The sequence below is a fragment of the Copidosoma floridanum genome, unplaced genomic scaffold (assembly GCF_036245765.1).
Source record: "Copidosoma floridanum isolate Cflo_tuat_1 unplaced genomic scaffold, Cflo_Japanese_pri ptg000001l, whole genome shotgun sequence".
Taxonomy (NCBI): Eukaryota; Metazoa; Arthropoda; class Insecta; order Hymenoptera; family Encyrtidae; genus Copidosoma; species Copidosoma floridanum.
In genome coordinates this window covers 17101099-17173187 of record NW_028321878.1, presented here as the reverse complement: position 1 = coordinate 17173187, position 72089 = coordinate 17101099, and the positions used below count along the sequence as shown (strand labels likewise).

At 33.6% G+C, this 72089-nt stretch overlaps 1 protein-coding gene across 1 annotated transcript; it reads left to right on the top strand.

Moving 5' to 3' along the window:
- Window positions 1–20321: 20321 nt before the first annotated feature.
- Window positions 20322–54643, top strand: LOC106645578 (fatty acyl-CoA reductase 1-like). Its single transcript, XM_089593065.1, has 6 exons — window positions 20322–20509; window positions 21464–21685; window positions 22594–22857; window positions 29121–29348; window positions 30428–30662; window positions 54569–54643. Exons 1-6 carry the CDS (start codon window positions 20322–20324, stop codon window positions 54641–54643), a joined length of 1212 nt encoding a protein of 403 aa, XP_089449191.1.
- Window positions 54644–72089: the final 17446 nt, after the last annotated feature.

The following is a 72089-nucleotide window of genomic DNA, read 5'->3' as shown; positions in this document are numbered from 1 at the left end:
CACAACGCTCCCCTGATTCACGGCGACCTTTTGTTTCTCGCAGTGTTGCATTCCATTACTCGACCGACCTTGGTGTCCAATAGTTTTGAACTTTTTGAAAAACCCTTACAAAGTCCTTTGTTACTATTTATAACAGATATTAGTATACATTGGTATTTTTTTGAGAAAAACACGTAGCTGGACTAATTCCTTTTTTAGACCAGCTTTTTTAAAATAAATAGTAAATATATATGCATAGGAATGTTTACCATGATTTATGTGTCTCAGATTTACAAAAAAAACATCTCAAATCTTTTTGTCATAAAAAACTTTAATCCAATAGTAATTATACCAGCAACAACTATATATGTTTGTTGATCACGTTGAGACTGTGTATGTTTAAAAATAGCTCAAGATCGTATTTAACCACAACAAAACAAATAGAAGAACCATTTGGCTTACGTAAATCGGTAGCTCATCAGCGATCGTCCATAGAATGATTACTGAAAAATCAAAATAATATGGAGATAACCGGATAATCATAAAATCAATACTTGCTCATTCAAGGCATAATTTTTCCATGGCCCTTACTAGCCTATTCTCTGGTCAATTAGCGCTGAAGATCCCGCAGCAAGTATAAGAGACACGCTACTACATTGCACCCCCCCTGTTCATTTTCATCTCTCAGGGTACTCGTGAGCACTGACAATCAATTCTGTGCCAACGTTACAAAGCATATGCCCTTTCTCCTTAGTCAGTGGTGGTCCTCGTGTTGAGATCACCGAATAGAGCCGTCCTGCTCCTTTTGGAAGAGGACGTGTCGGGGATATTGAGAGACTCCTACTTCAGGGAGGTCCTTGAGAACTTTCAGGGGAGAGGGTGAGCGTTCAATGAGATAGACCATGCGTCAACATCCTCGAGAAACTTTGTTTAAAAAGGGCCTTTCCTGTCTGTGACATTTTTGGGGGATGGGAACTATTTGAGATCAGATTGTCTGCATGGATGATGCAAATGTACTTATTTAAAAAGACATTTGTGCTTATCTTTCGATTGATCTATCTAAGAAATGTGGATATTTTGTTATCCATTACACACATGTTTTGCACATTTTCTTACTTTTTAAGGATGTTAAAAAAATCTTTTACAGTTAAACTTGTACGTCTATTGTGTGTCGAGAAATTTCTCAGTTGATGATCATCCTAAGGATTTATTAGAGTAAGAAAATATCTTTGTTTCAAATATGGACGATAAGCTACATAAGCTGATGTCGTGATCATACAGAACGTAAAACGTGTATATTAGACGTCGCATAATACGCACAGTTGAATCGAAAAAATTGGAAAGATCCCTACGACCAATGCACCAAGCTACAAGGTTCTTCCATCATCATAGGAAAAAATGAAAAGCCCGCACGATCTTACGGCGCTATACCACAGCCACGGACGCCAGTACGCATTCCTCGTGAAAATACGAGCAGTAGATAGCAACCGCGCGTGAATATCAAAATGCAGCCTACACCCTGATATTAGTGGTCGCTGCATGGACAAAAGTCGTTCTGGCGGCCAAGCACGAACAATTGCAGAATATCACTTTCCACGTGAACACTCAGGTATTCCGAAGACGCGCGTCGCCCGGCAAAACTCGTTATGGAAAAACTCCCGGGCACACTCGATAAGAAGAAGAATAACCGTACGTAGAGAACGCTAGCTTCATTTTCACCGTGTGGGATAAATCTTTGGGCGAGAAAATAATTTATACTTTGCAATGTAGCAGTGCCAGCAACGCCTGCCCTCGTTTTTTATCCACTACTACTTCACTGCCGCTTTTTTATTATTTGGTGTGCGCCCGTGGAAAAAATTTCCTTTTCTCTCACTTTTATGCACGGGCATACTTGCATGGACCACATGACGCGAGCCTTCTTCCTCGCCGTCGCGTATGATGTCGTTATTTTCTTTTACGACTCGCACGTTTCTGGATCTACTTCTTCTCTGCCCAGTTGTACGAGCGAAAAACAGCACCAGTCGAGTGTTCTTTTTCTTTTTCGATGGTAGCTCTCGTGCATTTTCGAGATGAGTAACGGATGTTTAGGTTTTTTCTTCAATTTTGGATGAGAAACAACTTGAGTATACCACGCGATCCTTTGTTTTGTTTCCAGGGGCTGTAGGAAAACGAACGTTTCTAAAAAATGAAGATTCTTCAAGTTTATTGACATCTTTGCTATGTTCATCTTGTTCATTTATGCAAGTGCTTTTTGCTGGATTGAACAAATAACGCATATTTCGCAGATACACTCAACTTATTCATAGACTTGCGACAAAGCTCTTTGAAATCATTTTTATGCTTACATTGGTCGTGGTTTGACGATTTGTAAGCCATGTGAAATAACAGTCGCCGTTGCTGTGCAAGTGATTGACTGGTAATGAAACGAATTCAATTCTTGACATTAATGACAACAACAAACAAACGCAGAATTTCGAAGATACGCAGCACTATGAAGATGATATAAAAAGATCTTGACCTAAAGCTAAAACAATTACGTAACAAAAACAAACTATGTTTCAATTTATCTCTAATCAAATTCACTTCTATCAATTATTTGGGGTAAGAATTATTATTTAAAAATTTGTTGTACTGTATTTAATTATTCATATGACTTGGGTACTTCTTACGAAATACAATTACCATGAATAATTTTACCAAAAGCCAGATAACTACTCTTCTATGAAACCATTCACAATCTGCTGCTAAACCTCGACAATAAACATGAATTTCCACTCACATAGACGGCTAATATGAAATCCCGATGGAAATTTCGTGATGTTAAAGAACAGCTTGACATTAAAGTAAACGGCCAAGATAATAGCTTCCTGATCTCCTGACAAGTTGATCTTGCACGATAGTGCTGCTCTAACTTATCTGTCCAATGGCTTGGATCCTCGAGGCATTAATTATCAATGTAGGGCAGAGATATAGAAGCTGCGAGGTCAAGGAAGACGAAACTTTCAACTCAGAAATACACGGTTTTCCTAGGAAATACAGTTCGTATTTTTTTTTAGCATACATACGTATGAACTGGAGGAACGGCTGTGACAAAATAGAAAACAAGAGTCACCGACAAAGGGTCAAGGGAGCATGTGGCTGTACATACAATGGACGAGCTCAGCATTGGACTAGTTCTATTGACCAAACTATCCAAACTTAACACGTTTTTAGTCAAGACGTGTATATTTTGACGTCCACCAGTCCTTCCGTCTCTGGCTTCCTTACGTTACTATATCCGACTGACCGATTTCCCACTTAAGTCAATGCTCACTTTCAAAATTATAGTTTGACCTCATTCAAACTGTACAATAACTATCATAGAATCATATAATTTTTTTTCTATTGTATTCTATAGAAAAAGTTTGATAAATTTCTCACTTCCTTGAGTAATATGGTCTTAGTATGTGCAGTATAAAATAACTTTAAAGTTATCGTTAGTTTAAAAAATTTTGTAATTATGTGACTTTATTACAGACATTTTTCAGTATTTGCCGTAAATACACATGTAGTATATAATGTATTTTTGATATTAAGCAGATGATAGTAGGATCATGTTGAATCCTCAAAGCTTTCGCTACCTCTCTAATCAAGGGAAGCTCAGATGCAAGAGTAAACAGTAATTTCCAACGACATTCGATTAATCTCTCTTAGACAATGTTCAGATAAATGTTTGACGTTTGTACATAATAACACCTGTGTTAATACAACTCGAAGCACTCGCACTTTTTTGCTGATAACTTGAACTCGTTCTGATGTATAAATGAGCTGTCTTGAAGAATATTGTTGATGTGCATGTAGTTTACACTTTGTTATACATTCAGACGTATCATATAAGATAATTGCGGTGCAAAATTTATCTTTGAACCGATTTTAAAGTAAAAGTCCTTGAATCTTAGGCCACGATGTATTAAAAGGAGGAAAATTAAGATATGTAACTATGTACGTAAATTACATACGACTACTTCAGCATTGTAGGGCTGATTGTAGTAATATATATGCATCTTAAATAGTTTTATGCTACGCTACACATAAAGCTCCATCAACTAATAGATTGCACTGGCTAGTCATACAAAAAAAAGTGGTTTTTGAGCCATTTAAGTCTCAAGGCTAAGGTAATAACCATCTAGTACCACACAACCCCTTACGGATTACTAAAGCTAATTCATCAATGTCGCTGTATCTAATTTTTTACCAAACAGTTAAAATAAGACAAATACTTTTATATGCACCTCAACTTTAATTTAACTCCCGTATTGCCTAACATTAGTTTTTTGTTTCCATATCATTGTAATTCTGAGAAAAAAATGCGTATCGCGCTTTCCGAAGTACTTTGGGATTTAAAAATCGCTAATTAGCACCTCACCATCTCGGCCTCTCATTAAATTTGCAATTAATTAAGACTGTCTTGGTTGTACTACAAAAATACTGAAAAAAGGAATAAGAAACAGAAATTACACTGCACGCAAAGGAAGAACAACACTTCTTTTCCAGCGCTTTAATTTGAATTTCGCGTAATAAAAGCAGACAGCAATAATGACTTTTCTAAAAAATTTTATGCGTTTTGGTAATTGAAAAACGCCGGCTACTCGCACCATAGGGTCTCTCACTCTAATTAATTCTCTGTTGGCTGGACTTTATGCCGATATAAAGGTGACGTGGACAGTTCAAGCGGATGAAATTAAATTCTGTCCCACATGAAACTCTGGGGACTGAAACTCTCTTTTCCTGTCTCGCTCGGGGCTCGGATCATTCGCCTTTAATATAGAAGTTGTTAACTCAGTCACGCGCGTTGCCACGCGATACCGGGGGACGAGCTCTGAGGAGCTGGAAGGGTCGGGTGGTGAAGGTGATGAAGTAAGAGACGGGGGAGCCGGGAGAGAAATGTCAAGCAGCGCGCCCGAGGAATCATGAATATGAATGAAACGACGTGCCGTTTTTTGATACGTTTCAGATGTTTGGAATGATAGGACATGCCGTGATAGGGTACCTCCTCGTCATCTTTGTGGTGTAAGGTTTTGCAATATGATTTGTTCCATCGATGCGCTGTGAGTGGCTAATGCAATACTTTCGGATTTTACAGAGTTATGTGATCTTCTACAAGAACTCAAAGGATTTCTTCCAGTACTAAATAGCCTATTTTTCCCATCTATTTGCAAAATACTTTTAAGATATTATCTCTTTGATTCCCTGATATCTCATACGTAAAAAACTTACAGTATCACTGTGTAATACAATGGTCTTTTCTATCTGTATGACATGTGGTTGAAACATTATTTCTGACAAGTTTCATTAAAAACTCCAATGAAAACGAAATAGAAATTTGAATTTGTAATCAAAGAATCAAAGTCAACTTTGCTAGTATTAGTATTAAAATTATTAAACATGGAAAGCCGTACTAGCGAACGGTAAACCATGAGAAGGTATCACATTCTGGTAGTGAGCGTGATACATTGCATCCACGTACATTTGTACCTGTGTAAACACGTACACAGAGTCAACAGCTAATGAAGACTTGCTGAACCAGAAGGGAGATAATTAGGAGAGAGACGGGACGAGGAGAGGCTTAAGGGATGAATACATAGCTCCGAACTTTGTGGGTAAACTGGATGCCCATATCGACAACTGCATGCATGGTAAACACAACGTACAACCGTAATAGTGGGAATTATTATACACAATTAACGTATACACATATGGGACTGTTCGGTCAGTGTAGCAAAGACCATCCGCTAAGAGTCGAGAAGAGGCTACGACTGTACGGAGAGAAATCAGCGTCAAAAGCACGAGTGACCCTTTTTATTGGCCCACTTAAGTGATCCTTTGACGCTCGTGAAGGCAGGGTGTTTGCATGGCAGTTTCTGTGCCAGGGGTACAAGGGGCATTGCAACTCTAATCCAAATCGAATTTCATTTTGTTTTCTTTTCGTTTGCTGATCAAGGAAAATTAAGTTAGTCAGCCTGTCGGCCTACAGTCTGGTGGTGAAAGTTTTGCCGCTGGAGAACGGGCAACGTAGAAGGAGAGAGAGAGAGAGAGAGAGAAGAAAACAGGGTGAGCTAGGGGAGGAGAATGAAATTTAATGACTCGGGTTATGGAATTTCGGTGGGGTTTAGGATCGTTTTTTAATTGTAACAAATTGTTTTGACACTTTGACAGCTTTGCCGAGAAAGATAGTGTTATTTGGTTTCTGGGGAAAAGGGCAAGATTAAATTTTTTCACTGAAAGCAAAGCTCGTTGACGCATAGAATAACTAATTTCAAACGATTGCCATAAAGTTTTTAGCTGATACTTGGGCCGTCTATTTTTTAAAGTTTTTCCTTTTTTTTCTGTAGTTCATAATATTTAAAGCATTAGAGAAACACATTAATCGTACTTTGCTGTTCAGCTCACTTTACTCTACTTAATGATAAATATGATAATGCTACTATTCAATGTTGGGTTAACGAAAACTATTAAAAAAAAAAATTTTCACGAAGACTTTCTATAAATTTATTTCATCGAAACGAAATTTATTGATTATTATGGTGCTGCAAGAAGTCAACAGAGGGCGTATAAATCCAAAATTCAAAGCAAAAGCGGGAGACGTCAGACAAAAACATGAAGTTCCTCAGGCCTGTTGCTTTGCACTAAAGATAGGTGGTATCAGTAAAATACCATTTCTGTCTACCTAGTTTTTCTAGAATTCTGGATTTGGTTTTTTTTTTTTAAAGGCTAAAATAGATCTAAGAGCGCTAATAGTTGTAAGTAAAATAATGATGATTATTATTATATTTCTGATTATTTTCAGTTGAACCATAAAACTTTAAATAGTGTTTAACTATAAATTCTCTTTGTAGTTCAGAGCGAAAAAAAAAACTAGATGGAGTATAAGTCACTGAAATGACGATTTCTTGTCACGTAGAGTTTTCAAACAGAACTAGTGTCTGATTTGGTACGGCGTTAAGCCTTCCACTAACGCAACTTTATAAGTTATGCTTGAAGTTTGTCGAGTAATAGCTTGAAAGAGTGTTTTCTTTCTGTGTCATACGAAATCATCTCTATTGTCTGTTAGATCGCTACTTTTTAAAATTCTGTGAATTTTCAGACCTAATAAAAAGTTCATTCTGATACATTTTCAGTGTATAACTTTCATTTTGAATAACAGTTTTAAATTTATGTAACAGAAAACCATACATTTAAAAAAATTTTTAATCATTGAATTCGAATTTTACTAAAAAAAAAAAAAAAATTGTGACAATAGTTATTTAAAAATATTCAGAAAATATTATACAATTTTTCATGGCTAAATTGGAAGTTTCAAAACAAAAAAGATTGATTATTTATTCGATTTACTGTCAGGTTATGAGAAAATATTCGACACGTTATCTTTTTTTATACACGTAAATAAAATTTCACGAAGGTACAAGTGTGTTGAAATTTTGCATAATATCATGAAGGTAGATAAAATATTCTTTACTCTCAAATATTTGACACGCTTTACCTTTGACAGTTTTTTATAAAAAAAAAAAAGTTACATATTTTTTGATGTTCCACATAACGAACGAAATATGATTTTTTTATAAAAGAACCTAATTTTATGGTTCTTAGATATTTACTACATAAAGTATCAAAAGTCCCATAAATGGCATGTAATTTGACCGTGAAAAATTTTTTTTATGGGCATCAAATATAATTATTGCTATAATATATCTTTATTTGTTAGACAAAAAAATGAATTATTTTGAGAGCAAAAAATAATACGAGCAACTAAATTTGGAGCACTGTAAACTTTATCATAATTTTTTAATATATCCTAATGTATTTATAGAATAACTTTTTTTACGATTTTACTTTGAAAATGTACGTCATGAGCTAAAATAATCGTCATCTATATGTCAAAAATATGTTGAAAAATATAAATACATATCTTTTAAAATATAATTTACAGGAATATATATTTCCTAAAATTATTTTACACTTGATACAATTGGTACAGAAAAAGTAATTGGAGCCACCATCAATGTTTCTTATGTACATATTATTATGTGACCGAGTCTTAAAATGTACCTATTATAAAGGGAAAATTTAATTAAAGTGTATTTCAAGGTATTCGCAATACAAATCGTTTGCTTTGACATTTAATAGTTATTGGATTTATACATACCTCCAGAGCTGTAAGGGTACCTGCTATTTCAAATGTTGCTTAGAATTAATGCCAAAATAATTTTTGACTGGAGATTCGAGTCATTCTTTGTTGACATGGCTTTTGGATCTCTTACGAAATAGTCACAACTAAGTAATTAGTGATCAACTATGCAATAAAGTGTTGGTGACGTAGGTTAATCCAAACTAAACTAGTTATTTAAATATATTTTGGGTATTTAGAAATATAATTAAAATTATTGTTTTTACGTTGGCCAATTATAAAGGAACACGTGAAAGCTATGACAAATTATAACATAAAGATCTGACGTACATTTTATAATATTTTTAATATGTTCACGTAAAAACTACACAAGCGATGGTATTAGAAGGTTTATGTGTTACAGTTAACTGAAACTTCCACGTAGAAAAAACACGTTTTGTTTCTCATGTGTACCTAGCGATTGATAAATAAATTAAATCAAGTTTTCCAATTACTCATTACTAATAATTAGCATCAAACTCGATCATCTGTTAATTTAAGATTTATCAGTATAGAATTTAGTTCTATTTGATTGCTCACTGCGTACATTTTTGTCAGATCGCCTTACTTTTCCCGTTTATTTGTTAATCAATGTCAATTTTTATCTACCTTTGAAAATTATTACACATATCTCTAGCAATAATTTAAATCCATCCCCAGTTCCAACGATGTTCCATTAAAAAGCATAAATTTATGAATAAAAAAATTTTCTTATTATATTACTGTAAACTGTCTGCCTGAATAATGCTGGCATCATTATTTTTTTATTATATTGGTTCTCATTTAACATCTCGAGTGCATTAAGCTGATTCACATACTAAGGTACGAATATGAACTACACTAAGAAAAAAAGAAAGTGAAAATTACTGTGCTAGATTGGTAATCTGGTGTCATTCTGCCGTCTACGGACTTTTCATTTTTGCCAACCTAATTTTTACCATTCCAGACGGTAATTTTTATTGTACAAACAGTAAAAATCACTTACTCACGACGAAAATTACTATTCTAAGCATTAAAAATTACTGTTCAAATAGTAAAAAGTCTCTAGACAACCGAACAGTACCAGATTACCATTATATCACAGTAATTTTTTAAATTTTTTTCTCTCAGTGTACCAATGAACGTCACTAATCGGAAATTCTTATATTATCTGTTGAACTTGATAACGACAAAATGTATGATGGTTAACAGAGAAAAAAAGATATTGTATGCCAAAAATAATATAGCACTTAGTAAACTTATAAACGCTCGGAACTATTATCATCCGTATTCTTTACAACAAATTTTCAAACATTTTTCTCAGCTGTACTGAGTAGCATTTCTTTCAAGGAAAAAATAATTTTTTGAATAACTTTGTATCCCCCTAAGGCTCCATCATAAAAGTGCTTAAGGACTTGCTCCAGTATCCACTTCAACCATGATTCTCTGTGACAAAGCGTGAAGGAAAAAAATAAAACAAGAGGGTTACGAAAAAGAGCAAAAAATAGCTCCAAGGAAGAAAGAGTATAGGTACACGGTGACCACATAAGTCAAGTGTTACCTTGGGCTAGTGCAGGGGTATACATAGATAGAGGAAAATAAGCGAGAGTGACCGAACAGCGTTTTTGTGATTTATAATGCCAACTTCGTTCCGCTGCGGGCTTATGTTTGCGTTGGCGTCTTTTGCTCCTTCCTCTTTCTACGGAGCAGGGTACCTTGGTACCTTCCTCCAACTGAAATTCGTTTTTAGACATGAAAATCTACACCGTATAAGCTACGTCTCAAAATAAATGTCCGTTTTTATTTCCAATAAATGCTGTTTAGACAAGTTGAGATGAATTATTCTTTATTTTTTGTTTATTTTTTTTTTTTCATAAATTTTTAGAGAGATACAAAATCATCTGAATAAATGAGAACTATCCCTGTAGAATCTTTAAAACCTATAGATGCAGGCACCACAAGGGACTCCGTGAATAGAGCGAGGAAATGCGATTTTCCAACGTCAAGCAAGGAATGGGAGGTAAGGAAAGGATCCAAGTGTCCCGTTAATCAACGAGTCAATGTAAGTACATGTAGTATGTGCGGGCGCAGGAGGACGTGAAGCTCAGATAGTTCTTTGTACGTAAACGGGGGAGACATTTCCGTGCTCGTTAGGTTGACTCTTACGTGGGGTCCTTACCTTGCTGTTATGTAGATACGTGTGTGCGAGAGGATGCTTAATCGCACCCTTGGACATCACCATTTTAAATGTGTAGATAGAGCTCGTTTTTCGCGGAAATACTCGTTCTGCGAAAAAAAGGACCTTCGGGCTTTCATGTTCTTCATTCTTTTCATGTACGATCTTACTGCTGATCGCCAATTTTAAATCATACTAGTACCCACACTAGAAGTTGATAATAAAGTGTGACTTTTTCTGAGGTTTGAAAAATTTGAATACAATCCATTATCAAAAAAACATGGTTTTATAATTTAGTGTATACGTAGCAAGATATCTTTATTCCTGCAGTAAAATTATATTCTAAATAATCGTCAAAATAACTGTCAATCGGTTAATCAGATAACAAGAAGGACAATCAGTCGATGATGGCTTTGGTCAGATTCTTCAAAGTCTTATATTCAAAGAGCATAGCATAAAATACAGTGCTTGAAAGAAGAGGAGCCATTATATTTTTATTCAGAGCTAAAAAGAAGGAATAAGAGAAAAACAATAGGGCCATAACGTCTTAATCGAAGATCAATATTGTTTCAGTACTTTCCAAAGTCTGTGGAGGAGAAGACACTCTGTGACTTGGATTACATGCAAATATCTTGTACTTCTTGAGCTTTTTTTCAATCCATCGTTTTTTGAAATATCACCTTCTTATTTAGGTTATTGTTTTTATCAGTTGTTACATTTTTTAACTAACCAGATAGTCGACAACTTACGTATACCAGTGATTTCCCTAAAAAACTTTAAGAAAAAAAAATCATGGCATGATTAATAATTTGTGTCTCTCAATCAAGCTCTGATTATTAGAGCTTGCAATAAGCTCATGCGTTTTAATTCCACCTTTAATTATCAATTTTCAAACTATTCGCACACATAAAAAAGCTCAAACACCCAGGCGTCGCTCGTCGGGGGACTAATAATCAAGTTTGAGCTCGTAATCATGAACATTAATTCAAACTCCAATTAATATCAGGATCGGCGGGGGTCGCTTAATGACTTGAAAGATAAGACTTCCAGTGTGTAGGGCCTAGACTGCCGATGTGTCAAAGCTGTGATGTTGATCAAGTGCTCACCGATCTCTCAGCTCTTATTACGATTCAAAGTTATCCCTGATTAGGAATGGGGATAAATTTTGAGGATACAGTTCAATGTGTTTTCATTGCAGATGAGATGGTTCACATTTATTATGGGGTCAGTCATTAGTAGAGGGATCAGAGGATCAATTTCACTCTGAGTTGTAAAATACTGAACATGTAATACGTTTCGTCGAAAAAGTACTTTTATATGGAACAGTGGATTCGTGATTATAATTTTTCTTGATTATTTCCGTGTTTTATTTTTATCAAAATTAAAAGTCTAAGGTTTCTTGACAGATGATTTATGAGCATCCAGTTAACGGAGTGTTGATATTTCAGGAATTATAATAGTCAGAGAAAGATACATTTTCAGCTAAGTAAACTCAGGACAATCTGAAGGTGGTTTCTTACCTTACTACAAAAAATAGTTGTCAGAGATTTTTTACCTTTATGAAGATAAATTAGGTCTAAATTGGCAAAATTAATTAAGAATACAAAGAGAAAAACTAAAAATTATATTACACAAATATAGAGATCTTATATCGATTACTTTTTCTATTGTACATAAATTGATTGATTTCTTTGAAAAGTCAAGAACGATTGACAAATCTTATTTTATTGAAAAGTAGTGTTTAAGAGTTCATCACCAAACGTAAATATTTTTAACTAGTTTATATCTGATTTATTTTTACCGTGTTTGGTTTTCTTTCAATCAAATAAAAATTAAAAGACGTATATAAAAGATAACACATTTTAATACTACAAACTTTTTTTACAAAAATAAATAAGCCCTTAACTGCCATCATTCAATAATTATTTACTTAAGAAAGAATCTCATAATTACAATTGAATGTATTGTTTATTTAAATACCTATTTTTACACACTTTAAAAAAAAAATGTATACGTATCATGCATATCTATATGTATCACAATTTTAATAGAGATACTTTCATATAGTCGTAAACTCATTGATATAGTGATTAATAAACTTGTAGTGCAAAAGAAGCACAATTTCTTTTACAACCAACTAATTTATCCGAAATGTCAATGTCGTGTATACGATCAAATAAGATAACATTAAGTCTTTTTAATGAAAGAAAAAAAAAACACGTTACAATGTAAACTTCTTACTTTGGATGTTCCTTCTCTTTGAAAAAAAAAAAAAAAAAAAACACAAAGTGGTAAATGTAATCGCTATGTAGAGGTAAGCAAAGAAAGCACAGTAACTCGGTAAGAGGAAGATATAGTCATTTGGGGCCACATATTACCATACATAAGCAGTAGGTCCACGAGGTAGAGTCTTTTGTTTTTTGTAACCTCGTTTGCTCCCCTCACAAACGGTAAGCCGCAGAGACGATAGAAAAAAAATTTTAGAAACAAAAGACAAACGTTGTTAGCAGAAAAGAGAGAGAGAAAATAATCAAGAGGAGAGGTATATCGCTTCGAGCAACCAAACTGAGCAAAGTATGTATTTTTAATAAAAAATAAATTTGAAATTTTTCCTCGAGCAGCTTCAACCTAGTGTAGCCATACAAGTTAGATGTGTCATACTTGTATTATTAACCAATACATTATCTGAATGATTTTGTAAAAATACTTTGACTCTAATTAAAGAGATAAAAACGAAGTGATACAAAGAACCCAATAAAAATGAATAACTTTTAAACTAGATTCACGTACAGTAAAGAAAAATGCAAAACATTAAACGTTAGAGCACCAGTCACAGCCACAATGCTCCAAAAATCTTTTTAGTTACTATAGGAAAACAAGAGAAAATAAAATTAAATAACCATCCACCACAAGCTTGGCTGTCAGACAGCAGCCAAAAATCTTAATAGAATTTCACTCTCAAGTATTTTATTTTTTCTTTTCTCACGAGCTTTGGATATCTTGCTTTTTGCCTTTTAACGCCACTGTAGCACGATTCCTAACTGTAGCGTGATCATCATGTTGAACTTTATTCGCCATTTACGGTAAGGGAGGTAGAAAGAGATACGGCCTCAGCAAGCTTTCGGCGAACAGCTGCAAATGATGAGGCGCAATATAAGTAAACATAAGAGCACACGAAGCACGAACACCGGGGAGGGGAAAGTATTAAAAAAGCCCCAGCAGGCGCCAACGACTTTTGAATCCCGTACGGGGTCGTCGTTTTCTCCCCTCGGTTATCCTTACCATTGGATTTGCACAATTAAGCGGTTAAGCCGGATCTCGAGCTTTTGCCCTATCAAATGTCCCTTTGATACCCGCTCTCTCACAGCTATAGCACTTTAATTTTTCTTCTGTTTCAAGTGCAAATGGATATTAATTTTATCGTTGTGGTTTTTTCATGATAACTACTCATGGAAAAAATTGAACGATTTAAGAATATACTGTGCTACTGATAACATGGATGTTTTTTTTTTTTAGTCATTTTACGAATTTATTAAGTAAAATGTCATTTTTACTCCAAGGTAATAAGATGGAAAACAAAAAAAACGTGAAACTTGAAAATGATAAACGTACCTATGTAACATTTTCCTATCAACTTCAATATACCACAGTACCTACATTTTCTCTGAAGCACATGAAAAAAAATTTAAAACTGAGTTGTCTTTCAAGTATCACTGATGTGTACGAAAGTGGATGGCATACATTGGCATCGCAATCTGGCAATAAATTTTCAAATATCACCCATTTACAAGGTGTCACGTCTAAGCCAGCTTTGGGATTCTACTCTGGCGAAGCCCATTTTAAGCCTACAGGAGATGAGGAGCTCGTCAAAATCCCCTGGCTTAGTACAGCTGTTGCGATCCGTGATATGTTTCCACTCAGCCGATCTTGATTTCATATTATCCATGCTGGCAAAGTTGTTTGGAATAAAAAAGTTCTTGGGTACATTTTGGTTGACAAAACTGTATTTTTACTACTATTATGCTACCGAAATAATTTTGACAGTAAGATGATGGTATTAACCAATTTTTGATATAATAATGGCCAGATCGTTCAGTAAATAAAACGCTAGTGCCAGTAGTACAATAGACCCAAGATTTCCAAGCTCTGTCTGGCTGTCAGTGCATAATCCACTGAGAAGCCGCAGAGCTATTTCCGAATCGTAATACTTACAAACCTTCAGCTGGAATAAGTTTAGCGCTATATCTCAAACGTACACCACACTTTTCGTAAATCATACTCTTTCTCCATGCGATGGCACGACGAAACATATTAATGTACGAATTTTTTCACACTCCCTTCATTTCTCTATTTTCTTACATACATGTATTTTTTACTCTTCCGTAAGATTATAGGATCTTTTCAAAGTTCACTGGATAGAGAACACATAAATAAATACATTATGAATAACATACGAGCTCATATTTCTATGGAAAAATACGGGGATATGTACAACACCATACGTGAAAGAAACATGGAGCCAACCCAGAGTGAACTACAAAATTTATTCATAAAAAGGGGCTATAAAAATAAGTACGGTATTAAAATAAACCCCGTCCCTGTGAGCGAGAAAGGTGGAAACGATGTTATGTATATGGGTTCTTGTTCCTGTGCCACATAACAACTGGAAAATTCCATTGACCTCGCACTGGTAGCGGCAATGCGATCCCAGAAACGCACATTTTCAATAACACTCCTTGGCCTGAAAAAAAATTATCTCTCTGTTTCTCTCTCTCTGCTTACATTTGAATCAGGCAAAGGACCAACTCTTATTTTTTTACACATTGTATTTTTATACTTCATCTTCTTGATGGAAAGTTACAAAACCGTAACATGAAATTACATTATTCAGAGTCCTGAGTGTGTGCTTGCACGTACTCTGTGAGTATTTTTGTTTTTGAGACATTACATTTACCAATCTTGGTGCTGTTGTTGCCACATCAGCAGCAGCAAGTGCACCTTCAAAGGTAGGAGTAAACGTGAGTATACCTAGAGTAAAAGAGAAAGGTGCTCTCCTCTTTCCGATCCATGCACGGCAAAGTGTGTGCTTATCCAAGTTTTTTTTTATTGTTTGAACTTTGACTCATCACTGTACGTAGTAATTAGTGTGGTGTTTTTTAAGTGTATTATTAGTGTCTATTTATTTTGGTGACTATAAAAAAAATTTTGATTCACAATTTTAGAAATATTTATTTGTTCAGTTTGAATGATTTCACATAAGCTGATTGTACGGATATAATATTAGTCATTTGATTAAAATTGGATTCTCTTATTTTTAGTCGCAATATAAAAAAAAAACTGACAAATTTAAGTCTATAACGTCTAGTAATGTAATAGATGTTCTTATATTTAAATCATACTTACTTTTTTTAGATAAGCATAATATTCTTCTAGCTTAAGGAAATTGAATACTCAAAAATATCTTACTTTATTTAAACTTTATAACATTATTACAAAATTATGTATTTGATGTTGATTACATGTACTTTTATTATTATTATTATTATTATTATTATTATTATTATTATTACTATTATCATAATTGTTTTTATTATTACGAACAATTCAAGTTTCTGTCACGTAGTATGTCCCATACTGTATATACGTGACAGGAGCCTTTCTTACACGGTTTTTTATTTTGGTAATACTAGCTCAATTTTGTACCACACAATTTTTATAGCTATCCTTTTTAACATGTATTAATAGTTATACATAAAGATTAAAATACCAATTTCTTATTGAATTCGATCAATCAACCAGAAAGTAACGGACCAATGAGAGCAAACGTACTAAGTTCTAGAAAAACACTCTACTCCGGAAAGTGTAGTTTTTCAAAGTTTTAACAACTATCCCACGATCCTTGGAAATACATTTATCATAAGAGCATCTATCTCTGATTCCATTTAATTCTAGGAGACGAAACTTAAAAAAATTACCAAGAATAGACTATGCTTGTAACCCGGAGCCTCTCATTTGTAAGAAAAAAAAAATGTCAAATCTTGCTTGATTATTTAATAGCTTTGATGAAAATTAAAAAGTACTTTGGTTATTCTTTCTAATTTCCAATGACATCCAGCTTTTAACCAATGAATCTGTATTTCGCAGAACATACAATTTTATTTAACCACAACGTTACATCCCATGTTTCCACTACTAAATTCTCTAACAAGTTGATTGTGTACAATAAACATGACTCTAATTACTTTACCGCACTGATCAAGCAAAATGGGTGGCCAAACCACACGCCACAGGACACTACTGAATGAATAATTTTGGTGATCATGCGGTAGTGAGGCGGAGAGAGGGAAAAACTTTGACATTGAACAATGTCCCATAGTATCAGAAATCGCCCTTACTGGCTCGAACAATCTATAATCTTCCTTATCAGAATGTGCGATAATTCAATTTCGTGCTTACCAAATAAATCCCGGGCTTTCTCCAACCCCTCTCTTTCTCTCTCAGACTATCTCTACTGAACACTGTACCATCTTCAATTAGTTATCAAACAATTATCATTTATTACAATAGTATTTCTACAGAGTACAGAGCCATTTTTGCATGGCAATAAAAAAATAAATTATTGAAACGAATTATAGTAGGTGTGATTATATTACTATACTTCTAAATAAAGTCACTTGTGAGCTAAAGTTTTTGACAAGTGTTCATACTTGATAAAAATTAAAATGTCGATGACGTTGATCTGCATTTCTTGCTTACAGCGTATGGGTGAAAGTAGAATCTAAATTTATTTTTAGAACAGAGACCCAATAAAAATTTTGTATATGCTTCTTACTCTTATTTATAACTATCTTACGTGTTACTTAAAAGTTTTCCAATGTGACTTGGAACTTATCTTACTTGAAAGCTACTTACCACTAGTAATTATGGTACTGTAACTTTATATCACAAAGCCGTAAAAAGTCTTTAATTCAGTTAAATGGGTATTTAATTGATTTCATTGAACCTTTTTAGTCGTACGATGATCATAAGGAAGAACATTCAATAGAAAGTGCAACTTCTGTGTTGGCTAATACTTCATACATTGAATAATAGTGTGATCAGCTGAGGAAAAAAACAAAGTATTATTTTTATTACCATGATTTGGGACATCCAGTTATTTTTTTTTTCGTTTTTATCAATCAAGATTTCTTATGTATACATCCAAAATCTTGATAAAAGTAAACTGTAAGCTTTGGTTTTTGATGTACATATCTAAGGAAATTATATATAGCATTGAGGTTTTCCGTATAAGTGAAACGTGCACGCAGTTTGCTAATGCAGAATGCATTTTTATGACCACAGCTTTTGACATTGTGAATATTAATTTTCTTAAAAAAACCATTGCTTCAAACAAAATTCAGCAGACACTACAGCTTTTACCACAGCTATATGATGAGAAATTATTTTTACGAATTTTTTTCGAGAAAGATACTCATTAGAAGTTATCATAAAAGAACTAGTTGCTGTACTTTTTTAATTTTTAAGTGCAGTTGAATGTGATTTGTACCGAAAATTTGAAATTCCCACACAATGATCTAAGGGAAGCAGAAGAATAAAGTTTTGTTCAAAAAATATTTTATTTTCAATGATTTTTTCACAATTTTTTATAAATAAGTTATGTTTCTTCAAGACTACCGTATAGAAACTAGAGCCGACCTACATAATACATTCCTGATAAAATTAACATTCCCTAAGAATCCTCTACTCAGATGTCCGTCTCAGGAACAGCGATACGCGCGCGGCGAATCGCTACAATGACGGGACACGCTATCCCTTTGCTTCTTTTCCTTACCATCTAACGATAGCTCATGCAAATCGAAACACCTCCCACGAAAGGTACAAACAGGTGAGGTAACGTGGCTGGTGTACGCAATGGGATAGCGTTATCTAACCCTCTGCACCCTACTTCTAAGATCTCGTTTACATGCAAATGCATCCGAGGGAGAACGGAGGGATGGAGCTGGGTAAGCTTAAGATGATGTGGCAGAGGCATCGGAAAATCAAGCGTCATGCGAACACGGGGGTCGTTCGATCAATTTCGTGTTTGCTTTTTTTTAATTGCCATTTTTTTACGAATCCAGAAATGTCAGTTTGATAAACATAAACCGTTCACGACATTCACTCTTTTTGGTACATCCGATTCAAAGATTAGATTCTGCTTTCTTTGCATATTTCTGCTTATTATTTATACTTTTTTATTGATTTTAATTAAAAAACGTCAATAAATACAACTACTAATAACTTACTTGTACATCAGGTTGAATTAATTAGGCTTATAATATGCGTATGTATCATTTACGGAAGTTCTCGTATTTAACTGTAATTCTGTTGAACGATGATAAAATTACTATACGAATTTAACAATCTAAAAAGGAATCGCAAAGTTTGACTTTCTCTATTTTCTTCTCCGTTTGCTAAAATTTCTTTAATGCTTTAATTATTTCAGCTCATTACCACATCAACGTACCCATAAATTAATGATTTCACTTGTGGAAGGATAGTAAATTGGGATATCGTCATTAATATTTCTAGTTATTTTTTTTAGAGTTAAAAAATGACAAAGTGGGTAAAGAGAAAGATTTATTGCAGTAATGCATCCAAACAATTTTTTTCGGGTTTTTTGGCATTTTATCAAACAAGGTCAGTTGTACAAAAATTTAGAAATAATTTTTCTAAGTTTGTACCTAACTACTTGAGATAGATCAGGTACACTCCACACCACAAAAAAATGTTTTATTTCTTATAATGTATATACTTCGATAAATCGACGCCTCATACAAAGTCTATCCTTATTCAGATTTTCCAATATTAATTTAAATAAGAAAATGTGAATAAGGCTAAACTTCATACGAGGCGTCAAAATAGTTCTTTTAATTTAAAAACAGGATGGACTGTTTGCTTATTAAATTTTGTCTACTTCGTACATCTATTTTCATCTGGCTAAAAACGTACGGTGTTATGTATTTAACCTATGAATATTTAACCTATACATTACAGCGTTATTACGACAAAAAAATGAAAATAGCTTGATGATGAATTTTTGAAGCACCATGCAATATACTTTTAACTCTAGAACTAAAAACTATTAATACACTAATGCAATTGTAATCCAGACGATCCTGTTACTTAATAGAGCTGTCTGATATTAAAAGTTATATAGGTATTTATTTGTCATAATTAAATATATTTATACACTGAGAGAAAAAAAAGTGTTATTTTTAATAGTAAAAATTATTTTTATTTTAACAATTAAAATTATGGTTTGAAAAGTTAAAATTATGGTTAGAACAATAAAAATTTTTATACGGGAAAGTGAAGTTTATTAGGCGATCCTTATAAAGTTTACAGTTCCAGCATAATAATGTTTACTATTCTTACCATAATTTTTACTATTTAAGCCATAACTTTTACTAATAAAACAATAACCTTTGCTATTAAAAATACAAATTTTTTTTCATTGGATTTACTATTCAGAATGGTAATTTTTTCTGGAATTTCCGTACAGTTTTGATTATTTTTTTCGCTCAGAGTGAATAAAAAATATTTACTAAAAATTTACATATGTTTTGTGTCTAGATATCCTTTTATTAATTGTCCAGAGTCGTGCATTGAACAAAAAACGTTTTTTTCCAACAGCATAAGACCTAGAGGTAAATACTACCAGAGCACTAAGCAAAAAAAAGTACTCTAAAATAATAAGTAACGCAGAGGGACCTGAAGTGGCATACACGATGATCTAGACTAAAAGTACAGTACATAATACACTAGCTCGTGTGCATTATCCTTGCGTCTATAAGCCTGCAATGGCCCACTAAATATCGAGGGGAGGGGCCCACCTCTTTCCATGTTCTATACCTATTGTAGTGCATCTATCTGCAGTGCTGGGCCCACTTTCTTTCGAGCTCGTGCGCGTTTCTGATCTGCGGGGACTGTTAGTCTGCGATAATGTTGCTGCGCGAGTGGTACGGAGAGCGAGATATTCTCATAACTGGAGTGACAAGCCAATTGGGCCGTAATTTGTTGGAAAAATTATTGAGGTCCTTTCCAGGCGTCAAACTCCATCTCATCGTGAGGATTCGCGATGGCGTGAAAAAAGACGATCGCGTTCAGAAGAGCATTTGGAGTTCTCCGGGGTAGGGTGATTTCCTGTTTTTATTTTCATTTCTACCATTTTCTCTCTTTCTCTCTTTCTCTCAGTCCATACAAACAGTGGTACTAGTTTAGTGAGTTCAAAGTGTAGTCTCTGTCGAGCACCTTTTGTATTGATTTGCCAAGGACTAACTCGCACTTCTTATATTAATACGATATCAATAATGATATAAGTTAGTGAGTATATGAATCTCATGTATAATTGGCTGTAGAAATTAAGACAATGTTGCTTCAGTGATCTCTGGTCTAAAAAAAGTTTGCCACTCCAACATTTTTTATGTTGTAACTGTTGTAATGGATTTGAAACATAGAAATTACTGAACATAAATTAATATTTATTATAATCATTGTACATAATCTATGATAAAAATTATTTAAGTAAAAACTTTTTTTTGCTTAATATCATTTAGAAACCAATGCTTGAAATAGAAAGCTTTGAATAACGAGAAAATATTTTTGCTATTCAACTTACTAGAGTGAAAAGTAATATGAGAACGCAATCGTGTACTCAATATAAAATTTCTAAAAAAAAAGTTTTATTATTGAAGTAGGTATTTTTCTATATCTACTGCATCTCCAAAAAAAATGATTTTTTTGTGAAATAATAACAGAATTTTTATAAAGTATAAACTCTGTAAATAACTGTTTTACACAAAGCATAGAAATTAATTTATTTTAATGTAAACCTCTTTGGTGAATAAACTCGTTCAATAGCTCATAAATTGTACAACAAGAACCAGCACTGGGGGCGTATAATCTTGCATCATATTAATCAGCTAAACCACATCATTGCGTTTTTTAAACTTAAGCAATCAATACAAATACAAAAAATTACAAGAATTTTCAGTCACACAAGAAAGTAGCAAAAAAAAAAAAAAAATTACGAAGAACTTGAAATACGCCACTGCATGAGTAAATCTCGACTGTCTTCTTCCCAGCTTCGCACGGCTTCGTCAAGAGAGACCCGATGCTGCTTCTTGCATCAAAATCTACGAGGGTAATCTTGTCCATACTCATCTTGGCTTACAATACTACGAGCAGAAGGCATTGGCCAATGTTAGCATCGTCTTTCATGTAGGTGGCAATCCCGCATGTCTTCTCGAGTTCTGTGAACAGCTACCGAATCTACGAGCCGTCGTCGTTGTCGATGAACTGTTGAGGTAAGGACAAGTTGTAAGAAAACTGCTTTCTTGCAATGTATGATTTAAATCTGAAGGTGCGAACTTTTATAACATTGAACGAAAACGCAGGATACTATCAACAGGATCTAACCTTTAACTTTTAAAGTAATTTCTAGCAGTGGCTACTATGAACGTTTATACGCAGTAAGGACCCAAGTCATTACATAATTGAGTCATAAACCGTATGCTTTTCAACCAAATACAACAATAAACTATACTGTAAATTCAAGTTTTGTTTTAATTTTTACTCGTTAAAACATCTTTTAAGTAATAATACAGTAATTATAAATGCTCAGAATCTGCATGACATAAAATATCTTGTCACTAGTTTAACATGCTTGCAACGGTGTTGAAACTCTAACAAACATGATTGACGAACAAAGCTTTTTAAGTCAGTTGTTTGGATTGAAAACTGTATAGTATAGGGCCAAACAATGAACAAATTAAAACGAGTTTCACAAAAAACAACAATTTTAACCACACCATATTTACATATTAGCTAACAACTGAATTCTTTTCATTACGTACTTTCAGAGTTTTATGTTTCAAATACGAGTAATTTACTATATTTGGTGGAAGTTTGGGAAAGTAATGGGCAGAAAAACTTATTTCACCTAAAGAGTATCACTTATTTTTAAATACGAAGGCTTATGTGTGCTCATGGATAAGAGTGTTGATCAATAAATTGGTTGCTCATTAAACCCGTAGCCCAAACTCGTGAATTTCTTATTTTTAAGAGCCAAAAATTCTGTAGAAAAAAAAGGTCCAGAAAAGAGTGTACCTACTTACTCACTGGATTGCATAAGCTACTTAAATATTAATTTTGCTGACAGAAATGAAATATTGGAAAGCAAAAAATTTAATTTTCTTGCTTTCATACGTAATAGATGCAAGGAGGACCAGATAATAGAGAACCACATGGGCCACGACAACTTTCCAACGGACCTGCGGTTGGGCATAGTTCGGCTTCCACCAGTGGCTCCAGCCTTGCGTGAACCAATGCCTGGTTACGTCGAGCTGCTGAAAGCGCCCACGGCCGTGATGGTTGGTGCAGGATACGTGCTGGGTCGGAGTGATTTTCCAGTTGAAATTGTGCCCATCGACGTAGCGACTAATACGCTCATTGTGGCCGCCTGGGACATTGGGCAGAGGTTGGTTATGCGATTACCGCTTTATTGCAATGATTTTCTCGTCATCAAGTACACTGAATGTCAGACTATTATGTCTGTCGATGGAATACAATCGATTGTATAGTGTCCACTTTTTTGGATAAGTTAAGCAATTTTTTTAGAACGAAGTTCTTTATGTCGCGTTACTCGGGGGGCTGGAATTTAAAAACTGACAGATTTTTTTTTTTTTGAAACGAAAGTGGTTTACCCGGAGTCTCTTCCTCTCAAGTTTCCCCCCTTACCCCGTCCCCCACATCTACTGTTCTCTATACACTTCCCCTCTCCCCACTAAGTATACATGCATATTACCCAACCGTGCTATACTTTTCTGTTTCTACACACCTTTACCCACCGTTCCCCCTGACATTCGGAAGCACTGAATTTTTAAACAAATTTCAATTTTTTTCTCCCAGAATCATTTTTATTTTACTTTGAATTTTTTTCCTTTACAATTATAAAAAAAAAAAAAAAAAAAAAAAAAAAAAAAAAAAAAAAATTTAAAATAAACATGTAGAATGGAGTTGAAGAACGTATCAATTGAAAAACGTATCAATGGTTTTTAAAGGCGCTTATTTCGAATTTGAGAAACAAATCATGTTACATTATCACATATTTACATAAATGAAGTAATTCATTAAATCAGTTATAAGTGAATTATGTAAGATCATTATATAAATATATTTCGAGTTTCATGTTATTTTAATGGTTTTTATGGGTACTTATTTTTAATTTGATAATTAAATAATGGCACAATGTCATGAAGTAATTGTATAAAAATAAAACAAAAATTGTATTAATGGGCTATAAAATCGAAAAAAAAATAAGTGAAAAAAAATTGTTTTTTTTAATTGATAAAATGAAATATAAATATAACATAAAATAAAATTACAAAAGACATGAATAAATACAATAGAGTGAAAAAAAAATGTAATAAAAAAGGGAATGAAAAAAAATTAAATAAAAAAGGGAATAAAAAAAAAAGATTAAATATGAAAATAAAAAAATAAATTAAATAAAAAAAATACAAAAAAATTAAAAAAATGTTATAAAATGAAATATAAATATAAATTAAACAAGAAATGAAAAAAAAAAATACAACAAGAAATTAAGAAAAAAATAAAACAAGAAATTAAAAGAAAAAAAAACAAATGAAAAAATTATAAAGGAAATTAAAACAACAAACCAGGGGGTATTGATGGGTCATGGGACCCACGGTGAAATTAAAGTTCTTTAAACATGAGATGGGTATAGACACAATTTCTCTGGTAACAAGGGGGTCGCCAGACCCACAGGAAGAACGAAGCTCTGTAAACGTTAGTACTGCATTCATGTTGTTTACTAAAACAAAAACTTGAAAAACGAATGAAAAAAAAAAAAAAACAATTAGTAGTTTAGTTTTTCCTGTGGGTCTGGCGACCCCCTTGTTACCAGAGAAATTGTGTCTATACCCATCTCATGTTTAAAGAACTTCGTTTTTACCGTGGGTCCCATGACCCATTAATACCCCCTGGTTTGTTGTTTTAATTTCCTTTATAATTTTTTCATTTGTTTTTTTTTCTTTTAATTTCTTGTTTTATTTTTTTCCTAATTTCTTGTTGTATTCTTTTTTTTTTCATTTTTTTTTGATGGAACCACTCATTACACATAAAAATGCAGTTTAGTGTAAAGATATTGCACTAAATTAATTTTCTTTTTCGGTTCTTGTAATGAAAAAAATAACAAGTTTCCAATACTTACACTCGTCTTACTTCTCTTGTCTGTTTCTACTTTTTTTCAGACGATAAATTTTTAGGTGACATTTAACCATTTTGTACAATTTTATATGCGTTCTCTTGTGGAGAATGATTTTCAAATGAAGTCGTATGATTATTTTTCATGAATACAATAAAAATATGATGCTGCCGTCTCTCTCGCACTCGTAACAAAATTATCGCATGCGACATCTTTGCATAGTAGTGGTAGATGATTAGAAAGATACATTTTATTTTTACGAAACATGTAGTCTTTTTAATTTAACTTGAACCCCAACTTTTTTTGGCCATCAGTACTGTTTTTTTTGTTTTTTGATTTAGTGAATTTCATAATACCCGTTTAGTATCAAAAAGAGCACAACAACTCGCTTGTTCCGAATGAAAAAGAATAAAACGCAATAAGTTGAATAGAAGCTTATTTCCGTACAGTTAAAAAGCGTGACAAAGAAGAAATGGCTCGTCTTTTAATTTAACATGAGTAGGTATCTCTGATAGACAGTTTTATAACAGTGAACATTACTAACTCAGCACGACAAATTCAAAACAGACTCGATTCCCGTAATCATAACGATCAACCAGCTTCCTTCGATTGCGCTCCAGCACAGCAGTAGCGAAAAAAAAACTAAAAAACTAAAAGAGTCCGTCATTGGCTCGCATGGAGCTCTAAATTGCAAATACAGCTCCTTTCTTTCGCGCGCGGCAGGAGGATATGCAATAAACGTAAAAGCAAGCGTGCGCACGGGAACGCACTTTCAGCAGGTTGATTTTCGAGTGGCGCAACGAGTCGGTGATTTTCCACGCACGTGCAGCTCTTGATACTTTTTTTTGTTTTTGTTTTCGTCGCTCATAAGTTACGTAATTGTGTAACGCGTGTTAAAACACTGCAGTAGCGCCGTACACGATAGTTTGCCCAACCAAATAAGGGAGAGCGATAAGGTCACTTGGACCTGCGGGTCAGGTTTAGTGGAAAATTCAGCTGACCGCCGCGCAGGTGTAGAAAGTCATGTGCGGTGAAAGTCCGCGCTCGAGTCCACGTGTATGTGATGTGGCATATGCAGCACAAGGCAACACCGGAGCCCCGACGCGGAAACGATGCTTTGCTCCGGCAGAAATCTCGATTCCTGCGCAGGCAATCGAGCGAAAAGTTTAGCGACGAATTAAACGACGGCGCCGACTTTATTTCTCGTCTCTCTCTCCCTTGGGGGGGCCCTTTGCTCTGCGTTGGCTCTTTCTCTCTCTCCGTTTACAGTTGACATCATATGCACTCGGGATATTACATTCGGGGGGCAACGTAACGGCTTAAGCGAGGAGAGTTAGTACCGAACTTTGTCATTTTCGATAAATTAAATTTGCACCTGCTCGTGCGAAACGTGAATTTAGAACGAGGGCTCGGGTGGGAAAGCTGGGACAAAGTTACGATTTTACGCGCTTGTTTTGTTAACAATATGGAAAGTGTTGATCAATGACTTCATGGTGTAGGGAGTTTCGTTTCAAAAGAGCTTTGTATGTCTCGTTGCCATTAAAGTAATCAAGTCTGGCAGTTTCTGATGAAAACTTTATTGTATCGTGTGTAGGTAAGAGTAACTTTTGGAGCTCCTATACGAGTGTATATACATAGTCAGAAATATAATGTCAGCCAATGTAGTGGTAAAACATAAATTCATCTCGTTTCCCTTTTAGTTAACAAGTTAAAACTTTAACTGTTTAACGACCTGACCCACAAAAATTCAACATTTATGGTATTTTTACTACTACGATAAGTGAAACATTGATGTGTTCAAAATAATGTTATTATAATTTTTTGGCATGCTCTTGTTTCTACATGTTGTAAAAATTTTTTATAATAATTGCAATAGGAAACATAAACAATCTCTAAATTTTTATACAAAGTACAGTCTTACGGTATCGTAGTGTGCATAGGTGATCGAGATTTATTATAGTGCACACGTAAAAGACATAGGACAATGATCCTGTCAGTTTTTCAAAAAAGAAAAGAACTTTCGAAAAAATTAAATATAAAAAGAGCGTTTTTACGAAATTCTCCTACGTACCTATACACATTTTTTTTTATGATAAAGTAATAGTTTATTGGGTAATAAGTGCTTGAAGCAGGAGGTTTTAACGTAAGTGTGGCAATCACCACGTGCACATTGTACTTGTATAAGCCATTTCTGGAGACCTTATTGGTGTACAGATTTCAGCTTTTAGTGCCTTTTTGTGCATCAGTGTGCAAATGATATGGTTATTGTACGCAAACGAAAAAAAAATTTTACTTTGTATACCGTAATTACACTTTACACGACTATTGAAATAATTTTTAGGAATCCTTGTATGAGTACTAGTGTAAAAGTTATTGACATCGAAATTCCACCAATAATACTCATTGATTTTGACGTAATGATATACAAATCAATGGTGTGAGGAGTTGGGCTCAAATAAAATAATAATACGCACATTCCGAAAGTATTATCGCTGGCAAAGAATACTTAATGTAAGGCACTCAATCCAGATTTCGATACTCATTATCTATAGTCATATATTCTAACAAAGCATTTTTTTAAATTATTTTTACATGTACTTTACCAAAGTCAAATTACACGTCATACGAGTATTCATAAAAACAAAAATAACATTTTTTCTTAATCATCACACAACTCTCAACCACATTATAAAATATGCTTTGATCGTAGGCTTTATATTTTTTTAAATTAAATTTCAGTCTCCTGATTTTATGTTCTAAGAATATAACCCAGTAATTACTAGTTTCTTAATAAGTTAAAAATCGCTCGTATTATCACTTAATTGTTTTTTTTTTTTTTTCACTGTCAAATACACAAAGAATATATCCATGATATGTATGAACAGTATAATGTTTTTGCATCAGTCAAGAGATTTTTTTAGTCAAGTGTTGTGACATCGTCAACAACTGTTTGCCTATCCATTAGGCGAATCAGAAAAAATACTACTTGTTTAACAAACTAAATGGTTTTCACAACGAGGTTCCTTGTACTCCAGCGTTTACTAGGTCTACTGATTACCTTCTCAGTACCAGTAAATAGGAGTAGGATACACATACTCGACCATTCTACTATTCCCCAAAAAAAAAAACCACAAGACCTGAAATAACATTTCTTGACAAAGTGTTTGAAGAGTATCGAGTCAATTAGAGATTTATAACGAGACTCCGTTTATTATCACTCGTTCCGTTCTTCCACCCACTCTCTCTTTTTCCACCACCAAAGGTTTGACGAGTTTGCTGCTACGAGGCTTATGAAAATTCAAGCGTAGGTGTGCAGCGAATATCTTCAATATCGTAGTGGCAGTTTTCGTTGCAGCTGCGAGAGTGTTCGTACAGACAGACATTTATCCCAAAATAAAACTTTAGTAGGAGTGGCCACGAGTTTTACCCCCAACAGTGCTTCAGATAACATATTTAACACTGCGTATCGTCACTGTATGGTACAATTGGCTGCAGTGGGTAGCGAGATTGCGTAATAAAATGCTTACATTGAAGTGATTGTAACGTTTTATCGCATACTATTTCTACTGCGCGCACGTGATGTGAAACTTTCAGCATCGCATTATTTACGTGAGTACTCGTGATTTATGCCTGCCACCCCAACACATGTTAGACTCAAGACTATCCGTACGAGAGTTTTCCTATAAATTAAGTTAATTTCGGGAGGCTGGAGCATTGCGTAAATTTTTGTCTTCATAAATGGCTCCCGATGATTTTTTGCCCCTTCCGTGTGGGCAGAAAACCATACCGAGAAGAAACTTGGCCATGTGCAGGTATTGCCGGGGCACTTTCGAATCTACGCGCGGCCAAGCGATTCTTGTCCATTCACGAGGAGTTATTATGACAGGATGGATTTATCGCGAGCCGTAAAATTTCTTTCTAGCATTGTTTTCGACATCTTGACCGATACGTGTGAACGTGGCTCGTCGCTCATGCTTCTGCGAATTGCTGTTGAAACCCGAATGGAAGTAATTTTTTTCGCTTGAATTTATTGAAACAGTTTATTAATAGCAATCCAGCGAATTATTAGTATTGCTTTCTGTGATATCCTCAATTTTATACGTTTTTATGTACAGAATATATTAAAAATGAAAAACTAAAGAAAAAAAATATGTTTGATGTGGTTGGTTACACGACGGAGTTTTTTTTTTTTTTGTTGAAGAGTAAACTTTTACTTTGTTGGTCTCAAGATTGAATATCGATCTTCGAGGCAATTGCATCGAAACACTGCTGCTGTAATTTTTCACAAGTACTCCAATAAAACTACCCTTCGTGCATAATATGAATATTAATTAAAATTTAAAAAATTTCTTGATGTGCAAGAAAGGGTGATTGGGTTTTTTGCTTTGATATTTTCGATCACAAAATCAATTTACCAGTGATTTTATGAAAAAGACCTAGTATCAAGTTATTCACAAATTTATTTAAGTTTATAAAATGATTTAATAAAAATCACATGTTTTTATTTTCTTTAGGAAAACGATTTCCGAGCCTCTTTATTACAATGCATCAACAATCGAGTGTACTTGGGGAGACATTGTTCACAAGGGAAAACGAGGATGCGACAAATACAGATATCCAAGTTTTGGGCTGCAAGGCATCACTTCGTCTATTATTTTGCATTGGCTCATTGTTACGGTCTTTGAGTGGCTGCCATGTTTGATAATCGATGTAATATTTTGGTTGTTTAATCGACAAAAAACGTAAGTATTAAATATTCCATTAAAAGAAATTTTACAAAATAAATAATAAAATTTTGAAAAAAGAACTGTAAGCGAGTAAGTACTAGAAAGAGGTTGGAAAGGGTTAATAAGGCGATTAATAAAGAGCTGAAAGTATGTAATTATAAAAAAAAATCGTATTTTCCTTTACATTTAGGGTGTAGTTATAAAAGGATATGGGATGAAAAACAAATGTATGAAAGAAAATATTGTCAACTTTGTAAAAAAACTAGTTAAGTGAGAAATTACTATTTGTATAATTGAATAACACGGATACATCTTCGGTGAAAAAATCCAATGGGTACCGTTTTTGAAGTCGCGTGTAATACAGAAAATAAGAATATAATTTTGATAACTACCAAAATTATGGTGCCATTAAAATCTTTGATATTTATACATTACTATTTAACCATCATACACTCAATTGGTATCTTATACATGCTCTACGATTTGGTGAAAAATTACTACTACTACTACTGTTTCACTGATTTTTCCTATTTTATTTTGACATTTTATTTATAATACACCCTATAGTTATTTATTTCATAAAAATTAAAATCTATTATTTATCAGGACACCTCAAAGTTTTAAAAAGAAGTTACACTTTTAATCCCTATTTTGTACTTAAATAATTATCTTGACAAACCATCTTGGCGTTAAGTAGATAAGTGCAGAAAGACATACTTGGAAAGAATTCACGCAATGAAAATAGCACCATACATGAGTATAAAAAAAATTAAAAAGGGATACTTTTGCTATCCTTGAAAGTGCATACGTCACGGGTGAAATTTTCATTATATTATGTCCTCTGATAGGTTATTTATGAGGGAACCATATAAGATTTCTGACGAAATAATGTATAAATCTTGTAAGATAAAATAAGTACAGATATAGTTTTGATGTGATTTATAAGCAATCGGTGTTGCATAACTGCAGTTATTGTAAATTGTGAGCTTTATTGTCTTGCAAAAAAAGGTTAAAATTACTCGAGATAACCAACACTCTGAACTAGTTACTTAGCAGGTTGTAACTTAGTAATCTTAATGTATGTATTTTTTCAGAATGCTCCAAGAGCACAACCGAGTACGTGGTCTTCTGAAAGATTTTGAATCGGTGACCTACAGAACTGTCCAAGTAGAGCGTCACAGGATCAACGAGTTGGCCCTGAAACATTTAAGTCCAGAGGAACTGGAGATGTTCCCACTGTATTCCGAACCGATAGATCTGGAAACTTACATCCTGTGTGCAGCTGCAGCGACGCGGAAGTACCTCGTTGGTGAAAAAAATTTGACGATTGTGCAACGTTTCATGCCAACAGTTCTGTTGCTCGCGTTTATTAGTTGCTATTTAGCATTTTATTATTGTCAATCGTAGTAGAAGATGATTTTCTGACGAATTGGTGTTTTTTAACTTATGTCCATTAGAAAATTTTTATTTTTTGGGGTTTTAGTTAATTTTGATACATTCATTTATAAAGGCGGTTGTCATTCAGTTATTCAGAAGTCAGAAAAACTGACAGAAGTAATATTTCTTTTTTTAATTGTTACTTACAAATACTATAACGGTAAATGTTTGGACTTTATAATATTTGAATAATTTTTAGTAGGAAACTGCTATAAATAAAAAGATGAAAATTAGTTTTAACTTTTGAAAATTCTCAAGTTAAAAAGAGTTTGTACATATGTATATACAAGTATGGATGAAGACAAAATTTGTATCATTAGTAAATTAGTGAATCTTAATGAAATCAAGAAGCTATGAAAAAAAAAAAAAAAAAATATTAGAATAAAAACATGGAATAATTTAAAGATATATCAAAGTTTATTTTATTTTAAGACCAGTATGGTTTTTATGATTTATGTTACATCATTGGAAAAGAGAAATTCTTTATTAAAGGGGCTCAAATTATTAAAGCCGTTACTTTTTTTGTTGCATTATTAAATATAAAAATAATACAGTCTGTAAATTATAAAAAATTTTCACTTTATTCAAATGACTAGCTTAGCAAGAAAGTAAAAATTTAGATTATTTGCTCCCTACTGTATTAAGGTGGTAGTCGATCAAAAACACTTTTCTTACGATTTTTCTAAAATTTTGTGTGTACCTTAAGATTGCTATTATTTATCATGAGCCTAAATTTGAAGAGGCTTAGCGGTATAGTTTCGGAGATATTAAAGTTTCAATGTTGAACTTTTAACACAGGAGGTATAGAAAAGCGCCGGATTGGGGGTGGATTTGTAAACGAAATTGCTTATATCTCTAAAACGCTTCTTACAATGTTTCGTAAAAAATAGTATGATATAATTTATATTATAAAGCAACTGTGGTTCTAATTTCAAAGAAATCAGCGGTATAGTTTTGATGTTCGAGCTTTGCAAAGTTGATAAATTCAGTGAAATTCGCTCCGACAGCGTTTTTATTTTTCGAGATAGTTGTTGAAGCGATATATATAGTATACGCATACGCTACAGCGCATTATGGCACGCACTGTAGAGTGCTCGACTACTACCTTAATACAGCATACTATAAAAGGACTTAATAATAGTTACAGACGTAATCCTCAATTATTCTAGTTAAAAAATTTTTTCTGTTATGGTGGTTTCATAAATGTAATAAAATTTTTATAATAAACTCAAATCTCTAGCATACTATTTATTCATGGACCTTAGACAATTTCTATAAAATAGTTCTTTTTCAAATTATCTGCAAAAGTTTTTTGAAAATACAGTACATTTGTAAAATTCATAATAGCAGACATTCGCGTTGGGGACACAAACTTCTGCCTGTTTCGTAATGGTCATTATAAGTTATAACGAACTGCATTTTTGATAAAATATGGAAACTGTGAAATATTTGTAAAATTAAAATCGTAAGGCTTTTAAAAAAGTGGCTCAATTTGTTCGTATCCTTATTTACTTTTTATTTTGAAGTTATTCATGGTTATCATCATCAAAACAATGTTAATGCGAGTAGCAGTATAAGATAATATTTAATCCCACACTTATTGGACAAAACACTAGTACTGCCTTAAAATCATCACCAGGTGGTTATTAACAACACCCTAGTAGCTTATATCATTAAAATCGTCCTGGCTACGACGAAATTTCGAAAACTCATTTATGGAAAAGTGTTTCTCACCTTTTCTTTGGTCAAATCCATTCATATAAAAATTAGAAAAAATATCATATATCTAAATTTGTCAACAATAAAAACTTCTATGGTACAGTTGAATTTCTTGTGGATATCGGCAAAAATGATCGCAGATTATCTTATACGTTTTATCTACTTTCGATATGAAAAGTTGTAAGCTCCTGCAATGCCGTTTACTAGGTAGAAAGTTTTGCTTTCTTTTCTTCAAAGAAAAAAATGCAGCATACGCATATTAAACGTTATATGCATATGGACTCACGAGGCAATAGCAGCAAAAGATTTGCCACTGGATAACGGAGCACTAGTACGTGCCAAACGCGAGTATTGTACTTTAACAAATACGGAGAACGTGTACACTAAAAAGTAAAAAAAAAAAAAAAAAGAATTAAGCGAAAGAGGAAAAGAATACTTTTTTCTGGATTCTTGAGCTTATCTAGGCTGTGCTCCGTTATATTAAGTACGGAAATTAAATTTTAAGTAGTCGCGTGCAGACGTTATCCGTTGCTTAGGCTCCTGCTCTTTTTTTTCTCACTGCCCACCTTCTTTTCTCAGGCTTATACATACAGAATTAGCCTCAATTTATGCCAGTTAGCTAGGCTTCTTTATTTTTTTCTTAGTATAAAATAGATGCCAGATTTTTTTCTCAGTTCCTTTTGATTTATGGGTTTCTCGATGATTTTATTGGATACAAGAACTTAAAAATTTTTTTTTCTTTTTTCAGTAAAATATTGAAAGCTCAAAATTTTTTTGTAGTAGATGCGTTCTTTATGGTATATGTAACATATTTAGTATGATAAGTGTTAACACGCCAAAGTTGAATTACTATCAGCAAAGCCATAATCTAAATTTATATTATTTTATTAAAAAAGTATTAGCTTGAAAATGATACAATTTAATAGAAAGTATAAAAATATACCGTGACACGTATCACGCATTTAAAATAAAACACAGCAACTAATAAATATTTTGTAAAAAATAAAAATGATAAATTACTATAAATAATTTGGCAACTTTCTTAAACCTTACTATTTTAAACTATAAAATTAATACAAAACAACCGAAAGATAAAAATATTTTTGTTATTTGCAAAATATATTTGCTCTCGTGTTAAATCTGTAATATAGTTGTTTAAAATCCTACAGCCTTCTTATGCCCATCGATTCTTAGTACCATAGTAATATCCTTTAAAAATAGCATTTCTAGTTATTCGCTATTTTAGCACGATTTTTAGTAAACAGTCATCGTCAATCATATTTTTCTCGAGGTCCTTTTCAATTTGATTCTTAATTATATGGAAACCGTATGACCTCATTAGTAAGAAAAGGGTGGAGGGGGACGTGGTTTAAAACATATGAGTAACGTCATAGATGTACCTCTAAATTTATATACACGTTACTAACAGCCCTTTGATGCATGATATTTTTAGCTTTATCCTGAAACTCAGTTTAAGCAAAGGGGTAGAATGGATCCAAGGATTATTTGGGTTCCATAAATATTTTTCATATCGAGAAATTTAAAGACCTGGCAAATTTCTCACTACCAATTTTAACGCGCCGCAGGATAAAAAGTATTTTTAATTAAGTATGTTTTTCTCCAAACAAATAACTTAAACCTACATCACCCCAAAATCAAGAACCCGACCCCCGAATCCTCAAGCTCTGTACTATTGAATCAAGATGAAAAATCCATAGAATCCTAACGCTTTTATTCTCGAACTATATGGTTATGTTATAAATATTATTAATTTCTCCGAGACTTATTATAAGTAAGTTTGATAGCAAACCTAACAATGCATTATTAAGTACCTAGCTCTAAAAATCGTTCTTATTGGTGTTTTAATTTGACACAACATGATTTTACAAATTTATATCCCCACCCTCGTAGTTTTCCTTACACAAACAATATTAAGCTCAAGTACATCCTGTTATACGCACGTACAAGCTTGTTGAGCTCATCTCCTCTACTTGACTTCCCATTTCCAAACATGTAATCTAACAAAGTGTAGGGCAAAAATTTAGAACCAACCAAATATTTGTCTACTTTTTCACAGTGAAAATTAGCCAGTCGATTATATGAGCCCTCACGTCCCCGATAACGTTTCTAAGGTATTTAAAATCACAGGTGTAGGTAGCATGGGAAAGAAAAGCACCGCGCGAGTAATGACTTTCTAATGATAGGCAATCAATCTTCTTTTTTGCCACGCATCTATGTACGCGTATACACGCGCGTATCGGTTTGATATGTGCACACACATATACATTTCTTGATAAAAGCTACGGGCGAACGCTGTCCTCAACGCACGATTTTTACGGAAAATAATAAAATTTGCGTCAAAAGTATACACACATCGACACGTATACGATACAAGCACACAATAGAATGATTCATCGCAATAAAATTCATCGGGAAAAGTCGATACTTTATTCGACCCACGGTTTTCATTAACCTTAGGACCTCCAAGTACCGTACTAGTCAAATTACTGCGCGAGTTCGAGTTTGACTTCGGCAGCAGTGTCGATAATGCAGACGACGTGTGTACCCGCATCAGTGCGTAAACACGTACGTCTGCTTATGTGACAAAGTAGTTATTTTTTAGTAGTAATTTTACTGCTCGTTATTTTTGTTAATAAAGTATTTTTAAAATAATGAATGAAGATTAAAAAACAAAAAAAAAAAATTTACACCACAAGCATTTTTGTTACTTCTCACTTTTTAAAAACCGCGCGCTAACATGTACCAGTATGGCGGCTTCCCCGACTTCCTCTTGTAATCACAAAACCATTATTTACGTTCATTTTTGTTAAATATCTCGAGAAATTGGCCATCAACCCATATTGTGCTTAACACGATCCGAAAGAAGAGGATTTTCTCTACAAGTTCCATATACTCACTTATCTCAGATTTTTGTTTTTTATTCGTAATATGTGATTACGTCACTTTTTTCTCGTTTTTTTGTATGTGCCTGTATAAAACATTCGAACTTTGAGCTTTAATATCTCGAAATTTTGTCCGTCATCGGGCATACCTCAAGGTACCATTGGATTCAGTGGGTCTTCATCTATTTAATTACATAAGTCTTGTACCCCAGATTCAGGCGGAGGTCCTACCTTAACGCGCACAAAAAAAAAGAACACGCATCATCCCGATAAGATCCATCGCTTGTAGCCATCAGTCGCTGGGCTTATTTAAAGTTGGTAAGCGGCAGCGGTGTTTCAGACAACTTTCATCGTTTAAGAAATCGCACGCTGCAGGCGGTCGGTAAGGTAGGGACGCGTTGCAGCCGCGGATACACGAGGGATCGCGTGGGAGATGGGTACATTTTCCGGCGTGCGCCTGCTGTTGGTGAGCAGCCACTGACCGCTTTGCCTTTGGCGGTAGCGCGTGAAGATGCGAATATAGTTGTGGAAAAAATTCGAGATGGAGATCCAGAGGGAGAGTAATTGCGGTCGTGTCAAAAATTATTTTTTATTTTTATGTTACCACTCGCTCCCAGGGAGACGTCAGACAAATGGACGATGCATGGGGAATTAACCTTAATTTTTTTTGTATGAGTGGGAAAATTTGGATTTTTAGGTGAATGAATTTTACCAAATGAAATAAAAGGAGGAGGATGAAAAGATAGTAGGACGATTATTGCATTCTGTTTTCTGATGTATTTACTATACTTGTGAAACAATACTTAAAAGAAATACTTTGAGAGCAAAAAAAGAGCAACATACGTTGAAAAATACTTTTCTCTTTAGAGCATGCGATCAAATATTAAATATATTTCTTTTAACTCTACGAAAAACTTGTTTGTTTCTTTTTCTTCACATCCCATTAATAATGAATTTCAGTAAAAAATTAAACGTACTTGCATACTACAAATACTAAAAAAAAGTTTGTTTTGTACGAAGATGCATCGAAATTCAAAAAACAAAAATCTTTTTAAGCTGCTTCGAGATTTTAGTCTCATTGGAGCTACACTACTTCATTACTTTTATTTAATAAATCCGTATTAATTTTAAGCTTGTACGTATAGCAAACTAAGGGATAGCCATCTTAATGTAAAAAAACAATTGGCAAATGACGAGTCAGTTAACGAAAACTTAACTAACTTGATAAAAATAAGCATCTAAGTTTGATTTCTTTCAATGTTTTGCACTTCTTTCAACGCAATACTTACTAATTTTGTCAGCTACATGTAGTGCTACAGTAAAACTCCTTGTCATCATCGAAAGTTCATCACCTCTCTATCCGACAAGATCATTGATACTGGTCGAGCCTGAGGCATGAATAGAGCCTGTGTTATGCCGAAAATTGGAAACTTACCATTGTTCAAAATTTCACTAAAGTCGATGCTATAAGTGCTCGTACGAGTACTGCAGATATATGTATATACCGGTAAGCCAAGCCATAACGGAGCAGGCCTTTCTTTCACAAAAGTCCGATGGATCGTTTCGCTCACCGCTCGCATCTTGAACATCGCCTGCATTGACATAATAGCGAAAAAAGTGATGAAAAAAAAAAAAAAAAAAAAAAAAAGATAACACTGAAAACTCGAATACGGATGTATGTGGACACGAACGCAAAATTCGTTATAGTTGCCGCTGTAGTTACCCTGTTTCGAATGGGTGCACACCACTACCATACATCAAATTAGTTGTGCTGTTCAAACAGTCGTACATCTGCGAGGAGTTGATGCAAACTTATACTTAATATGTGCATGCAGACACGCGTGCGGGTGTGTGCATTGGTTCGTGTGTATGAAAGAATACGCTTGCAATGGAATAACTTGGAGACCTTGGAGATAGTGTTTACAAGGGGTAGGTACTTAGGAAAGGCAGTGGTGCAGGAAACTTATAATGTATCCGAGTAGGTGCAGTATGTGTGTGTACCTTCTTGTGGGTAAACAAAGTGTGCTGCACTTGACGGATTATGGGTCACCATGTATTATTACTGCTGGACTCTTTTTGGGTCGTGCATATGTGTACACTTAAGTTTTTGAATACCTGTGTGCATCAGTTCTCTGTACAAAATCTTGATCGAGATTTTTTTGTCTCTATTTGGAAGGTTCTGTGGATCTGTAACGTTTGGACTACCCTTGAATTGCAATGATGGAGTATTATGAGAACGAAGTTCTTTATGTCGCGAACTCGGGGGGCTGAAATTTTAAAACCGACAGAATTTATGAAACAGAAGTAGCTTACTGGAAGTCTCTTCCTCTCAAGTTTCCCCCCTTACCCCGTCCCCCTCACCTACAGTTCCCTACATACTTTTCCTCATAGTCCAAGAAACGTAGCTTTCAACTTACATTCATCCGGGTTAGGTGAAAACTTAATATTTTGTGTTATCGATCACGCTGATCACGAAAAAAATATTAAAAACTTACAATTTTAAGTAGCAAAGCAGCAGCACATAGAGAGCTACCCCCACCATGCGATCACACCTCTCCTCTCACAGCGCTCTGCATAGCCGACGCCGCCGGAGAAATGACAGTGGAACTACGTATGTATATGTACATATATAAGTATCTACGTTTCAGCTGCTTTGTTTTGGCGCAACACAACCTATATATAAGTACTTAACATGAGTAGGATGCTTGTTCAATTTTTAAGACTATTCTAGTAGCTTAAATCAAGTTTGACTTTAACTCAGTAGATATTTTCGTTTTAATGTAAGAACGTTATTGTTCATAGTTAAAAAAGTTACATCCATGGAAAAAAGTTTTCAGCGTTCAATTCACGAATGTATTGCAAGCAAAAAAATTATTTAAAAAATAATACTTTTCCACTCTGAGGTCTAATAATTTTGGTTAAAATTAACCTTATTTATAATACTTATACCAGAGGCATGCGTACAATTTAAAGTACTTTAAATCTTGTCAAAATTTATTTCACGAAAAAAGTTATCATAAAACGGAGATTTTATTGACGATATGAGTATTTTTAATGTAACCTTTGTAGCTCACATACTGTTTGTGTATTCGTAGTTCAATCGAACTACAGATCTTATGAAAATAAAGAAAATATAGAACTTTTAGACCACCAAGTTTTAATTTTCAATTCCTACAGTTGTTAAAAAAAATAATTGATACAATGTCAAAGGAGTTTCATAACGCATTACTTCTTTTTGAACTTTGTCCCCCAAGCATATACCGTTTTATCTCCCCTGAATAGAAGAAAGTGCAAAGTAGCGAGACAAAGAGTAAGCAAGCCAGTGGAGTTGGACCATGCCTATAGGTATGTTTACTAGCTTCGTTGTAAGTCACTCTTCATACAATGCAAGAGCGACACTTGCCGCCTGTAGCCCTGCCATCCTAGTGCACCCTCAGGGCGAACTTTGCTTTAAAACTTTGCAACACCTAGCTGAAAAATCATGCAAGTTAACGTGCGAAATACCCTCGCAATGCCGCCTACCCTAAGCAGCTTTAACTCAGCGGCCCTCTATAACTACTACCTTTCCTCCCCCAACGTTCACCAAAAGCGGTTCGCTTTTCTCCTATGCCCGCGAACCGCTACAATTGAATGTGCACGAACTTCACTTGATTCGTATAATGCGGATACCACAATCCTCACTCGCACGTGTGAGAGAGGATGTATTATGGTACATGCAATTGACTATACGCAATAGAGCTTTTGTTCGATGTGATTGCAGTTAATTCAAGCGTAAAAATCCCTCTGTAGCTATTCTAGCTAGTTTTTTAAGTTTTGCGCTGGAATCCTCGTTGGTTTATTTTTTTGTACAATAACACGAAATGTGACATTTAGTATAGAAACAGCCTTGCTAAAGGTATTTATGGCTTTGATTTATCCACAAAATCAGAGTATAAGGATAAAAACTTTATAAACATTTGAATATCATCCAGTTTATCGGCAAACTTGCAAAAATAAGACAAGACAACCATACGTCTCTCAACCTCAGATGAAATAAATCGCGTTGCACCTTTTTTCCTCCAAGTCTACGGGAACCTAAAAATAGAGTTTCCAGCACTGAACTTTTGCTGATCGTGAGCAATGCTATTGATAACAAAAAGACTTGCATTGCGTCAAAGTTATACAGTCGAACAACGGGTTATAAAGGTTACAACATGTTATTACCCAACTACCTCGTTTTACTTATCTTTCTCTCCTCTTCCTCTTTCTTCTTCTATTCCTCTGTAATGTTGAAGATAACAACATCGTATGATCAAAATTGTTCAAATATTACTTTTGAGTATTATAAAACTAGGCTTTGAAAGATAATGGAAATGCATGTATAGAAGAAAAGTTAAGCATATAAACTAAAAACAATTATGTTTCTTTTTAATAAAAAATATAATAAAAGTTGATTTAACTTATACTTGAATCTGATGAAAGTGTGTGATAGAGAGGCAGAGTGAAAAAGAGAGAGAGAGAGAGCAAGAGAGGGACAGAAAGAGAGAAAAATTTTTAAAGAATAAAAGATAGAAAAAGAAAAGTAATGTGAAAAAGAGACCTACCATAGAAGTTACTTTTAAATACAAACCAGCTATATGATAATGTAGCTCCTGGTAAAGGAATTTTTCTTTTCCTTTCTGCCTTCCACTTGGTATATCTCTTTCTTTCTAATAAAACAGTATCACCAAATGACAACATGACAAAATTCTAGCTTTCTACCAGCAAACAATTAAATTTCAGCTTACGTCTTTTACAATATTGGCATGGTTGTAAATGAAGAAAATAAAGAACATGACATAATTAAATAATAAAACATGTATATTTCATTTTATTACAACTATATTTATATGCTGTGTACAATATATAAACAAGTCCATTAAATCATCTTTGATAATTAATTTTATGCATCACCTGTTCCATTAAGAATATAATAAAAGCTTGATCTGAGTAAGCCACAAAATACTCCAACTAATGCATAATCATGATCTGTTCTAGCGCTTTCGGTATCTCGCAATAATAATTTTACAAGACATACATTCTTACTTATATTTTTGTCGTTTCAAACAGTCGTTTAAATGAGAAAAAAAAGCAGATAACGTTTTTCACCAATGGAATCCAGTCATTATCTGAAACCAATACTATAGTTACTGCCACTGGACGAAAAAAATAATAATTGGTTTGAAGTCATTAAAATAAATGACAAGATAAAAGACAAAGAACTAAGTTTCATTTTAATCACTTCATATCTCATTTATTTTAATCACTTTAAACTAATTTTTATTACTTTTGTCCAGCGATGGCAACTATTGTATTGGTTTTAGATAACGACTAAACTCCTAGACTAAATTTCAATTGATCAAGCTTTGATGTTCCTAATGAAAAAGGTGAAGCGTAAAATGATTTACCTCAGCTGATAATATGGACTTGTTTTTATACTGTGTACAGCATATAATTATAGTTGTAATAAAATAAAAGTACTTTTTTATTATTTAATTACAGCTTACCCTTTATTCTCTTTATTAACGGCCAGAGCTGTATTGTAAAAATTTTAAACTTGAATTCAATAGTTTTCTAATGGACAGCTAGAGATAAGCTATCTAGACCGTAATTTCGTGTTACTCTTCTATTAAATAGAAACAAATACCAAAATTAAAAGTGTTGGACAAAAAACTTACTCCTCATGAAAAATGAACAATTTTGTGCATAGATTGATGAATTAACAGACGTAACTTAGAAAAAATTCAATGCTAACTTGTCAATAGTGTTCATCTCAAAATGAATAAATTTTTAATGAATCATCTAGACACAAGATAAATAGTGATAAGGAGCTCTTCCAGTTGTTTCAATGTTTTCCGGTATATTTAGATTTTTCTTAAAAATATTACAAGCTTAAGAATTTTTTTTTGGTAACTACGAGCACGTAGTTTAAAGTTAAAGAAAAACATTGAAAATACTCGAATTTTAAGCTTAATTTAATGCTGATCAAATAAGTAAAATCAATATTAATGCAGCACATAAAATAAAATTTAATAATCATCTTGTTTAATATCAATTTTGTAATAGCACAGACGATATTAAATTGCTTAAAAACATATTTAAAGCGAAATTTCTTTTGCTCTTGGCTAGTGGTCGTAAAAAACTTTTACGGATTTTTTTTTTAAATAATTAAATTCTTAAAAAGTTAGAAAAATTATGGAAACACATCTTTAACATGTATCGGTAATATAATGGTATTGATGACGGCCTGACTCTTTATTAAGCAAGAAGCGATTAAACAAATACCAAGAAACATAGAAATGGCGAAATTGAAAATTCCAGACAGCATAATTAGTGTACATTAAAGTTATAACTTAACTTACACTTTAATCAGTAGAGACGACCGTGAGTGTACGTATGTTTTTTTGAGTGCACGCACGCATGCATGTGTATTGAAAAGACAAAGAAAGGAAAATAAAGAGACAAAGTGGAAAGGCAGAAGAAAAAAAACGTCAGATAGTAAAATAAAAAAAAATTAAGAACAGAGAAATAAGACCTGCTACAGCAATGACTGTAAAATACAAACCAGCAATTCCATAATGCAGCTCCTGGTCGAGGAATTTTTCTTCTCGTTTCTGCTCTCCTCTTTGTACATATCTTTTCTTCTTATAGAACAATACCATTAGTTTAAAGTGATAAAAATAAACTAAATCATAATAGCTTGATACTGTTTCGTCAATAAATAAGGATTTCATCTGCTCTTGGCTAGTGGTCGTAAAAAACTTAGAAAAATTTTTCTTTGAATCTTTAGAATTATTGAAAACGTAGAAAAATTATAAAATCAAAAATTACTCAATACTATGAGGATTTTACGTCCACTACTCGACAAAAACCACGGGAAGGTGGCAGATACTTTTGTCAGGAAAGGATCAGGATAATAAATTGGCAGCTGTTAGATTCTTTAAGAAATTAGTTGAGAGTGTTAGTATTTGAGCGTCAATGTTAGGATGAAATGAAAGGGATGCGTGTGGAGTTAACGCAGCTCACGTCAATGTTATTCTCAGGCGCCTCCATCGCATACTTAAATCTAGCACTAAGAGCTAAAGGATTTTAGGAAAGATGGGTATTTCTACCGTAGCGTTGGGCGTTAAAGACACCCAACACTGAACCGGCCTAGAGCTCGCGATTAAAATAATTTGTCAAGTTAAAAATGAAAGAAAAAAGTTAATGAAATTTTAAGGTACGAATAGTTAGACTTACTTCCTTGCCTTTTTCCAGGCCGTCGCGAGCTCTAGGCCTAGCCGTAGACTATATCGCAGGGAACTTAAAACAATACTGTCTATCAACGCTGGACGATGTCTTTCGAAACACTATAGTGTAACCGCTCGACGTATTAGGAAGTTTCCAAAGTGAGCGAGCCACTTTTATACACGATGCAAGTGAGTATCACCTCCCACTCCTGAAAATGGTATCTATAGTGGGGTCTTCGAATCAACGCTCAAGCTAAACTAAACACTTATTTTGTTACTACTAATACTGCAATACGCTTTTTTTTAAAAAAAATTTCTAGAAATTACCTCTAGTAGCAAACAAAGAGGATTTATATTTGAATGAGAATTTTAAAAGTTACTGTGGAAAAACAAGGGCAATTTTTTTCTTATTGTATATTTCTACTATTTTAATGGAATTTTGATCTTTGGGCGCAACGTAAAGAAATCTTGTTTAAGGAGCCGGGTTTTAAGTACAATTGTGCCTTAGATGCAAGCACGGTTTTTTTTTTCAAGGCTGCTGAGTTTACTTTATAAGAAATATTTGTTTATCTTTTCAGAGTGGGTGTGTGTTTTCGCTCTGGTTCGGTGGACATGAGCGATAAACAATATTTTGTCTTCTGAGGGCACAACAGCCACTTAAAAATTTCTAAGGTTTTCCTTAACTAAAAAGTAATTATTTCTGTAGACTTTTTTTCTTAGCAAAATTATAAAAATTTTGAAGTTAAATTTTTTATCCATTAGAATTTTTTTCGTAGATTTAAGGTTATCGTAAAAAAAATCGAGATATTTGTGTCAAGTAATTACCCGGAAGAGTTCTCATAGTCTGATAGGGTGCCATTTATTACTTGATTATTTTAACCAATTTGACCGATGTTTTTAGAGTAGGTTTAAACAGATCGCAAGAGCCTTCTTCACCTAGTACTTAACATCACTAACCTCTTGCTTCATAAAAATTCCTCAGAGTCAACTCTACTAACGACAAAGAGGCATTTAATCTTAATTATTATTTTAAAAATTGCTGTGGAACAGCAAGACAAAACTCTTTTTATTTTGTCGAAAAAAAATTATTGAAGGTGGTTCTTCACCTAACCCATTTACTTAAACTTACAGGGAAACTTGGAGGGATTGTTATTAAAGTTATAAAGCATCTTTTCTTAAAATTTTAAGTCCCTTTATTAGGCAAATTTTTGAAAACTAGTCAGTCAAAAAATGCACTTTTAAAATGTATTCTTATGTAGGTTACTTTTCCATACTACGATATCATGTAATATCTCGTAAAGTAGACTTTAGATCGTAATAGAAAAAGTTTGTAGTGAAAGAAGAACTTGTTAGCTTTCTAATAATATAATGAAAGTTTGGGCTAATCAGGGAAATAGTGTACGATATTTAATCGTTAACGTAATTAGTTATTGATCAGCGAGAGCGCAATGTCTGCCGTGTAAACGAGCAGACGCTCGGAATGCGCGCGCAAATTTAAAATGACTCGCTCACTTATATGTCAATAAGACAATCAGTCAAATTATTTCATGATTAATATTTGTTGAAAATGAAAATGAGAGTTTATTTTTGTGCTAAAAACGTACATAAGGTAATCATAACAAGAATCACATCAATATTTAGTTCTGAATATATTGATAACTCATAAATAATAAAAGTAAGTAATTATGTAAATAAGATAATTGAAATCTCATGCAACATAATATTTAATTTAATAATATGGCTATTTGTAGTACTATTTCTTTTCAAAGAAACTATTTCTCTGACTGATAAGAGATACATCGGATACTAGAAACAAAAGCGAAGGGATTACGTTTGTGCGGCAGATGACGCTCGACGATTTTATATACATAGGTACATGCAGAAATCGGCGGCAAAGTCTGCTTGAGAAGAAGCGTACATGCCATTTTCAGAACCTTGCGTCAAAAAAAAATTTTTTTATAACTCTTACTCTGACTTTATTAGCTTGTTTATTTGTATGTAAACGCAATGATATTATAGTCAAGAGCCAGTACAACATATTTTATGTTGCAAATAATACGGTAATCGAATTTTAGAAAACCACAGGGTCTCGTGTCGCTTTGATACGGCACCATCGTGAAGAACCACCTTAACAAAAGAGTCAAACGTTTAGCGGTGACGACATCCAACAAAGCACTGGACAAAAAGATAATATTAAAAATATGAATACCAAGTATACAGTTTTTGTCTTTAATTTTCTGATTTAGTCTCTTCGTTTCAGAAACTAATTTATCGTACGGTTAAAAATAATGGTAATAATCGTTTGCCTGACACCCAGAAAGAGTATAAGGTTAAAATTTTTACTGCAATGGAAAGTACTGAAGATGTAGGGATAAGCTACTAGAAGCTCCTCATCTGTAATTATAAAAACTTAAAAAGTCATTCCATTCCATCGAGTTAATGTAAATGGTACAAAACAATTTTGTGTTTGCGTAACCTTACATCTTCAATATTTATACGAATGCCTTAACTTCTGTTATTCGACATAAACAACAGATGACGTTGAATAGTATCTATTTACTATTTTTAAAGAGTATCGGTGCTATATTCATCAAAGCTAAATAATAGGCTCTGGGTGAGCTTGCCAAGACAAATAGTTTTAGATTGGCATAAACTTATACATATAATTTGTTCGTCTCTTGCGAATTTACGTACAGTACATTTTTTCTTTTTTTTTACTAAAATGTAATAATTGAAAAAATATATGCCTACTATCCTCATCCCATATAATATACCTTTTTACTTGAATACACGTAGAGTACGTCAAGTCATTTACTACAACTAATAATTTTTAATTTCAAATAAATAGTTTATTTCCTACAACAGTAAATATAGGCTTGACTTCAGCTGTGATGTAAAAGTGGACTCATAGTCTATGATTTCTAGTATTTTTTTTTTATTAGATAGTTGAGATAAATTATTGTATTGAGCATTAGGCAAACTCTAATAAAAATGGATAGATTAATAAATAATCAGTAAACTCAAATGGTTATACTGCTAACTTCTGTATATTATTGAACGACGTTTCGACCCGTACAAAAACAAGTTTCAATGCCCTCATCAGGTTCAAATAAAATCTACACAAGAATAACAATTAACTATTAGTATTAATAAATTATACAATAAAATTTCACTTCAACGCTAAATTAAAACTTACAATTGTCCGCTCAAACGAGTCGCGTCAGGCAACGCGCTGAATATTATTATTACCAATACAAATATGTAAAATTTGCAAGCGCTTATATAGCCTAAATTGTCAATGTATTAGACTGTAAATATACGTTGTAATAGTTAATACAAATGCTGTCCCTATCTATAAGTCAATAAGTGTGGCTACTAAGATATTAAAATACTAAAAGCGAGAAGTACAAGCATAAGTCAACAATTTTTAATTATTATCAAAGAACAGTTTATAACAATTTTTTAAATTATTAGTATCAAACATTCTATTAAAATTATTATCATTATTAATCTGTACGTAAAACATTTCTAAGAATAATCTTTTAATCTGTTATTCTCAACGTCCAAAATTTTAACGTTATCAAAATCAAAGGATATCGATGTTTCTTTCATATATTCTACCAGTGCCGATTTGTCTTTTAGGTATTTGCAATCCCTTCTATGTTCATTAACTCTTAATTTGAGACATCTGAAAGACTGCCCCACATAACAAGCCCCACCGTTACTTGAATTTATTTTATATACAATATTACTTTTCTCGCTAACATCAACTTGGTCCTTGCCTAATTTTATGAATTTTGAAAACTTATCTGTGCATTTAAAAATTACTGTAGTTTTATTTTTGTGAAAAATTTTTTCAAGTATTGGAGAAAATTTATTGTGAAAAGGAAGAACTATTAACTTGTTGTTATTAATATTTTCTTGATTTAAAACTATTTTATTCGTAGAATTTTTTCATTTAGCCAATCTTTTATCAAAGTATTTATTAATAAAATTTATAGGGTAATTATTTATTAGGAGAAACTTTTTTGAGATTTTAAGATTTTGTTCATAGAATTTAGAGTTAGACAGTTTTATACTATGTTCAACTATTGTGTATAATATTGCAATTTTTTAAGATAAGGGATGGTGGGAATAATAATTTAAATAACATCCTGAATGTGTAGGTTTTCTATACCAATTCATTGATTATTAAGTTGTTATTCTGAATTATTAGTTTTAAATCAAGAAAATTAATTTCATTGTCTTTTGTCATTTTAAATGTAAATTGTAAATCTTTATCAAACCCATTGAATATTTGTAATACTTAAACAATTAAGGATGTAGAAACACAAGCCAAGATATCATCAACGTACCTAACATATAATGGTACAGCAAAATTTAGTTTTTCAAGGCAACTCTTCTCCAAACGTCTTATGGCTAAGTCGCACAAGACAGGACTAACTAGGCTGCCCATAGCAGAGTCAAACCTTTGGTTGTAATATTTATTATTGAATAAGAAAGATGTCGAATTCAACACCAACGAGACATCTTCACAAAACTCCGCACGAGGAAGATTGATTTTATTGTGTAGATATTTCCAGTTGGCTTCAATAGCCTTTAGAATGATGTTTTCACTAGTATTGGTAAACATACTGACAAGATCTAGACTTCTTAGTGTGTAGCCAGACGGCATTATAAACGAATTTATTTTTTCTTCGAGTTCTGAGCTATTTTTTATATATGATTTAGTTTTGGGGATGTTATTGTTAAGGAATGCAGTTAAAAATTTTGAAAAAGTGTAAGTGGGGAAATTGATAGCCGAAACTATATTGCGGATGGGAAATCCTATCTTGTCCACCACAACCAGTCCGTAACACCTTGGTAGATACAAAATTTTTATTTCTGAAACATCAATATAAAACCCGCAATCTTCGAATATTTCCCAATTCTGCCAACGTTCCACTATTTTTAAAGTTTCTTTGATAACTTTATTGAGTGGATTTTTTTGCAACAACTTACAATATTTGTTATTATTTAATTTATTTTCAACGCTATTAATGTAAGATTGTTTTTCCAAAATGAATGTTGCATTACCTTTGTCAGCCTTTGTGACCCACAGATTTCTATTATTATTTGAAAATTTATTGGTTGATGCAATATTATTTTTTATCTGCTAAGAAAGAAAATCAGTTTTCTTAGTGGCTTTCAAGAAACCTTCAAACGATAATCCTATTGATAATCCTATTAATTTAAGTAATAAATACTTTACTAAAAGATTGGCTTTAATAAAAAATTCAACGAATAAAATAGTTTCAATTCGAGAAAATATTAATAACAACAAGTTAATAGTTCCTCCTTTTTACAATAAATTTTCTCCAATACTTGAAAAAATTTTTCACAAAAATAATACCACAGTAATTTTAAAATGCACGGATAAGTTTTCAAAATTCATAAAATTAGGCAAGGACTAAGTTGATGTTAGCGAGAAAAGTAATATTGTATATAAAATAAATCCAAGTAACGGTGAGGCTTGTTATGTGGGGCAGTCTTCCAGACGTCTCAAATTAAGAGTTAATAAACATAGGAGGGATCGCAATTACCTAAGAGACAAATCAGCACTGGTAGAATATATGAAAGAAACATCGATATCCTTTGATTTTGATAATGTTAAAATTTTGGACGTTGAGAATAACAGATTAAAAGATTATTTTCAGAAATGTTACACGTACAGATTAATAATGATAATAATTTCAATAGAATGTTCGATACTAAAAATTTAAAAAATTGTTATAAACTGTTCTTTGATAATAATTAAAAATTATTGACTTATGCTTGTACTTCTCGCTTTTAGTATTTCGATATCTTAGAAGCCACACTTATTGACTTATAGATAGGGACAGCATTTGTATTAACTATTACAACGTATATTTACATTGTAATACATAGACAATTTAAGCTATATAAGCGCTTGCAAATTTTACATATTTGTATTGGCAATAATAACATCCAGCGCGTTGCCTGACGCGACCTGTTTGAGCGGTCAATTGTAAGTTTTAATTTAGCGTCAAAGTAAAATTTTGTTGTATAATTTATTAATACTAATAGTTAATTGTTATTCTTGTGTAGATTTTATTTGAACCTGATGAGGGCCTTGTAACTTGTTTCTGTACGGGTCGAAACGTCGTTAAATAATGTACAGAAGTTAGCAGTATAACCATTTGGGTTCACTGATTATTTATTAAAACATTGTATTATTATTTTTTTATATGGTATGGTGTTACGTTATTCAATTTAATACACTTTTTTTGAGCTAGGCAAAATTTATAAATTTCACGCTCGCTATCATGCTTGCTTAGTGAGTGGTCAACAGGTATGGAGCTCCTTGGTAATTCCCAAAAGGGAAAGGCAAAAAAAAATGACAGAGGAAACTGCGTCATTAGGGCTTAAAGTGTGGCCTGAGGACGAAAACCGACAGTTGCACTTTGCGCCAAAAGTTAAAGAAATTGAAAAGAGTCTTTCAAATAGACAAAGAATTTGAAAAAAATGTTCCTTCTCGTAGAGGAGGAGTCATTATCTAAAACCAAATTATTTGATAATAGCCATTTCATACGACACACACAATAATAGAGTATGACGTAGTAGAACATATCAGTATCATGAGAATTACTGAAACGTTAAGTGCGTAGATATCAGTCGCTTTCTTCCGAAATGTAAGCTAATTGGTTTGAAATATTGATAACGAAAACAAAGAAATAGTTTTTGTAGTTGATAAAAATATGATAAGAAGAATACACGAGGCGCAAGTCATAAATAGTATTATCATTTACACAAAAATTTTCTGGTTTGAGTTTCTTGCAGCTTTTTTTCCTTGAGCCGCTGAAATTAATTGTCTCCAAAATTTGACGAATTCTTTCTAACCGGAATAATTAACATAAAAATATTTGTACAACAAATTGATAAAGCATCATTTAGACCATTTTTAAGATGGATCTTTCCAATGGTGCAATCCAAATTTTTGTAACGTCCTATTTTTCACCATATTTGTGCAAATTTAAGTGAAAAAAAAAAAGAGTTTTCGTAATTTTCGTTAACACTGCCTTTCTCAAAACCTTAGAATTCTTTTACCAATAGTATAGTGCGTAAATTTTGTTCATAGCAGTTCTGTAGGAAGCTAATGATATAGCTAAGAAATTGTTTACAATTATTAGTGAATAATGCAAAATTTGACGGGGATTTAGCCCAAATAACTTATAAATTAACTTGTAAAACAAAATTTTATTGAAAATTACTATTTCTGCATTTCGATGAAAAAAAAATTTCTTACATCTGCGTAAAATTAGGTTACAAATTCTGTCCTACGGAATTTAACTAATGAGGTTATATTGTTTATAATATAGCCGTTCATTTACTTTTAACCCGTGCGATGCTCACTGTGGACAAACTTTTAAGTACTGAAAGGCAAGTCAATTACTAAAAGTTGAGTGATTATTATGCACGTCGATAGTGATGCAAGTTCATACTTGATCGTAAAATTAAGTTATTTAAAAAAGAACTGGCCAACATTTAAAGACATGTCGTTAATAATGTGTCGATTTATAAAATTTGATTTAGAAAGATTAAAGCATAGGTAAGGTTTCTTATCTAGTGGCTAGTGGTCGCAAAAAACTTTTACAAATTTTTTTTTTAGATAGTTAAATTATTAAGAAGTTAGAAAAATCATGGCAACATATCTTTTACGTGTATTAGTGAAAGAATGAAAACAATGACGGCCTTACTATTCATTAAGCAATAAATCGGTTAAACAAATACCAACAAGTATAGAAATGGCAAAGTTGAGAATTTCAGACAAAATAATCAGTGTACATTAGAGTTTAAAAACTAATAAAATTTTTTCATTACTACTTACCTCGATAAACTTACTCATTGCAAAATCTATAGTGAAAATAATACTTAAACAGGTAAAGAGGATGTATGATGAAGGAGTTGCATTTTAAAAATTTGTTTGTTGTGTGAACAAATACAAGATAACTTAACTTACACTTTAATCAGTAGAGACGTACGTGAGTGTATGTATGTTCTTTTTAATTGCACGCACGCATGCGTGTGTATTGAAAAGACAAAGAAAGAAGAAAAAATAGACAAAGTGGAAAGGCAACAGAAAAAAAATCGTCAGATAGTAAAATAGAAAAAAATGAAAAACAGAGAAACAAGACCTGCTACAGCAATGACTGTAAAATACAAACCAGCAATTTCATAATGCAGCTCCTGGTCAAGAAATTTTTCTTCTTGTTTCTGCTCTCCTTTTTGTACATATCTTTTCTTCTTATAGAACAATACCATTAGTTTAAAGTAATAAAAATAAACTAAATCATAATAGCTTGATACTATTTCGTCAATGAATAAGGATTTCATCTGCTCTTGGCTAGTGGTCGTAAAAAACTTAGAAAAATTTTTCTTTGAATCTTTAGAATTATTGAAAACGTAGAAAAATTATAGCATCAAAAATTACTCAATACTATGAGGATTTTACGTCCACTACTCGACAAAAACCACGGGAAGGTGGCAGATACTTTTGTCAGGAAAGGATCAGAATAATAAATTGGCAGCTGTTAGATTCTTTAAGAAATTAGTTGAGAGTGTTAGTATTTGGGCGTAAATGTTAGGATGAAATGAAAGGGATGCGTGTGGAGTTAACGCAGCTCACGTAAATGTTATTCTCAGGCGCCTCCATCGCATACTTAAATCTAGCACTAAGAGCTACAGGATTTTAGGAAAGATGGGTATTTCTACCGTAGCGTTGGGCGTTAAAGACACCCAACACTGAACTGGCCTAGAGCTCGCGATTAAAATAATTTGTCAAGTTAAAAATGAAGGAAAAAAGTTAATAAAATTTTAAGGTACAAATAGTTAGACTTACTTCCTTGCCTTTTTCCAGGCCGTCGCGAGCTCTAGGCCTAGCCGTAGACTATATCGCAGGGAACTTAAAACAATACTGTCTATCAACGCTGGACGATGTCTTTCGAAACACTATAGTGTAACTGCTCGACGTATTAGGAAGTTTCCAAAGTGAGCGAGCCACTTTTATACACGCTGCAGGTGAGTATCACCTCCCACTCTTGAAAATGGTATCTATAGTGGGGTCTTCGAATCAACGCTCAAGCTAAACTGAACAATTATTTTGTTATTACTAATACTATAATACGCTTTTGTTTAAAAAAAAATTTCTAGAAATTACCTCTAGTAGCAAACAAAGAGGATTTCTATTTAAATGAGAATTTTAAAAGTTACTGTGGAAAAACAAGGGCAAGTTTTTTCTTATTATATATTCCTACTATTTTAATGGGATTTTGTTTCTTGGGCGCAACGTTAAAAAGTCTTGTTTAAGGAGCCGGGTTTTAAGTAGAATGGTGTTTAAGATGCAAGCACCGTTCTTTTTTTCAAGGCCACTGAGTTTACTTTATAAGAAATATTTGTTCATCTTTTCAGAGTGGGTCTGTGTACTTCCTCTGGTTCGGTGGACATGAGCGATAAACAATAGTTTGTCTATTGAGGGCACAACAGCTACTTAAAAATGTCTAAGGTTTTCCTTAACCTAATAGTAATTATTTCTGTATACTTTTTTCTCTTAGCAATTATTATAAAAATTTTTAAGTAAAATTTCTTGTCTAATAGAATTTTTTTCGTAGATTAAAGGTTATCGTAGAAAAAATCGAGATTTTTGTGTCAAGTAATTACCTGGAAGAGTTCACATAGTCTTATAGGGTGCCATTTATCACTTGATGATTTTAACTAATTAGACCAATGTTTTTAGAGTAGGTATAAACAGATCGCAAGAGCATTTTTTACCTCTTACTTAACATCACTAACCTCTTGCTTCATAAAAATTCCTCAGAGTAATCTCTACTTACGAACAAAAAGCCATTTAATCTTAATGATTATTTCAAAAATTTTTGTTGAACAGCAACACAAAACCTTTTTAATTTTGTTTAATTAATATTTAAAAAAATTTTTTTTTACCGCAAAATTATTTATTTAGATTTATTGAAAATCTTAAAGAATTTTCGTGAGACACAATGTTGTTGACATAAGTTACATTGTTTACAAGCACGGTAATATTAGAAAATAAATTTGGTATTGTTTTGTTTTATAAATTATGATTGCTAAGGAGCAAGTGATAGGAAAACATGGTTATGTATGAATTTAACTTATCTCTTTTGTAAATGAAGATGGCTTTGATAGCCTTCAAATTTTTGAATGTATGCAAGACTTTTTTAAGGTTACGTTTCACAGTGTAAAATCCGTACACTTATGAGAAAACTATATTCAAAACACAGATACAAAGTATACAGTTTTCGTCTTTGATATTATGATTAAGTCTCTTCGTCTAAAGAACTCATTTATTGTACGGCTAAAAATAATGATAATAATCGTTTGCCTGAAATCCAGAAAGAGTATCAGTTTAAGATTTTTGACTGCCATAAAAAGTACGAAAGATGTAGTAATACGCTACTAGAAGCTCCTCTATTGTAATCATACAAACTTCAAAAGTCATTCTTTTCCGTCAAGCCTAGGTACATGGTTCAAAACAATTTTGTATTTGCGTAATCTTACATCTTAATACGAATACCTTAACTTCTATTAATCGACATAAACAACACATCTATTCACTATTTAAAAAAAGTATTGATGCTATATTTATGAAAGCCAAATGATAGTCCCTGGGTGAGCTCGCCAAGACAAATAGTTTTAGATTAGCATTAACTCATACATAAAATTTGTTCGTCTCTTGCGAATTTACGTACAATACATTTTTTTTTTTTTTTCTACTAAAATGTACTAACTTAAAATATATATGTCTACTATCCTCTTCCAATATAATATACCTTTGTACTTTCATACACGTAGAGTACGTTAAATCATTTACTACAAATAACAGTTTTTAATTTCAAAACAAATAGTTTATTCCCAACAATAATAAATTTAAGCTTGAATTCGGCTGTGATGTAAGAGTGGACTTATAGTCTATGATTGCTAGTATTGAGATATTAAGTAATAAATAGTATTATCATCTACACAAAAATTTTCAGGTTTGAGTTTCTTGAAGCTTTTTGTCTTTGAGCCGCTGAAATTGATTTTCTCTAAGATTTGACGAATTCTTTCCAACCGGACTAATTAACATTAAAGTATTTGTACAACAAATTGATAAAGCATCATTTAGACCATTTTCGAGGTTAATCTTTCCAATGGTGCAATCCAAATTTTTGTAACGTCCTATTTTCCACCATATTTGTGCAAATTAAAGTGAAAAAAAAAAAGAGTTTTCGTAATTTTCGTTAACACTGCATTTCTTAAAACCTTGGGATTCTTTTACCGATAGTATAGTGCGTGAATATTGTTCATAGCAGTTCTGTAGGAAGCTCATGATATAGCTAAGAAATTGTATATAATTATTAGTGAATAATGCAAAATTTGACGGAGATTTAGCCCAAATTACTTATAAATTTACTTTTATAACAAAATTTTATTAAAAATTACTATTTCTGCATTTTGTTAAAATAAAAATCTCTCACATCTGCGTAAAATCAGGTTACAAATTATGTCCTACGAAATTTAACTAATGAGGTTATTTTGTTTATAATATTGCCGTTCATTTACTTTTAACCCGTGTGATGCTTACTGTACACAAACTTTTAAGTACTGAGAGGCAAGTCAATTTTTAAAAGTTGACTTATTATGCACGTTGATAGTGATACGAGTTTATAGCTTACTTGATCGAAGAATTAAAATATTTAAAAAAGAACTGGTTAACATTCAAAGACATGTCGTAAATAATGTGTTGATTTTTAAAATTTGATTTGAAAGGCTAAAAGCATAGGTAATAAATATTTCGATCGTATATAACAATACATTGTTTAAAAAGCCCTTTTCTTGAAAAGAATTTATTTAGGTAAAGTACGTAATGCCATCAATTTGTGTACCGAAAATTTTCAACGAAGTAAACCATCACGCGCAATTGAGATGAAATTGAGGAGAGAACTATATGATCTTAAAAACGAATTAAAAATTAAAATTCAGAGATCAGAAAGATGAAATAATTGTTTTAAAAGTTCTTAGAAATCTCAGTGATTACTAGAAAAAAACCATTATTTTATCCGAAAAGGTGATACGTAATACAAATTCTATAATAAAGTTGGAAAAAGGCTTTCTAAATTCACCACGTAAAGATAAAAAGTATTTTCTAAAGCTTTTTTAAATTATTTTGATCGGAAAAAGGTAACATATGGATAAAATTGCATTAATTCATATTACAAAAAAAAATGTATTCTTCTGGCACTAGTCGATTTAAAGTAACGAATTTAACTGATACTGATTTGAATGCTGTTCAAAAAATAAAAATTATAAACAATATATAATAAATTTCTAACAGACTTTGTAGATAATTCTTGAAAAAAAATTTGCGACGAAGAACAAATAAGAGTTTCACGATGTTTTTGAAAAAAATCAAAACCTTTCGGGCTCGTCAGAAAATAAACAACATCTAGAGATACGAACCTACCCCCAGAGCATAATGACTTCTAGTTTGTAACCATTTGAAATTCTAATTGTAGTGTACCTATGTGTGTATGATCAATAAACATTGACTTTTACTAAAATAAACCCTGACTGTATAACTTTATGTACTCAAGGCTCAAACCAAGGTAAATTTTCAATACAACAAGCAGCAGTTCGAAGAAGCACGAGTAAATTGTCCAAAAGGCCGCAAATAATAATGTTTGATTATAATGTTTGAGCGTTAATTTTGGCAAGTCAACATAACTTTGGCTTCGACGATTTCGTTGGCAAGGCTCAAGGTATACCTTAACGAGGAGAACTTTTTAGTCATTTATGTTCATAGAGCCATCGTACCTGATTTGCTGAAACGTTAAATGTGCCTTATAACATCTCAGGATTAAGTTAATAGATCTTTGCACCCACACATTAAAAAAAGGCATCCATACGGGAGAGTACGTCAATTACATCGACAGAGCTCTACATTTTCGTTGTGTAGTTGGCTTTCTTTGAGTCAGCTGCTTACGAATATACACTAACTATCAAAGAGACTTCCAGCAAATGGACGTAAGAAAGTTGTGTGTTATTTGTGGTAACACATGCTGTAGTGTTAGCATGCGTGATTGCGATATTCGCTTAGTGCGTGGTTGCTCGCATGATCGTAGTTTTCGCACGTACATAGGCAAGCTTTTAAATTTTTAGGACTTTTGAAGTACTTACTGGGGTACATGCCAAAAAATAAGTGGGTTAAAAAAAGGTTACGAATTACAGCCCAAAAAATCAAATGACAGTACTTAAATTAACGTAGGTGGGTAGGTAACTACGAGTTATAAACAATTGTAAATTTGGAAGAGATATAATTTGAAACATGTAAAGTATCTTCTGAGTTGTATCATTGCTTTTCACTGTTTTTTTTTTTATTCCTTAGGAATAATTTTCTTACAAAATTTGTAACGTTAATAGTCAGTATATTGTCAGTAACGAAAAAACGACTTTTTTATCGTACAACATTATGAATTTCGATTTGAATCATCATGCTGAAAGCAATTCCTTATCTTTTTTTGTACTCGTAACCTTAATATTATTCCCTCTGTTACACTTACCTCGCTTAAGGATAATTACATGAAAATTAATTCAGTAAAAAGTAATGGGACATAAGTAACACGTACAAAAGTAATTGCTTTATGTAAATATCAAACTAATTATTGATTTATATTTGTTGTTGCTAGGTTTTTAGCCAATCAGTTTAGAGTTACGTAAACTAACGCGCAAGTGGGCATAATAATAAAAGACTTACGTAACAAGCAAATTCAACAATCAATGAAAAAAAGGTAAAGGAAGAAAGTATCAAAAGAATTTACTAGATTGGTACAATTGTAACTCGTGCACTACGTAATTAACTTTAGTCCATGCTATAGTAGTCGAGAAATAAGCTTTTGCCATGCAATATTTTGATTGAAAAAAAAAGTAAAATGGTTGTACGTAGAATTTTTTTGCACTGCACCCTCCATTCTTTATCTGTATTGTACAACAAAACTTTCACAAAAGATCGATTTGTAGGTATGAAAACCACTACCATTCAGATGTGCATACAAAAAGCTGCACACAACAACAAAAAGAAAAAAAAATTGATAAGCTAGAAATCATGAAATGTCAGAAATCCACCGCACTGCAATTTGTTGTGTCTTGGTGTGCGTGCATTGTCCATCATTCGTTTATAAGCTTTTTTTCACGATGCGTGGGCCGTAAAATATACTCTCCCCGATCGAATGAATGTTTTTACATGTTCGACAGCTGTTGTCGGTAAATATGGTTATTCCCTTTAAATCCAGTTGAATCTAACTGTTATCAAAAGACCGCACGTACGCAAAAATCGCTTGCCAGAGCGAATGGCCGAGGTTCTGTGGGGGATTCATGAATATACAGATGCAAAGATAACAAGAAGATGGCGACGTGTAAGGGTATTTTCTGGTCACTGGTTCGGGCTTCGGTTTATTATTGTACGAAAACTTTTTTTAGTTTATTGGAAGCCGATGAAATTCCTCTTAGTTTTCAAAAGTGCAAAATAAAACCAGATTTTATCAGAAATATTACCGTATTTTTTCTTCGTATTTCACTTGTTATTCGTTAAATGAAAAAAAATTAAAATACTCGATTATCAACGAAATTGTTTTTTTTTTTTTTATTCATTTCATGGAATCATGGTCATACCATCAAGTATTCATTAACGAGAGTTGAATCGTGGAAACAGAAAAATGAAAAAAAAAAATTTCATTCATCATAAAAACCCACTCTGGTGAATGAATACTGACAACTCTTTAACTTTGATTGTCAAAAAAAATTTATTCAACTTTGCAACTCATTTCTCACCACTTACAATGCGATCCTCTCTTATTTCCGCGATGTCTGGAAGTTACCACACAACGAAAAAATCAATGAGGGGTAGAAACCCTCGTTCCACGAAACTTGCCTGTATCCACCCTAAAGTACTTGGCGTAACATTAATACGCGAGCCATACATCAACGCGTCCGAAAAAACGTTCTCGGCATTGAATTTTACGAGACATTGATAGCTGGCCGTACACGAATCGTAATGCCGAAAAATAGCCGTGTTTACATTTTTCGCTTCCCAAAGGTGGAATTTACTCTCGTGCCTGCACTAATGGACTTGTGCAGAGCACACCCGTGGCATTTTTACGAGCTTGCCTGTACCGATAACGAACGCATTTGGCCCAACCTAGGTATAAACAACAAAAGGAGTAACAGCAACTGAGGCATCATTACTTTTGTTCCTTATAAACTCGATCGCGTACAAGGAGGAGCCTTGGGCGAGGTCACGCGTGAAATTTGTCAAATTTGCATACATGACCCCGAGATCCCGAGCAAGACACGGAGAATGGAAAACGAGCCGGCTAGCCAAATTTCACGTGGATGACGCTGGCTGTTGATTTATGGGCCGGTAGTTGTTGGGACTAGCCGGAGGGAAGTTGGATCAGTGGCATCGTACGGCAGAGGCTCCGTCCGCTGCTCTCGTCTTCGTTCGAAGGAAAGGCTGACAGTATCCGGTATGCGTTTTTTTTTTTTTTTATACAAGCATCCATGCGAGTGTTCGTACTGAGTAAAAGAGCGAAAAAACGATTGCAACTTTAAATTATCGCTTTACGAACAGTATGATCCTCCGAGTCTCTCCCAGAGCATTTATGAACTTTTTTACTTCGATGTGAATCCGTTTCTGAAATACGTTTGGTGCGAGGATGATTCATGAGGCTAGGCATGAAAATATCACGCTGTTCCGCATTGGGTATCAAAATTATTGTACCCCCGGGGCTGAGCGGTTACAGTGAAACTGTGAAAAGAAGAGCTTGCTATGAGATCCTTTGGCCTCCCGATAGTCATAAAATTTGTTTCGTTTGTTTTAACAGGAAAATTTTAAAAAATTTGCATATCTTAATGCCCAATCAAAGAGCCGTGAATCAATTTGACGCCAAATTTTTTTCAAGCCCCAGCGGTGTCGTCTCGATGACACATCGGGCAAGAAATCTAATTACGCTTTGAACTTGAATATAGACGATTACATTAATACTTACAAAAAAGTTTAGCTGCGGGAATATAAAGAAAGAGGCGGAGGGTATCAGGTATCGATTTTGCGGCGCTGCCATTACTCATATCATCGGTTCATAAACTGTTGAATGATTGTTTTCTAAAGCTGTGTACCAATAAGGGGGGGGGGCGAGCTTGCAAGCACAGGAAAGAGCCAAGAGGGGGGAGTGAGTAGGGAAAGCGCTTCTCTTGGTAAATCGATAAACGAAACAGCGAAACTGCCGAGTAGACTCGCACACGTCGATAAACCTGTGAGTAGTTGGAGTGGGGGCATAAGTATGTGTTTTCGCTTGTGTCTCGCTCTTAGTTTACGTTTCTGGGGATGGGGGTGTGGTAAGTTTCAGAGATACTGGTTGGACATCAAACTTTTCATTTTTCGCGTTTAGATTGACGGCGTAGATTCTTCCGTAACAGTGGCTGCTGCCGTTTTTTTTTTTTTTGCTTTTTGTTTTGTTTACAGCAGTTTGCTGGAAAAAAGATTGACGTGGGGCTATTTTTTCAGAGCTCTTGTTTCATCAAAGTTGTTTCATGCTATCCATCCTACCTGGGAACAAGTGACCGGAGATTTTAATGATCTTTTGGTGCTATCACAAGAAAAAAAAAAACCGTCAAAAAAACAAAAACGGCTTTTATAGTACCACAAACGAGGTATCCTGCGTAATGCATAATTACAGTTTTAACGCGTAGGAAAGCTGGATGGTTATGTACATCCATTGTATCAATGAATTTGGAAACTGGGAGTTAATACTGAGTAATGAGATTGATTTAAAATAATTTTGTTATAATAATACACCTAGGGCCATTCGATTAGTAGGGATTTCAAACGTATTCCACTATATGATTTCAAGCACTACGTGACGTTGCCATGTTGTTAATGGTGCACATTTTACGTAACATATGCTATGCATGAAAAGATCTTATTGGAAACTTGTACAAAGAAAATCATTCATCCTTTATACCGTAACCTACGAGCATATTCTCAAGCAATACCCCCTGTCTTGGCCACAATAAACCTCACGAACAGGATGAAGGTATACATTTATAGATACAGGCGTATGTATGTTTTTCATGCAAAAAAACAAGTGATGTGAGTAACAATATAAGTCGTAAGGCCTTACGCACAGTATCTACCTTACCATCATGATGGCGCATAATCGCACAACATCAGCAGAGTTTATCTCGCGCAAAAAAGACAATAAGTCTCGCGATTTCCACAAGGGAGACAGCGCATGAAGGGAAAGGCAGGCGCTTGAGTACTCGCAAGAAAGGAAGGGAGGCTTGGTTAAAAGTACGGGGGGGGGTGCATCGCAGCTAAGGAGGGATCCCTTTGCGCGCGTGTCACGTAGCAGTTATTATCCTGACAAGCCAAGCTGCTCGCGCGTATAATAGACCCAAGCTCCGTAGAGGCACTCTCTGTGTTGGCTTTGCTTTGTCTGATCTACCTCCCTCTTTGGTACTTTTCGTATAGCATTTGTTTCGATCGCGATCTTGTAACTAAGTGTACGAGCGAGTGGAAGAGACAACGCGTGTACTTAACAGACAACTCTTAGCTCAGAGCTTATCTTTAAATCCACACTGGTGTTTTTGATTCAGTAGCTTGTTGGTCTGAAATAATTATTGCAGGATTTTAGAAGAAGTTTTTCGGTTTTTTTCTACAAACTGCAATTTTGAGATTGGCAACTTTTTCTAAAATATTGGCATAACTATAGACAAACGAGTATAACATATATTGAAATAAATGTGTTCTGAATATGTGCACTTGTCTGTTCAGACACATAGAGTTTATTTGAATTGATACTATTCGACTATTTGTGGTAGGAAATGATGAAATACATTGAGAAATATAGTCAGGGATATGATCATGTGAACGTGAAAAGGCATTTGCAATATTACAAAGAATTTGATGCGGAGCACGATTCATCGAAAACGAGTTTTCACAAAAAGTTCCTTTTATCATGTCAAGCCAGTTTTAAGAAATTAAATTTTCAAATCTGCAATAACTGAGGCTCTGAAATTGAAGTAGGACTGATTTATACAGTAAGTGAGCTGAAAGGTACATTATAGATTATTTTTACTCTTGTTATGATTATCTTAGTGATTATTTATGTCAATGATGGTTTAATAATAAAAACTAGAGTGCATCTTGATATGAACTAACCACTGAATAACTCTCGCAGTTTAAGGTAAGAAAAAATTATCTCCCAACTTTTAGGCTAGGATAAGAGACACAAACATTCTCTGAGTTTAATTTAAATTTAAATTTTTAAAGAATTTTCTAATTACTCTTACTATCCCGTGTTAGAGGCTTGACTGGAAAAAAAAATTGGCTGGCAAACTCCGTGTTTGACGGTAATTTAAGTTTGAAAGCGCAGTTGGCCTACTATTCGACAGACACGTACCACTTTTTAATTGACCCTCCCTCTCTCTCTTTCTCCCACTCCTACTGTACATGCGATGCGGAGCTCATTTCGCAAAACAGTTCTCTCTGGTGCAGATAAATCTTTTTATCAGTAGATCCCTGAACAACCACCCCAAACTATGGGCTACACATCTCACAAAAATCATTAAAACATGCCTCGTCTTCTTCTCCTCCTCCACTTTGTTGTCCAGCTGTGTATTTCCTCAACTTTTTCTCAGTACCATTTCTACGAAAATTTTCGATTATTTCTACTTTTTTTTATTGTTGCAGTTATAATCTCATTGATAAAAAACGAAACATCGTTTATTGTTCTGCCACGTTGAATATTTGTATAAATCAATTATTAAAAGCTAGAGCATTGCTTTATAATAACATCCCTGATCAGGACAGTGAAGTATGTTATAGAGAAACTAGAGTTCATAAAAATAGTCAAATAAAATTAAAGACAAGGGTAACAAAAAAAAAATAATGTCAGGATTGTTGATTCAAAGTTGTGGTTGAAAAGGTTCTATGCTGAATACATATAAAAGAATCGATGTAAACGAATAAAGAACAGTGGTAGTGCTATGGTCAGCCTTATCACTGGTTGTCTGACAAAAGAAAATAACAAAAGAAACCAACTACTACCTAGCCCGTTTCTTTTTCTCTTCCTCTTTTTGTTTTCTTTTTTTTGGATGCTGAAGACCACCTAGCCAGCAGGGACGTACGCGAAGACATGTAGTAGAAGTGAAATAGAGAATTGAGATAACAAGAAGGATGGAACGTAGGAGAAAAAGGAGAGTCTGGGGAACAAACGAAAGAAAAGAAACGGATCAGAAACAAATAATCGGCCATGGAAAATCGACGAATGGGCAGAGCACAAGGGAGGCGAGAAAAAAAAAACACGTGCAAAATAAAAAAAAGGTCCGCTGCTGTGGGCAGAGGTAAGATAGCTTCCTGCTTCTGGTTCTGGTAGCTCTGAAGGGGAAGGAAGGGAAGAGGACCGGTTGGAAGGGATGGTTGGTCGTATAGCGGTATTGGTATGTAGGTCAGCTCTTGGTACGGATGGCCGCTATAAATTGCCGTTAATCGAACGAATTAAAGAGATTTTCGTGTAGGGGCGTACTGCTGCCGTTCCTTGCTCTTTCTTTATGAGGAAGTGGAGCTGGAAGTGGCGTAAGCCCCAATGCAAGAGAGACTCCGTGTAGCAGGAGCTACGAGTTTGTTAACATTAAGGTGGAGAGGTACAAATTTCAAAAAGTCAAGTGTTACTATTGAGTTATGAGCGAGTTCCACTTGTAAAAGAAGAAAAAACTTCGCCCTCTACCAGGAATCTACTCTACTTTGTGATAGAACACCAACCGTATTTAACTTGGCTTAGTCTAATAAGTTACGCATAAGGATGTGACTTGGGTTGGATGATGAACTGGGATCTTTATGAAAAAATAGTATAAAAGGTATATTTATACACACAATTTGTATAATTTACCATGCATTTATAAGGTTTTGACTGAATTTAATTATTTATTAGTCCGATGTCTGGATAACGTGGGATAAAAAAAATGTTACACATATGTGTACAAAAAATATCACCTTACTTATTCATGTATACATCAGATTCTTATTGAGATAAAAAGGTCAATAATTTTATTGATTTCTGGTAACATGATTGCTATTTCCAAAATACTTTTTGATAACCATTTTTAATAACCATTTATTTGACTCAAGATTTGACTATGTTAATTTGTATGGATATGATATGGAAACTAATTCGACACCTCTAAACATATGCACTAATTCGGGTCCATTGAATTGCAATTGATGCAATTAATACTGAACATACTACACTTTATTACTAAGTCTGACATATTAAAAAAAGTACCACTTAAAGTGTATTGATAGTGGCACTTATTTTTCCAAACGTTAATAGAGGTATATGGTTCCTAGACTTAAGTCTCCAATAAAAAAGAAAAAAAAAGAAAGAAACTTCTTTATTCACATTTAAGGAATCATTAAAAAAAAAAAAATTTTGTCAGAAAGCACTCAAAATAGTTTAATGCAGAATAATTAATATCAGTCATGGTGAATATTTTTTTCAGCAAGCGCTTCAAATTTTTGATTGTCTTATAATATTGTAAAATTAAACGGGTTTCTCCAATTTGTTCCTTACGTCCATCGAGGATCAGAACAAAAGTATACGTTTTGCCCATAATTTATTCGATTGGCATGTCAACTGATGCAAAGAGAAAATAATATTTTTTCAAACAGCCACAAATAATATATGCATTGCAGATAAAACTGGAGACAAAAGAATGTTAGCGTTGATTATTATTTTAATGCGACTCTTATTCACGATCCACGCTCAGGCTGGGGAGTCAGGGAGCCACGGAAGCACGGCCAACTGATTAGTCTTGTCAATCCTAGCTGTCACGGCAATTCTTTTAAAATTAAAAAAAATAGCACCGGGAACACGGGAAAAAAAGCTCTGCCTCACCACCCGTTCGCGCCCCTCGTTTCTTTTGTACGACGAGGCCGTCGTGTCGTGACCCTATCATTTCTCTTTTCCGTTGCCTTCAACACAAAAGCTTTTACCGCGAAAAACAGTTCCGAGTTATTGTAGTAGTGGAGTGCATACCGTCGATGGATTCAAGTTTTATACGTATATATGTATATGCGTAACACGCAAGCAAACACCATTGCGTGCATACTTTCACGTGTTGACACGTGAAAAGCACGGTGATTCATTTTAACAGGTTGAGCTTCTTTTTTTTCCATTTGATCCACAGCTAGCCTTTTTTTATTTGTGTCTTTTTTTATCTTTATTTTTCTCGTTTTCGTATAAAAAAAGTACTGCCATTGTAAATCTGTCAGCGGAAATGCTGTGCCAGGTTCACCGAGGCTCTGTATTCAGTTTTCGATGCTGTAACTATAATTGCTTGAGCCAAGTGCCGTGTAAAGGATTTCGATTTCGGATGCATATAAAAGTTTGGTGTAGCTCTTGTATTGAGCTGCTGTTTCAGTTGAGCTTGTTCTTGAATCAATTTTTTGTTTCTTTTTTTTTAAATCATTGGTGAGAGGTGGTGGTCGGATAGGTCTTTGCCAAAAAAATAAATACAATACATTGTTCTATAAAAGATAATACAATATTATTTAATTTCATGCAAAACACTTTATATAATTTATAATATTAGGAAAACTTGAAATTTTCTGGGAAAAATCAGATTTTTTTCTAACAAAAAAAAAAAAATTGGGTTAATTTTTTCTGCGCTAAATAAGTAAGTTTATCGTGTTTAGTAGTAACTAAAAAAACTTCATTCGTTTTTCAAACTCTCCTGTACACCAATTATTTGGTCAGAAATTTTTAACTTTGGCATTATTATAATTTTTGGTATTTGTTAAATCAACTTATTGCCTAAAAAAGAGTAAAGATCACATTAATACCATTCTGTTACCGATACATGAGAAAGAAAGAGACAAAGTGTAATTTAAAGCACATATTATGTCTAAATCGACAGTTTTTAATTTCAGTTCTCTAATATTCTCATTTCAGTGTCTCAATCTTTGTAAAGTATCGATCGATTTTGACATATATGTATATAGATATATATATTTATCTTTATTTTTCTTTCTTGACGCCCACCAACGCTAAAAAAAAACTTACTAGTTGGTCAATTATTCATTCCGATTTTATTGTTTTTAAAAAACGCATTTTTTAACATACTTTTTTATCACATTAGTACCATGACCACCGGGTCTATTTTAAGACCGTAATATAGTCCAGGTTGAATGACACGTACGTGGCAAACACTTTTTTTCTTGTTGAGGCTGCAGTAAAAGTTAAAACGTCGAGAAAAATTTTGTTAAGAAGGATTTATTAATTTTTCTATTTGTCTGTAAAATTGAGATATTTTTTATTTAAATTTAATTATTCATTATCCTTCTAAAATAAGTTTTTTATTTAGTTAACTGTATGACAGTAATATTCCACAGCATATCAGCTGTCGTAAAAAATAAGATACTTCCGTCAGTTCCCCAACATATTTAATTGCTCAAACATTCCTTTCTATTTTTTTGTATTGGTTTTCATGTGAACAAACAATTAAACAGGGAAAACTATTGATTGTATGAAAAAATGTACGTGGCTTATTTCCTTAACAAAGAGATAATAAAAAAAAAATTGCCAGGCTTAGGAAAAAAAAAAAAAAAAAAAAATGTTATAAAGCTTTTGAATAATTTCCAAAATATTAAATTAGAAAAGAAATTACCAAGCGAATTATGATCCTGAAGCGTAAAGTGTGAACCAAGGGTAAAAAAGGGGAGTTGCACTTAGTACTTGAGGTAGTCAAAATTAAAAGCGGTCTTTTGAATAAAAAAAATTTCTAAAAAATGTTCCTCGATATAAATAAGGTGTCACTATCTTGTATAAGATAACTTTATAACAGCTGTTTAACATGTTATACGATAGTATGGCGTGATGCAGTAAAACGTATAGGCAATATCAAGTCGATAGATACGTTACTAACCAATGCTTTTAGTTAAAACAATAAACAAATAGCCTTAGCAGTCGATATAAATGCCACAAGATAAAGACACGTGGTATAAAAAAAATTGATGGTAATATTTACGAAACAATGTGTAGAAAAACCCGTAAATGGGTGAAGAGGAGGTTGTATTATTCTTTATCTTGATTTGTAATACGTGAGGCTTAGAGGAAGTTGATAAAGATATTAGTTTTCGTATCTAGCGGAGCATCTTGCAATGGCAAGCACCAGGTCTTGGACTCCTTAAACTTGCCCTATTTAGAAGCGCACCACGTGCAATTCCTGTTCCCTTTGCCGAGCGCATACCGGACCCTTACAAAACGTCCAAAGTAGGAAAAGTACTATTTAGCCCAGCTTCGCAGTACAAGAACTCATATTTCTCATTAACCTCGTGACAACCTACTTCATGACCAAAAAACCATTCGTTTTTTCCATATTTCTTTATGTTGATAATGGCGTTAATTATGTCATCCGCAGAAATTGCAGTCACACGTAAAAAATATCAAGTTAACTGCATTATCTCTCTCACGTTCCGTTATGGGTTTATTAAGTTTCTTATATTGAGTATTTTTTTACTTGTTAATTGGCAGCAGCTTATGAAACTTTAATTTATATTTAATGTCTCTTTGTTTGCTACTAGAGGTAATTTTTAGAAATTTGTTTTGAAACAACAGCCTATTATAGCAGCATTAATGGTAACGAAATAAGTGTTAGGTTTAGCTTGAGCGCTTATTCGAAGACCCCACTATAGATACCATTTTTAGTAGTGGGAGGTAATGCTTACCTGCATCGTGTATAAAAGTGGCTCGCTCACCTTGCAAATTTCTTAATACGTCGAGCAGTTACACTATAGTGTTCCAAAATACATCGTCCAGCGTTGTTAGACAGTATTGTTTTAAGTCTCCTGCGATATAGTCTACGGCTAGGCCTAGAGCTCGCGACGGCCTGGAAAAAGGCAAGGAAGTTAGTCTAACTATTTTTACCTTAAAGTTTTATTAACTTTTCTTCGTCTTTTTTAACTCAACAACTTATCTCAATTGCGAGCTCTAGGCCGGTTTAGTGGTGGGTGTCTTTGACGCCCAACGCTACTGTAGAAATCCCCTTTTTTCCTAAAATCCTGTAGTTCCTCGTGCTAGATTTAGGTATGCGCAAGAACCCCCTGAGAATATCATTTACCTGAGATGCGTTAACTCCACGCGCATCCCTTTCATTTCATCTTAACATTCACGCCCAAATACTCACACTCTTAACTAATTTCTTTTAGAATCTAACAGCTGCCGATTTATTATCCTGATCCTTTCCTGACAAAAGTATCTGCCACCTTCCCGTGGTTTTTGTTGAGTAGTGGACGTACAATTCTTTCAGTATTTAGTAATTTTTGATGCCATGATTCTTTCAAGTATTTAATAATTTTAAAGATTCGAAAAAAATTTTTCTAAGTTTTTTACGACCACTAGCCAAGAGCAGATAAAATTAACATTGACAAAATAGTGTTAAGCTATTATAATTTTGTTTATTTAAATAACTTATAATTAATGTTAGTGTTTCATTAAAAGGAAATAGATGTACAAAGAGGAGGGCAGGAACAAGAAGAAAAATTCCTCGACCAGGAGCTGCATTATGGTATCGCTGGTTTGTATTTCACAATCATTGCTGTAGCAGGTTTTTTTTTCTTTATTAATCAGTTTCTTTCTCTATTTTATTATTAGATGATTCTTTTTTGTATTGCTTTTTCTCTGTGTCTTTTTACTTTTTTCTTTGGCTTTGTAACACATACGCACGCGTGCGTGCACTCAAAATTAGATACATACACTAACGTACGTCTCTACTGTTTTAAGTGTAAGTTAAGTTATCTAGTATTTTCTTTTTATTCACAAAATACATCATTTTGCGTTTATAAGCTTAATTTTTTTTACAAACACGCTTTATTATTTCATTTAAAAGCTTTGTTTTGTTATAGTTAGATGTAATGATCATATAATTATCATTATGATTATAATTTCCAGTACGGATAACAGATTGTGTAGCAAATTTGTATAATGTAACTTCTTCATTATTTATTATCTTTACCTTTCAAAGTATTGTTTTTGCTGTGGATTTTACAGAACAATGAACCTACTAAATTTTTATTGCAACGATAATTGCTTTAGTCTCAAAGTGTTAATTTTGCTACTTAATTGTAACGTTTTATCAAGATTTATTTTTTTTTGTACAGAATTTTACCAATATTTATTGACTGTAATATCATAAAAGTTTCTTATAAATTCTGTCATAAACAAGACACTACTATTAAAATAAATTTGCACTTTTACTACTTAAATTTCTAATCTAATCAAAGTTTGCTTTAGGTCAGAATTTTTTCGAACTGTACATTTTTCTTCCCAAACTATAGTAACCTTATCTGTTTGAAAATTTTTCGTTATGTACAATCTGTGCATTCTCTTTTTCGTAGTAGCAGAGCAATTCCAGTCAACAAAACCATTGTCTTACATTTTCGAATATATTATTATTATTATTATTATTAGTATTATTATTTTTTTTTTTCAATCAATTTTTTTTTTAAAAGCATCCAACTTTGTCTGTGTGTAAGAAGGATTTCTCTAGTCATATTCTTTTATCTATCTCCCTCACTCTTTTTTTTTTTTACGTTTCATCACTTCTTGTTCTATTGTTATCATATTTTTGTCTTCCCTCCAGCCACATTCTATTTTTCGACGACTTCCATGGCTTGTTTTAGCCACTCTACTTTATTGCCTAATCTTTCTACATGGTAGTCTTTGTCGTAGGACAGATATTTTCTTTCAGGATAGTTTTATTATTTTTTATTTGAGAGTCTCTCGATGTCATTGCTGAAATTCATCTGTAGTGTTTTCACTCTTTTTGACGCACACGTGCTGAGAGTGTGGTTATGATTTTCTAGAGACGAGGAAAAACAATGTCTTTTCGTAATTTTTTATTTGACTCCATTAACTTGAACCTCGAAATTTTGAGTTGTAAATGATGAAAAATATACTTGAATGTGTCTAAGAATCTTAGGTACTTAATGTTTTCTACAAGTAAGTGGTACCGTTATTATGTGTTAGGATATTGCGTGAAATAATTGGATTGATATATCAAGATAATTGTAATAAAAACATGACAAACACTACGCACTATGATTGCGAAAAACTTAAAAATATTTAGTACTATGTAGTAAAAGGTTAAATGCCTTACGAAGTCAGTCTTACTGATACTTAAACAATGTAAGATATTAGATAATAATTAAAGGCACGTAGAGACAAAAGGTGCAGTGATGAAGTCATTACATGGTGGTTAAATACTTTAAGAGTGAGGTAAGAATGACTGAAAAAATAAAAGAGATGATACTGGATAGATTCCACAAAAATTTACTCTCGTGCACGATATGATTATTAAACTTCGAGAATCAGAGAATAAAGCCACTATGTATTTATCGCAGCAAAATATATGAGTAAGTGCTTGAAAATAAAAAAGCTTAGATGAGTTTGTGATTAGGAAAGGTGATGAGTAAGTTTACAAAGACATTGGCGATTTCATTAGAAAGAAATTGGAAACGGTAACACCAAAAAAAAAAGAGGAGTAGAGGAGAGAAAAGAAGCCATGATAATGAAGTGCTAGAGGTAGTGGCAAAAAAATTCGTCAGTATTTTTGAATCGCTCTCGAGATTACGTTTGGCTGTGGGTGCAGTTTCCACGAAGACTGGGAGGTGGACTTGATAAATGTGGAAAAGGAAACGGGTCGATTTCTTATGCCCTCGTCTTTTGCGGATGAAAAAATATATGTATACTCCAAACCAATGGGATCTTAGTAGGGTCGAAAAATTAATGTACAATAGCTAAAATTGGAATTTAGTTTTGCTGCGCATACGGTTGAGAAATATCTTTCTTCAAATTAGTTATTTATTAGACGATTGGGAGACTTTATCTGTTTTTTTATTTTAAAATGCTGTATTGTGTCAGTAAATAACGGATCAGTAAAAAACAACCATAAGTTTGGATTTTATGATTTATGAAACGTTCTACTGTTTTTTAATGTATTCAATTTCAAACAGATAGTTTGTTTTAAAACGTCTTGTGTGAGTTACATCAAATGTCATAATAATAATATACAAATATTCTGTAAGATCTCCATATGCTAACCATTATCATACAATAATTTTGTGGATTTATCGATAATGTTTTCAGTAAAAAAGATGCACACAATTTACGTAATTTCAACACTAATACTTAATAATTTTTAATGAACATCAGCATATATCACTTTTTTACACGACTTATAAAATCACCTATTTTTGGTTTGGTCAAATACCGATAAAACTTTGGTAAAAAATGTTTTTGAAGAAACGATTTAGAGCAGAATTTCCATACAAGTGACAGCAAGCGCTATTTCACCAGAAACGCGTGCATTTCACAACAAATACTCCTGACGAGCTTTATTTTTCTCAAGACGCTACTACCACTGCAGGTCGGGGATCCCCAAGGTCTCGCTCCGTATGCGAATTTTTGGGACCATTAAGCGTATATTTTTCTCCCCCCGATCCAGCGACCAACAACAGTAGCAAATGCTGGCGAAAAACACAGGGTGTAGAGATAGAAAAGTAGGAAAAAAGTACGCACGAGAGAGGGAAAGGAAGACGAAGCTGGTGCCAATGGAGGAAAATTTCTTGGAGCTAACATTGTTCTTCAGCCGCGTAGCCAGCGTTTAAAGCGTTTTCGGCTTCATTTCCGCTCCCGCAGACCCCCTCTTTTTCTTCTAGTATCTCGATTGCACCGGGCGTTCTTCTTGTCTCTTGTATACATCTTTACCGATGGCTCCACGACCTTCTTTGTAGGGTACACTCAGAGTAAGCGTTGTACGGTCGACGCAGATCTCGTTGTGCCAAAAATTCGCTTCGTTTAACTTGAGAGGGGTAGCAGCAGCAGGTAGGTAGATATAGATAAATGGTGGCCTTTGCTGCTCTCTTCTTTCGTACATGCATCCCTCTGGCAGATGGCCAGCGGCAAACGGCATGGATGGTTGGCTTTTCTTTTGCAGGCACTGAAAGGTGTACAAGCATCGTTACTCCCTTCCATCTTGGATGACCAACCCTCATTTTTCCTTTATTCGTGTTTTTTAAAAAATATTTTAATACCTTTAAAGAGCACCCGCTGACGTTCAAGTTAGCGTGCGGGAATGTAGGATTGTGCCTTTTTGTGAGCGATGGATTTGTATGAATGAGGACTTTTGGATCTAATAAAAAAACTTGGAGAACGATCGCTGCAAAAGGGCCCTTATTTAGGGTAAATCAAATATCAAAGTGCTTAAAAAGGGAAATGTGTGAAGATTGTGTCGTTCGATCCAAAGTAACCAATCGTTGCACAGAGTGGCATTTATTCGTCCCAACGCGTGTGATGCATCAACTCGATACAAAATTTGATCGCAAGGTGGCAGAGGTAATTGCGATCGTTAATGCAACAGAGTCAAATTCAACGGGCTCCCTTCCAAGAGCTGCACCCCACGTTTGTCTCGCGTCTGAGGTTGGTCCTCCTAATTACACGCTGCTTGAATTAGAGGTGTAGCCACACGTGGCTGCACAACGGTCTCCTGTGTACCTACAGCCGGAGGCGACGAAAACGAGCAACAGCGCCGGTCTGTGCGTAATCCACGCCGAAGCGTGTACCTTGTGCAAGTGCATGCAGTGGCAGTACGTAGGGTTAAGCGTGGAGTTCCAACTATACGTGTGTTTCGAAGTTTCAGATTCGTCGCGACGGCAATTCGGCACTCAACTTTGTTCGTCGTTGTATGTACGTGTATATACTTGCTGCACGCGTGTGGCACAACTGCGTTGAGCGTATAGATCCGTGTTTCAGGTGTATAGGCTTTGCACCTACTTCCCTGTGTTGTATGCTGTGGGCTAACCATCCCTCGTCTCATAAAAGGGACATGGTTGGAGAGAGGAAGAAGCGATTAGCAATACAGGGCTCGCTCAGCTGTGCCATATTATTGGGGAGAATCCGAAAATGCGCAAAGCAAATATGGACTGTACCAAAATTGTTTATAACTCGGCTAGCATTGTGGGTAAGAGATTCCATACGTAATGGTGTTTCAAAAGTATAAATGGTTAATGTCTCTGAAAAATTATGAGGAAGAGACAATCAAACGTAAAAATATGGATTTGGTTTGACATAATGTAGGTTTGAGATCCCAGGTTTTGTGATTAATCATTGTTTATAGCTTGATCGGTTTAATTCAGTACATGTTTTAAAACTCCCTTCATTCCATCCTTATATATTGTACTGAAAGCAGCACATAATTTTACCAAATCAAGTGGAAATACCGTTTATAATCTCTTTTTATTTTATCTCAAACATTAACAAAAGCGC

Coding starts and splice junctions, on each gene's coding strand:
- LOC106645578 (XM_089593065.1), top strand. CDS start 20,322: ATGTTGCTGCGCGAGTGGTACGGAGAGCGAGATATTCTCATAACTGGA. Junction 20,510..21,463: donor AGCATTTGGAGTTCTCCGGG/GTAGGGTGATTT, acceptor TCTTCTTCCCAG/CTTCGCACGGCTTCGTCAAG. Junction 29,349..30,427: donor TTGTTTAATCGACAAAAAAC/GTAAGTATTAAA, acceptor GTATTTTTTCAG/AATGCTCCAAGAGCACAACC.